The sequence below is a fragment of the Coptis chinensis genome, chromosome 3 (assembly GCF_015680905.1).
Source record: "Coptis chinensis isolate HL-2020 chromosome 3, ASM1568090v1, whole genome shotgun sequence".
Taxonomy (NCBI): Eukaryota; Viridiplantae; Streptophyta; class Magnoliopsida; order Ranunculales; family Ranunculaceae; genus Coptis; species Coptis chinensis.
The window spans coordinates 28,947,967-29,020,055 of record NC_141458.1 but is presented as its reverse complement, the minus strand read 5'-3'; the positions used below and the strand labels follow the sequence as shown (position 1 = coordinate 29,020,055).

At 38.1% G+C, this 72,089-nt stretch overlaps 2 protein-coding genes, 2 long non-coding RNA genes and 1 pseudogene across 4 annotated transcripts; all 5 read left to right on the top strand.

The window, feature by feature from the left end:
- Nucleotides 1-29,279: 29,279 nt before the first annotated feature.
- LOC147509041 (secreted RxLR effector protein 78-like) lies at nucleotides 29,280-29,798 on the top strand. The gene has a single exon (XM_086597700.1). It carries the CDS (start codon nucleotides 29,280-29,282, stop codon nucleotides 29,796-29,798), a length of 519 nt encoding a protein of 172 aa, XP_086453826.1.
- Nucleotides 29,799-30,231: 433 nt separating this feature from the next.
- On the top strand, nucleotides 30,232-31,293 carry LOC147509040 (uncharacterized). The gene has a single exon (XM_086597699.1). It carries the CDS (start codon nucleotides 30,232-30,234, stop codon nucleotides 31,291-31,293), a length of 1,062 nt encoding a protein of 353 aa, XP_086453825.1.
- A 1,268-nt stretch (nucleotides 31,294-32,561) lies between these two features.
- On the top strand, nucleotides 32,562-33,738 carry LOC147509039 (uncharacterized). The gene is made up of 4 exons (XR_015216490.1): nucleotides 32,562-32,617; nucleotides 33,290-33,326; nucleotides 33,536-33,592; nucleotides 33,704-33,738. It is a non-coding gene; the product is annotated as an uncharacterized LOC147509039 (long non-coding RNA).
- A 16,616-nt stretch (nucleotides 33,739-50,354) lies between these two features.
- Nucleotides 50,355-53,931, top strand: LOC147509038 (uncharacterized; annotated as a pseudogene).
- A 33-nt stretch (nucleotides 53,932-53,964) lies between these two features.
- LOC147509037 (uncharacterized) lies at nucleotides 53,965-54,706 on the top strand. The gene is made up of 2 exons (XR_015216489.1): nucleotides 53,965-54,366; nucleotides 54,488-54,706. It is a non-coding gene; the product is annotated as an uncharacterized LOC147509037 (long non-coding RNA).
- The last annotated feature ends 17,383 nt before the right edge of the window (nucleotides 54,707-72,089 follow it).

Here is a 72,089-nt window from a genome sequence, read left to right as displayed (position 1 = left end):
CGCTAAGTTGAAGACCTATACTTCTAGGATCAACTCTGTGAGAACACTTTCACTCAACAGTACGCCTTCAGAGGCTAAATACGCTCTCAGTGAGCACTATGCCTTCAGAGGCTAAATCGCCTCAATGAAGCGATCGACTTCTTAGGCTCAAAACACTCTCAGTGAGCTATACGCTTTCGCAAGTTAAATATGCTCTCCACGAGCAAGACGCTCTCTCGAGCTAACAGGCTTCATGGCCTCCCTAATTCTCACTAGTCGAGGACCTATACTTCTAGCTTCAGCTCAGTGAGATCGCTCTCTTGGGCAATACTTAACAAGCATAACGCTTTCTTAAACTAAATCTCAGGCTCCATATCCACTATATATGATATATGCTTGTTACTACTACTTAGAGTTTTGATCTCTAAGAATTGATGCAAAAGCACTCAAGGTTCCTTACTCACGATCTTCGTTTCGTAGAGTTGGAATAAAGATTCGAACTAAACTAAAGCTTAGAACAACTACAAATTGGAATTTACAATTAAGGAAACTAAGGAGTAAGGTCATAATATAAATGCTAGATTTTTCCTTCTTACATAAACATTAAGAAAACATTAACGTTGAAAACATTCACTTAATACCGAAATAGAGATTTGAAAGAGAAGGTGGAGAGTTAATCCTCCTCATGTGAAACTATCATTAGTGTTGATTTGAAAAAGGTTTTGATTCTTCCTAGACTCATAGACAAGTCCCTAACGGAAAAATAGATTTGATCCCTAGCATGCATGGCTCACTAAAGAGCTCATACATCCTAGCAAGTGAAACCAAACAATGACTTATCTCTAAGCTCATTGCTTGATTCCTAACTAAACTCTACACCAACTACCATTTTGGGATAGGATGTAGAGTTAGTTGTTCTTCCTAAACCTACCAAACCAACAACAATTGGTTTACCCTCACATGAGTTGGATTAAATCCCCAAAAGGGAAGTTAGCTCATGATCCTTGGGACAAAGATTTATAAACTAAGAAAAATACAAAAGAAAGAGAGAGAGAGAGAGAGAGGAGAAAGATGAACAATCAAACTCACTTCTATTTATTTTCTAGAAGAAACAAGTGTTCCTCCATTAAAACTATTACAAGCTTTCTAAATAAAAACTAAAAACTAACTTAACATTTCTTTCACTAAGGAACTAAAATAATGCCATATGAGGAAAATAAGTCAAGGGAGTAAATGGAGTGTCCCCCACCCTTGTCTAATTTCTTTTCCATTTGAGAGAAATCTTATTTCCTCCCACGTGAATTATCAAACCACATTAATGAATTTTTATCCACCACATTAAAACAAAGTGACACCTTGCTTTTTTTCACTATTAACACATAATCTAATTTATTACATGCAAGGTGTCAACTTTGTACCAATAATTTGTTATCTTTGTCTTGACATGTTCCATGATTGATGATTCATCCAATCTTGTGGCCCCGCATAATGGGTCCATGTGCAGTCCAGTGGCGGTTCGGTATTTTGGGCAGTGTTATAATTTCCCGCCTATGCGTAGAGTTCATCGCCCTGATTGTCTAAGCATCTCTCGTGTCGCATTCGGAGTCCTGGTTCGAGAGGTAGGAGCTTTGGAAGTTTGATGCTTCTGTGTGGATTTGGGAGAATTCATTATATACTGCGCTCCTCGTGTTTTTATTTCGTGTTTAACCAATATTTCCATGTTTACCGCAAATACCGCAAAAGTATGAAAACATATTTATTTCATGATTATTAAACATATAATTAACCAAATTTATATGTCTCAATGGGGTTTCATAATACACTTTTGGGTGCTTATCACATTACCCCAAAACAGCACTTTGCTTGTCTTCAAGCAAAGAAGAGACACTAAAATAGATAAGTGGCCAAAAAATGTGTAGTCCTAAACTAATTCTCGTTTCGCAGAGTGCGGTTGCATTGACCATATGCAACAAGGCCTTAAAACCACTAGGAATTTCCTAGTGGGCCGAAGTTATAGCCTCGTGAGAGTTTTCCTTAAAAGATACTTACAAACTTCATTTATACTACAACAACTTCGGTGTAAAAACTTCGTTTCCTAAATTAATCTCAAATATCCATACATCTCCTTAGTAGGGAACGAGGATTGATTTCTTTGAAACTCAAGTTAATATGTATTCAATAATTAAAACATCTACATATGATTATTCATGCAGTAAACTTTTCATTGAAATATACTAGCAGGGTTGTTTTTGGATCCCTTGGAGAGCGTACCTAAATGGGTTCTCACAGGTATGTGTCGAAACACAATTCCACTCAAAATTTTACCACTCAGGTTTTGTTAACTCCAGTGTGCAGTGGGCACACGTTTCCTTGCATCTCAATGACAGTCAGAGGAGCCGATGTCGATCAATCACGTCTACTACTTATTATCACACCACCCTATTCCTAATTGAGCTAGATGTCTTTATTAGGTATTGTGGGGCTTAGTTGATAGTGTACAAGAAAATAGAAATGGATAATCAAAATTTACGAGTAAGAGAGAATAGGTTCTTCATATATTTACACTAGAGAAATCCTTTTCCTTCCTTTCCTTTTTTTTCCAACCTTGTTTTTTCCAACCTTATATTATATATAAATCCTTAGATACTAAGGGTTTTATATATATATATATATATATATATATATATAGGGCTTAAGAACATGATTCTATTTTCCTTTCCTGAAGCAAGTAACTGACTTTTATTTGGGACAAGTCTTTATCTTTATTCTTTCCATATTTCATCCTATTTCTCATACTCATCACTTAGGTAGGTTCTTTTATTTGGTTTAATAAATGGGTAAGGAATTTTTGGTGAAAGTGAAAGGTTTGATGAAACGGTTCGATTAGAGTGACTAGCAAGAAAATTTGTAATAGGTAAGAATTTTTAGCTATGTCGATCCAAAGAAGGCCTAAATTCTCGCCTAGGGTTCGGGTGGTGATCAAGTAAGTAGATGCGTAATTTCCTCTAATCGGAAAAACTACTCCTCTGTGTCATCACACAAAAATCACTCATATCAAGGCTTTTGGTTAGATTTTCACAAGATTTATAGTTTAAGTAACTAACCGTTGGTTCCAAAAACTTACTGCTATGTACAATCAATGATACTCAGTACATGAATATTCATGAAAAGATGTATAAACTATTGCATACGTATTATCTAAAGTTTCTTAAAAACAAATCCTAATTCGGATACTAATGTGAGATTTCTAGACAATTTTCATCATTGAAAAGGAAACAAGACTTTGTCACTAAGTACAATTATTAATATGAAAATAAAAACTATATATAGGCTACAAGATGCCTAATTTTTGCTACTGTTTAAAGCACCCCAAACGAATGATGCTTAGTCCTCGAAGGATCAATAATTAAAGAGAGAAAGTACCGAGAACCGTGGAGCAAAATTAGGGCTAGATTGCCGAAACGAGAGGTTGGAGATCATAATATATTATTCGAAAGAACAAGTAAATGTTCAATAGCACACTAAACATAGCACACGCATACATAGCACACCGAAATAATGAACCATAGCATACCTAAACATGAAAAACAATAGCACACCAAACGTAAGGTTTAGCTAGATATATGTACAATGGCAAACTCAAGTTTACCATCCAAATAGACGCGTGAAGGTCGGGCGTCCCTCTTTAAGGAAATGCATTTCCTTAGCATCGCTACAATAATAGATAATAGTCCGCCAAATTTCTGCCCATTCTTTGTCTCCGGATTCCCTCAAATTGGTCTTCATCTTTTCGCCCTTTAGGTAACATCGAACATGCCTCGTATCGAAATGACGCCTTCCATTGACGAAACCTCAATGAGCTTAATGATTCTGTTTTGTTGGGCACATGGAATCTACCTTGACCCGACCATGAAAAGTGGCTGCAAACCGTGGGAAATATGTCTTCATGATCCGCAAGCGGTGACCGGTAAAAGTATATATCGATCCCGAAAAGTCGCGAGCTCGCTTTCAGCCGAGATAACACAACCTAAAATGTTAAATAATGCATGACCCCGAAAGCTAGTGCAATCAATACTATGGCAGCCTCATTGGCGAAAAATGCCAATCTCCCATAATGTTTAGGAGTACAAATAACATTGCAGTCCCCATGTTCATGGTCATGCTTGCTAATGGAATGGTGATGTTAAGCCATGGCACATGGCCATCTCCTTCTCGCTTTGATCTCAAGACCATCACCATAAGAGTCGCTAAACGCTTGCCACCGAAAGGAACGCCGTAAGAATTATGATAGATGTACCGCCAAGATGCAAATGGTTCGTGGTATGGAAGGTCCAAAGATAGGCAAGTTGTTGTTCGAAAAAAGATATGAGGTGTGTCACCAACTCCGGATTGTGAACCCGCCTAAGTAGAAACCATGCGCATGGTTGAATGCTTTGGTGTGTCATCCATATTAGAATAAAGTATGCAGCCAAACTCGAGAGAATAAGTTTGGTCGGGTTGAAGAATTAGGGAAAACCACCCAATGTTTGTGATGTAATCATGGAAGAGATGGCCATAGGCATTGGAATCCATCATAGACTGAAAAGGATTGCTTTCGAATGAATGAGTTTGGAGGTACCATGGATGATGAAGATGCAATGTTTGATGAAGATGCCATGGTGGATGAAGTAAAGAAATGGGTAACGATACAGCAAACTGGATGGAAAAATGAGTATGTAAGAAAATAGGCCCTCCTGTAGCACATGTTAAAATTATATTAGTCACAATGGAAATTATGACAATCCTATTAAGCATTGCATACAAAAGAAGACAAAAAGATAAGACAAAATACATAGTAAGACGGAAAAACGTAATAACATAGATGATTATATACTTATTGACTTAGTAATATCATGGATTCTTATATTGCTCTTGGAGATGCATATTTTGCACCAAACCGTTTAGGTCTTCTATTTGTTGGCCGAAATCTGATCCTAATGTCCCCTTGGCTGGTAGAGAGTACAGTTTGATTTTCCATTAGGAGAGCGTGATTTTGCAAGAATTGAGAATGATTTTCCAAGATCTCCTCCTGTTCAACATCATGCGTTGCTTGACGATCTTGGAAATCCTGAAGAGTTGTGATGATGATATTCCGACGAAGCGTAGTTCCCTCAAACCCTCGATGAAGAAGTTTAATGCCTTCCATGGGATTAATAATATTCAAAGATGGCATTTTCATCAAATAAATGGTCAATTTGAGCTTGGGGTGTTCTCGCTTTCATCTATCGAGTATCGGGGGTCAAAACCAACGGAGTAGTCGGTTTGAAGTACCTTTATATATGCTCTTTGAAGGGGGTGTCTCGGAGAAATTATTGATAACCCCAACGCATCATAATCTGCGTAACCAAAGTGGGTAGAGCTGTCGACCTTCTTGTTTTCTTGGTGATTACGCTCGTGAGGTGTTGGATCGCATAAAAGTCATCTCTTTGAGTTTGCAAAATCCAAAGTAGGTGAAGTTGAGGCTTTGTGACTTCAGATTGGTGTGATGTACCTACCACATTATGTCCCAACCGATGGAGCACAACACGCTGATTCTCGTTTCAAAGAGCGTTGAAGAACCATGTGATGTGTATTTTCGACGCCGCCATGAGATACCTGTAGCTCGCAAAAAGTTTTTGCGAATCGAATGATGACTCTTGAACAAGGGACTCCCCGGTTTTATTGGGATTTGAAGTATGTCGGAGATCATTTCCTTATTCAATTCCAATCGTTGTCCACGAGGCATTGAAGTAGAATTTTCCATCTTTATATCCGCTAAATTGGTAGAACATCAAAACCAATTCTCGAATAACTAGATCTTGAATGATATAGAAGAGGCGCCCATCCGCGACGATGATTTCGTGTCAAAATAAGGAGAAAACCGCCTTCTTCGAAAAGTTTTAGGTAGTCTTTCTCTGCCGTTATTTTTTCTTGGTTGAGCCATTCTTGGGGAAGGATAGTGAAAATTGTATGAATAAGAATGGCTTAAAAAGAAGAGATTTATAGGCAATCTATGAGGCTATACCAATCTGGAGTCCAAGTGTATTTAATGACCCATGTGATTATGAACAACATCATAGGGAATCCACAAAGAAGTCTTTGTCATGTCGATATCCAAATACAATTAATGAGATGGTTTAATGTTTAGAAAATACGGAGGAAAGTTTCACGGGTAGTTAAACTTACACGTAATTTCAGAAATGATGATCATAACTTCAAGAAATAGAATATGGATAGAATAATCAAAAAATGCATGTGTGACAAGTGTTATGTGTACCTTATAGCGTGCGCGATTTTCTCTGAACACTATGTGTATCCATTAATTATTTTGGTGAGTTTTGGATGGCCTTTCTTTGTTATGGTTTGTTTATTTATTTACTTATTATTATTATTATTATTATTATTATTATTTTATTATTTTTTAACAATCTTTGGTTTTTATTTATTTACACTTTTATATACAAATGTACAAGTCGAGAAGAACGTGTCAACAACACCGGAAATCCAAATAAAACAACACATCATAATAGCTTAACTCAGGCAACTTTCATGTCGGCTCAACCTAACCCAATCCAAATGGACTGCGGGCTTAACCTTTATGTTTGGGGGCCTAGGGTTCAGGACGGTACCATCCCTGACCAATGTGCAATGGTCTAATATATAATAATATTACCCTTAGTACATATGGTATAGCTCAAACCGCCCAAAAATACATAGAAAACTGATCGGGTTGGCTGGGTGGAATCCATTGCCCGCATTTAAACTAGGAAATGTCCGATGGTGCATATCACGACTCTCTTTGGGCACCATGCTGGGTGCTAATAAAAAAAACGAGTATATAGATGTTGAGTCTTTTTACGTCAGATCCTCAAGACGAATGTGAGTCTTTTAATTTCAGATCCTCAAGACGAATGTGAGTCTTTTAACGTCAGATCCTCAAGACGAATGTGAGTCTTTTAACGTCAGATCCTCAAGATGAATGTGAGTCTTTTAACGTCAGATCCTCAAGACGAATCCCAACCTGTTGGAGCAACGGGACGACGACGAAGTTTATCCTGTTGAGCTGGTGTCAGACAATAATATACCTTATACCGGCTCTTCTCGGATAAAAGATCAAGACTTGGACAGAAAGGAGTTTGACAGTTCATACACCACCCCATCCTTTTCGCTCGTCGCTTTCGAGCAAAAGTACTACGACCATTACCAATTCGAGATGGGTGAGATTTGGACCAAATGATGAGTTGGAGTTCGCGAGGAAGAGAATAGAAAAGGGAGGAGAAAGAAGGAGTTGAAATTTTTGGTACCCATTGTTTTCCTGGAGGCACGTTTGCTCGATTATCAGAAGACATTTATACTCAGTTCTGAAATAGAGTTTTTGTGGACTAAGGTTCCGGCGCTTGCAACCACACACTCTAGGGATTTTTAGAAAAGAAAATAGAAGAGGGCCCGGCTACCCTAATGGCATACTTTTCCTATTTAAATACATGGAACGAAGTACACCAAATAATCTATTAGTCCGTAGATCGGATCATTTAGAAGAGTCTCTTCGACATCCGGAGAGCTTAACTCATGATAATGTTTAAGGCACCGCCATTTACTTGAAATTCGCTACCATCATTTTCGCTTTTCACAGAGATAGCCCCATAAGGGGTGACAAAGCAGAGACAAATGAAAGGACCGGACCATTGAATTTTTAATTTTCCTGGAAAAATGTGTAATCTTGAGTTGTACATCAAAACTTTTGACCGACTTTGAACTCTTTTCGCAATATGTGCTTGTCATGCACTCTTTTCATGTTGGTTTTATAGGATTTCGAGATCATATGCATCACTCTCAATTTCCTCAAGCTCATTTAACCGCAATTTTCTTTTTTGCCCGCCACGTTAGTGTTATAATTGAGGCTTTTGATGGCCCATAGAGCACGGTGCTCAAGTTCAACCGCAGATGACAAGGTTTTCCAAAAACGAGGCGATACGGAGACATCCCTATAGGTGTCTTAAAAGTCGCTCAGATGCCCACAAGGCATCGATAATCGTAGAGACCATCTTTCCTAGATGGATTGACAGTTTTTTCCAAAATGGATTTTATTTCTCGATTAGAGACTTCTACTTGACCACTGGTTTGAGGATGATACGGAGTTGCCACTTTGTGCGTGACTCCATATTTCATTACTAATGATTCAAAAATTTTATTGCGTAAATGTTTTCCCCGTCACTAATTATAGCTTTTGGAACACCAAATCGAGAGAAAATATTTTCTTTTACAAACAAAACGACCGTTTTATGATCGTTAGCACGACATCCTAATGCCTCAATCCATTTTGACACATAGTCAACTGCTACAAGTATGTATAGGAAGCCATGAGAATTTGGAAATGGACCCATGAAGTCGATGCCCCATACATCAAAGATTTCCACAATTAGAATGGGATTTAAGGGCATCATATTGCGTTGAGTAATGCGACCTAACTGCTGGCAGCGATTGCATGCTTTGCAATGCTCATGTGCATCTCTAAACAGTGTTGGCCAATAAAAACCACATTGTAGAACCTTGGCCGCAGTTTTCTTACCACTAAAATGATCACCACAAGATTGTTCATGGCAAAGGATAACACATCGCTGTGTTCCTAGTCGGAATGCAACGGCGGATTAGTTGGTCTGAACAATACTTGAAGAGGTAGGGATCATCCCAGAAATAGAATTTCACAATGGATAAAAACTTTTTCCGGTCATTACGAGACCAAGATAAAGGAACTTCCTCGGTAACTAAGTAATTTACTATGTTTTTACGCATTCAAGGGGACAAAAAATAGAGTACAAGTGTTCATCCGAAAGGAATCACGATAGGTTCGTGATCGCGATCAACATCACCGACAAGTCTTGACAAATGGTCTGCAACCACATTTTCGCTACCTTTTTATCTCTAATTTCGAGAGTAAACTCTTGTAAAAGGAGAATCCATCGGATCAACCTTTGTTTTGCATCTTTTTCGCTAATAGATAACGGCGCCGCATGATCGCAGTAGACAATAGTTGGAGAACCCACTAGGTAAGGACGAAACTTATCTAACGATATATACAACGGGCGAAACTCTTTCTTCTGGTGGTATAGTTACGTTGAGCTTCATTAAGGGTTTTACTCGCATAGTAAATGATAACCGACTTATCTTCTCGGCGTTGCCTAGTACGACTCCAATAGCATAGTCGCCGGTCACACATTAATTCAAAAGGTTTAGACCAATCGGTGGTTGAATTATGGGAGCGGTAGTTAATGCGGTTTTAATACCTCAAAGGCTTGTTTGCAACCAAACTGAAATCAAAAGCGCATCTTTAAGCGGGATTTGGTTAAAGGTCTAGCAACCTTTGAGAAATCTTGAATAAATCTCCTATAGAAACCTGCGTGTCTTAAGAATGCACGAATGTCTCGAACTGTTTTGGTATAGGAAGTGAAGCAATTTTTTCTATCTTAGCTTTGTCGACTTCGATTCCGGCCCTTTGAAACGATATGTCCTAAAACTATTCCTTTAGTAACCATGAAATGGCATTTTTCCCAATTAAGAACAAGGTTTTTCTCTTCACAACGTAAAGACCTTTTCAAGATTTGATAGACAACTATCGAAAAGAATCTCCATAAATTGAGAAGTCGCCCATGAATACTTCCATAAACCGCTCAACCATATCACTGAAAAATATGAAGCATGCAAATATTGAAAGTACCAGTGCATTGCAAAGGCCAAAAGGCATTCGCCTATATGAAAATGTACCAAATGGACAGTGAACGTTGTCTTTTCTTGATCGCCAGGGTCGATGACTATCTAAAAATAACCCTGAATAACCATCAAGAAAGCAAAGAATAGGCATGACCGGCTAAACGCTCGAGCATCTGATCGATGAATGGAAGTGGAAAGTGATCCTTACGAGTGACGGTATTAAGTTTGCGATAGTCAATGCATATTCGCCATTTTACTGGGATACGAGCGGAAATGCATTCATCTTTATCATTTCGCACAACTGTAATGCCAGATTTCTTTGGAACCACGTGTACAGGACTCACCCAAACACTATCAGAGATAGGGTAAATAATACCCGCATCTAGTAATTTTAACACTTCCTCCCTAACCACATCTTTCATGGTAGGGTTTAGGCGACGCTGTGGTTCACGCGACGTCTTAGCATTTTCTTCTAGGTGTATGCAATGGGTGCACACATTAGGTTCAATGTCTTTAATGTCATCGAGGGACCATCCAATAGCAGAACGATGTTGTTGAATGACATTAATTAAACGAGCTTCCTGATCGTTAGTTAATTGTGAAGAAATAATAACTGGTGACGCACCATCGCGAAGATCAAGTCATGCGTATTTTAATTCCGAAGGAAGTGGTTTTAATTCAGGGGTGGGCGGAGTGGGTATTAAAGATTCTTGAGGAAGGTCATCATCCATGTAGTAAACAGATTGATGATCATCCAAGTTACTTGACATCACTGTTGTAGGGTCAAATAATGGTAATCGACTCTAATAACTCATTTACTTCTTGTGTGTAATCATCGCCCCTCAAATTCAGATTCGCTAAAGAAAAGAAATTGGTACACTTCATCTTCGTGAAAAGAGTTTGTGAAATACTTTGGAATGTCATTAATCCCGTTGGCCTCACCATCAATGTCGCTCGAAGTTGTTTCATCAACTTGAACACATTCACCTCGATCGAAAAGATTTCCGGCGGACATGGTCATGGAACCATCTCGACAGCTTAATAAGAGCATTAGCGAAAGGTGAGGAACGGACGCCCTAAGATGATCGGAATGGAATCACATGCAACTTCAGATCCAAAATAACAAAGTCTACAGGATAGAAGAAATCTTGGACTTTTACAAGGACGTTTTCCACAATTCCTTTTGGATACTTTATGGAACGATCGCTAACCTGTAGAGTCATGGTGGTAGGTTTGAGCTCATGAAGACCTAGTTGTTTAAATAAATAATATGGAAGTAAGTTCACACTAGCTCCTAGGTCTAGTAGTCAAGATGGCCGTGTATTTGTCACCTAAGGTGCATGGAACCGCTGGGTCTACCGGTGGTCATTGTATTTTACTATACCATTGTGTTCGTGATGGAGGAAACCGCTCAAATGAGGAACGCTTGTTGAGGAACATTAGTTCTCCTTTTTGTGGTGCACATATCTTTCGAAATTTTGCATGTTTTGGTAATAATTTTAAGGCATCGAAAAGGTAAGTTGATTGTTAAATTTTGAAATGTCTCTCGAATTTCAAAGAAAATTCTCATCGGGTTTATTCTTTGCCGCGCGCGGAAAAATGCCTTTAGGGCTGAATTTGGCAAAAGGGTCTACTTGCTTGTTTCCTACATTCGAGGTGTTGACTCTGTTGAATCTGGGAATCTTCCGTAGCTTCATTATTAGAAATAGATTCCTTGGAACCCTCTTTTTCTTTTGGTTGATCATCCGCATACTTATCCGATTGTCTACAGTTTTTCCGGATGATCGTAGAGTAGTGATTGCATGCACCTCACCTTGGTTGGGGTGCTTATACCGGGCATTGGTCGGTTCAAAGGTGTTTCTTTGGGGTTAGGGTTTGAACCGCCAGCGTGAAACATGCCTTTCGACTCTTTTCTTTGCTTCAATTGTTTGAAGTGATTATTGGATAGACGTTAAAATTTGAGACTGTTGGTTCATGTAAGCCAAGAAAGTCTCATTTGTCCTATCCGTAATGGTTGGCGCAGGTTGTGCAACAGGTAGTAGTTCTCGATTATTGCTTAGAAGTTGTTGATTATAGTTGGGATCTGGATTAGCTGGAACAAGGCTGCGGTTGGTTTGATAATTAGCATTGGAATTATTTGGAAATTGACCTTGTTGGTATTGTTGATTATTTCCTTGGCGGTATGGAATAAAATTGTTGGTAGGGCGAACAGGTGGATTAGCGAAACCTGGAGGAGCCCCCATTTGTTGGTTATTTTGGCGCCAAGCGAAATTCGGATGTTGTCTCCACGGTGCATTGGGAATGTTGAATGCACATGCCTCCTCCGATTGTTGAGTAGGGGAAGCATATAACAAGGGACAATATGCATCGATGGTCGACTAAGACAAAGGACACAAGGGGCGTGTCAACGCTCATGACTGGTTTTGGTAGTTGATCGTTTACTTGAACTGCAAGGGCATCTACTTTTTTAGTTAGGGATTCTATCAAATTTTTTATTTCGGGATCGGGTTTTACCTCAAAAATAGATGTGGCCTTTGTAACATTGTCCTTTGATGACCTAGACGACTCGGTGTTACCCGGTGTGTACCCTTTTTTCGCTTGTTTTCAAGAAAAGTATAAGCTTCAAGAGCTCCTTTGTCCATGAAGCAACCGCCGCTTCATTATATCAAGAGTTTCTTTTGATGATCGAAAGACCATTAAAGAATGAACGAACAAGGACAAATTTTTTCCAGTTGGTGGTGAGGACATTCTAACGTAAGATCGCGAAAAAAGCGACTCCATGCTTCCGTAAAGGATTCATGAGGATTTTGACGGAAGAACTGAATTTTCTCAAGCATTTCGGTTGTTTTCTTCGAAAGTAAAAATTGAAGCATGAAAGCTTGAACTAGTTTATTCCATGTGTCTATGGATCGTGGTTGTTGTCCCGCTAGCCGATTGACGCTTTTTCCGCTAAAAGTGAATGGAAACAAATCGGCAAGAGTTGTTCCTTAGAGATCACTGGATAGTGAAATGTTGTTGCCACTTGTTGAAGCTTCACGAAGATGATTGTACGGTTTTTCGTGCTCCAAACCATGATATATTGGTAACAAACTGAAAACGCTTGGTGGGATAATGAAAATCACCGACAATGTCCTCAAGTTTGATGCGGGGAAGAAGGTCTTTCCCCAGAATGCAAAGATAGAAGTCCGAGAGGGGCTTCTCTGCTGGTAGAGGATCGTCGGCCATAATGACAGAAGTTGATAGCGACGAAGGATTGTGATGAAGGTAATTAGCAGAAGAAGACCAATTTTTAGGTGAGAACTTATGCAATTGCTTATCGTATTTTTTTCGACGATAGGTATGTTCAATTTCTTTAGTGGAACCAGACCTTAATCTCATGCAAGCAGAAGGAATTTAGTAGGACTCGAATTTTATTATTATCTTAAGCATTATAGTTTAACAACATATGCCTAAGCTGCTGCTAACGTAGCAGTGAAGCTAGAATACGTGTGCATAAACCAACAACACAGTCACAAGAGAGATATGAGGGAGGCTTTCCGCGCAAGCACGGGTTCTAATTAAGTAACCTCAATCTTTCAAGTTTCCTAGACACCATTGGAATATGATTTAAGATTTATGGAATTAAAATTTATGCAAAGGTGGTATTAATTTTAATTTAATTTAATTTTTTTTTTTTATTTTTTTTTTTTTTTTAGATTTATGCAAGGGTTAAAATACAAACATGCAAATACGATCTACTCATACAATACTAAGTGCAAAGAGCATGTGAAGATACTCTACTCATAATGATAGTTATACCTAATAGGCAAGCTTGTGTCATCGATAAATATTTCCATAATGCATGCAAATATACATCAAGAATAATGTATATGTGCGCTAATTTGTAAATCGATATTACGTAAACGATATCAACAAGAATGTGCTTAATTTGAATCACTCATACGCCTCTAAATACATTAACATACCTAATACGATATACATAATGCAGAATAGACGACAAAACTAAACATGCAAAGTATTATACCTAAACTAAAATATTTACTCTTGTATTGCATAATAAATCGATTTCGACAATACTCATTGAGATTGCGAATGTCCTATAGAGAGCGACTTTACCCCCGTAGGTTTAGAAACAACTTACCCAACTCAGATTTTAACCCTCGTTGGAATGTTCTCCTCTTTCTTGACAAAATCGACTTATTAGACAATACCGGTAATGCGATAATGTGAGAAATATCAAACATGTAACAAGAAACATTTATACGTGAGAAAGACATATACCCATGCAAAAGCAAGCACCATTAATATGTAAATATACATTAATACACGGATCATGTCCTAGTAATCGTGATATAAATATTTACCGTATACTTAACTTGATTTATACATAATTCAAGGCTAAAACTTAAATAATAATCCATAAATATTTCCTAATACTATATACATGGCATACATGCAGAAAAACATAATAATAAAAAAATTACAATAATATCTGAAAATTGGAACCTCAGAGCTTCCCGTTTTCACCCTTGAACCCAAACAAACGCGTTTCAATTGCCGACGCCGATTAATCCCAAAGGATTATCGAATTTTTCAGGTACAGTCCGGATATTTAGGCCCTGGAAATGGATAAAGGTAGATCGAGGAGATCTTTGGTGGTTGAACAGAGCAAACAACTCGAAGAAATTCACCCGCGGACGCTGGTCCCACTTCGCTTACGCGACTCCAACAACCAAGACGATGTCCAATGATTGAGAATACTTTCAAATTTTCTCAGAAGTCTTATAATCGCCTGTATTTATCTTTCCCAGTCCTAACTTTTGGTACCTGAAAGTGGAACGAATTTTTTTTTTAGATTACAGGTCTATCGCGAGGCAAAAATACGAAAAAACAACAAAAAAACGTAAACAAACGAAAAGGAAAGGAAGGAAGAGAATGGGGGTTCCCCCTTGATGCAACTTCCGATCTTTAGCACAAGTTCTATGGCTTTAGAACAGCATCGCCGCCATTTGATATATGCTTGTTACTACTACTTAGAGTTTTGAACTCTCTAAATTGATGCAAAAGCACTCAAGGTTCCTTACTCACGATCTTCATTTCGTAGAGTTGGAATAAGGATTCGAACTACCTAAAGTTTAGAACAACTACAAATTGGATGTTACAATAAAGGGAACTAAGGAGTAAGGATTAATTATTAATGCTAGGTTTTCCTTCCTACACAAACATTAAGAAAGACATTAACGTTTAAAACATGCACGTAATACCAAAGTAGAGATTTGAAAGAGAAGGTGGAGAGTTAATCCTCCTCATGTGAAACTATCATTAGTGTTGATTTGAAAAATGTTTTGATTCTTCCTAGACTCATAGACAAGTCCCTAACGGAAAAATAGATTTGATCCCTAGCATGCATGGCTCACTAAAGAGCTCATACATGCTAGCAAGTGAAACCAAACAATGACTTATCTCTAAGCTCATTGCTTGATTTCTAACTAAACTCTACACCAACTACCATTTTGGGATAGGATGTAGAGTTAGTTGTTCTTCCTAAACCTACCAAACCAACAACAATTGGTTTACCCTCACATGAGTTGGATTAACTCCCCAAAAGGGAAGTTAGCTCATGATCCTTGGGACAAGGATTTATAAACTAAGAAAAATACAAAGAGAGAGAGAGAGAGAGAGAGAGAGAGAGAGAGAGAGAGAGAGAGAGAGAGAGAGAGAGAGAGGAGAAAGATGAACAATCAAACTCACTTCTATTTATTTTCTAGAAGAAACAAGTGTTCCTCCATTAAAACTATTACAAGCTTTCTAAATAAAAACTAAAAACTAACTTAACATTTCTTTCACTAAGGAACTAAAATAATGCCATGTGAGGAAAATAAGTCAAGGGAGTAAATGGAGTGTCCCCCACCCTTGTCTAATTTCTTCTCCATTTGAGAGAAATCTCATTTCTTCCCACGTGAATTATCAAACCACATTAATGAATTTTTATCCACCACATTAAAACAAAGTGACACCTTGCCTTTTTTTCACTATTAACACCTAATCTAATTTATTACATGCAAGGTGTCAACTTTGCACCAATAATTTGTTATCTTTGTCTTGACATGCTCCATGATTGATGATTCATCCAAACTTGTGGCCCCGCATAGTGGGTCCATGTGCAGATCCAAATGGCAATCCGGTATTTTTGGGCGAGTGTTACAATTTCCGCCCTATCGTAGAGTTCATCATACGATTGTCCGAAAGCATCTCTCGTGGTCGCATTCGAGTCCCGGTTCAAGAGGTAGGAGCTTTGGAAGTTTGATGCTTCGTGTGGATTTGGGAGAATTCAGATATACGCTTCCTCGTGCTTTATTTCGTGTTTAACCAATATTTCCATGTTTACTGCAAATACCTGCAAAAGTATGAAAACATATTTATTTCATGATTATTAAACACATAATTAACCAAATTTATATGTCTCAATGGGATTTCATAATACACTTTTGGGTGCTTATCAATATACAACAAACATCATAAACGAAACACTAGCTACAAGAAATCAAGCATAAGCAAAAGCATGCATTCCATACATATTCGTCAAAAGAAATGCCGCCCAAAGCCCGGAAGCTAGTTCGCGCATTCACCGATCTACTGGGTTTACCCAGAAAATCCAGATCGGTAGTTCTTACAAGTATTGAAAAATATTGAGCTGCCACTTTCGTGGAAACCAACTCGTCAAGTATCTGAACCAAAATGCGAACTGCTCAGGCAAGCCTGAGAAACCAGCTCTATTGTTAACTCTCTTACAGAGAGGCAAAATTATAACACATGCAAACAAAACAATCATTTTCAACGCTTACAGAGAGAAGTTCAGAAAATCAGCATCCTGCATCCGCAACGACATGCTTATCCCTTTAGCGACACCGGTAGGGGGAGATGACTCGCATCACGGCTACAACAAAGGGCGGCGGCGTCTTGACTTCTCCCGGTCATGCTTTTCCAAGTAGGCTCCACGCATAACTCCGCTTAACACGAGTGATCTTCACAAGTTCGATCATACTCCTTTTGCGCCTTACGAGCCACCATTTGACACTGCTTGGCATACTCAATCACGGACGCCAGCTGCTTCTGCAGGTCCATCATTGAGTTCACCAGTACAGTTTTCTCTTTCAGTGTCTCATGATGCTTGTTCCTTAGGGATGTTAGCTTCTTCTTATCGACTTTCCAAGCAGCACGCATCCTAGCCAGCTTAGCCACCCCACCATCGCTACTACCAGGACGCTGAACAGCATGCTTCAACCTATCATACCCTGCCAAAAACTGCACGAAGGATGTTAATGTTTAACCGTCCTCATTCAAGCCATAATAAATGATACAAATAGAACACTTACCAAACAACAAGCCGCGTCGGTGGTCTTCAGGGTCATCTCCAAACTTTCACTCTCCAACTCGACTTTATCACCATCGAGCACTATCCCTTCCAGGAGGCAGCTCGCTATAGAGGCCGAGTGGAAGCTACAATCAAAACGCTTCACCATGCGCTTCTTCCCCGTACGACCAACGTAGTAGAAGTCACTCCCCACATCACCACGACGCAGTGAGGAGCTACCAGACGCAGCATGGCAATCTTGCTCTAGATCGTTGCCCCCTCCGCGACTCGGAGACCTGAACACGACCCCCCTAGGTCGCCCACCTCCCTCCACCTTCGCACACTTGCCTTTCCTAGCGTCAGAATCATTAGCTTTATGCTTACCGTGGTTCCCAAGAGGGTGAGGTCGGAATGCCATCTCCTCCATCACGAGGGGCGAAGTTTCCCTCGCCCCATCACTACCACCAGCACTCTTGGCACTACGTCTAGCCATTTTCAAATCTACAAACACATTCAAGCATCAACGAGCCACTACACAAACAAAGTTTACTAGGACAAACAACGAACCAAGCAACACAAACACGTACCTGAGATGATTAGTAGAGGAAAGGAAGCCAACACAATCTAAGAGAGCAGAGCAACTTGAGGAAAGAGACGAGCAAATACTCTTCAGGTTCTCGAAACAATTCTATTTATGCCCAAGAAACGTCTCTTCCCAAGGCAAGTCATAATGGCATCGAGACACCAAACGGCAGGCCGCCTGGCAGCCATCATTTCATATCTCCCGACCGCTCATATTCATACACGTGCCAAGCATGCACTGTAGCTCAAGTGACTACAGCTTATAGAACGCCCCAAGCATCCTCAAGATAAATGCAGTCTATAACGCTTAAATCAAATAACAAGCAAGACAGATCAACAAATGCACAGGTCAAGTAACCTACATCACTATCACAACCAATCGCAACAACCGTCACACGTTCACACAATGCAATCAGACATATATTACGCAAAGATAATTGAACAAAGTTAGCAGCACGCTTCCCATACACGCTCGAAATGAGCTTAACCGACGACGACTGATTCAAATTTCGGTTCGCCGACTAACCGAGCTGCTGAGTCTACTCAGGAAATCCAGCCCAGTTAACCCTCAGTCATCACTACTTGAACTCCCCAATACATTCAAGGAAGCCAAGTAGTTCATTGTTGTTCCAAACATAAAAAAAGACGAACTTCCCAGGTTACCCCAGGAAACTAGCTCTATTGTTTCAGGCCAAAGGCCACATACAGACACAGATTTAGATGACCATCTTTAAACAACATGGTCAAAACTTTCACTAAAAAGAACATCCAAAACTTGCGACGAGCCTGGGTCACTAGAGGTCACTATAGCTGCATTAGCCACGGTTGTATCCAGTTCATGCGACATTGGAGGTTGTTCAATCACCACATCAGTAGACGAAGGAAGCACAACTTCAGGAACAGTACTTACATCTTCGAGCGGCTCACCCCCATGACCGCCCAGAGCCCCGCGTTCCTGCACCTCTTGCAGAACATAATATTTCTTCTCCAGCTCCTCTATCTCAGCACGGATAGTAAGATAGGCGTCCTTCACCTGCAGCACGGTAGTTTTACATCTTTCGGCATAAGCATTCGCGGTCGCTACCTTCTTCTTCAGGTCGTCCACTTCATGCCTCAGCCCGACCGACTCATTGACAGCTGACATCTTCTCCAACGACGGTTATCGGGCCGTCTTCCACAAAGATCAAGCTCTTTCTTCTCATCGCCATACTTTTGCTTGAAGAGTCATGAGCTCGTCCCTCAGCGACTCGACCTCCATTTTTTCCAGCTCAGCGATCTGGGTAGTCGTCTTCAATTTCTGATACCCAGCAATCAGCTGCGACAACTCGCACAGTATATCACGTTAGCATCAAACAATAACATAAAGCACAATAAAGCAGATAATTCATAGCATAAGAGCTACTCACCATGCATAACGCCTTATCCATCCCCCTCATATTCGACTCCAGCTCCTTCGAATCCAGGTCTTTCCTATCACCGTCCAGCGTCATTCCCTCCAGCAAACAAGCAGCAATAGGTGCGGATTTGTAGCTACAGTCCGACCTCTTCACATAGCGCTTTTTGCTAGACACCTCATCCACATAAATCTGATTACGCTCTAGCTCGTCTTTCCCACCACTGGAGTGCCCTTTACCAGTCTCTTTCATACCAGCCTTCCCCTTCATCTTTCCGGAAGTATCTCCAGCAACCCTGGTCGGAGCGACCACCGTGGTCTCCTCACCCAGAACGCTGAAGTCGGGCATCGGCCTCACCTTCGAGCTACGAGCCGCCCTCCCCCCGGTTTGCCCTTCACCACCCCCCAGCACAGTCTCAGCAACCCTCGCGACCTTGGAAGGTCGAGACTCCGGATCGTTACCCTTCCTCATCGGCAAGCGATTTCACTCAGGGATTTCAAAGAGAACGTCATCCAAATCAAACGGAGCGTCCTCTTGACCCTTCCAGACCCAGACGCACCAGCACCTCCAGCGGGTCGCTTCACCTCAGTACGACCTTGGTACTTATCTTCCCTCGTCACCAAATCACTCTTACGTTTCTCCATCACAGACTTCCTCGATGCTTTCCCACTCACCTTACCCAGCGCCCTGTTCTTTTGCACTTCCCTCTTCTCTCTAATTGCGGGTCCTCCCCGTTCTTTAAAGAAATGAGCAACTTTCGGAAGTTTCGCTTGTTTCTCAGCTCAAGTCAACCTAGCGAACTTCTCAATCACCTTTCGGCTCGTCTCCCTTTCTAGAGCGAGATCTGCATAGAAAACGAAATAATAATATCAGTACAAAATCAACCAACGCAAGATCAAGATTCTCATATAGTGTACTGGTACCCACCAGTAAAGTCACATATTTTATTTTCCACACTGAACCCACTAGCACAGTAGTTTCCAACAAGCAGCAACAGTTTTTTATCCCAAGACTCGTTACTCACACCATCCAGAACCCTCGATAGCTTAGCTCAGGTTTGCAAGCTAAAGTTAAGCGACCGAGATCGCTTTAATGAGAAATGCTCAATAATATCATCGACCTCTATCCGGTATTCACCGCTGGCGTTCAACAGGTCAAACACCTTGAACAACCGCCATGTGTTACCCACAAACTGAACAGGTGCTTTGCCACAGCGGTTCAAGAACTCACAAACCAGCTTCGAGAATGGTATCGTCATGTACGCCCTCAGTTGCCCCTCACAGATTATAACCCCATAGTTCGGTGGGGTGTACCTATCACTATAGACCAGAGCGTTCTGATTGGGCTCATGGATCTCCAGACCGCTTGCGGTTATCCCATATTTTTCCCTTAAATAGGAAGCATGTCTATCTACAGCCCTAGGCGGCAGCCCGCTAGAAGACGACCTCTCACAGCGACCTGAAGTGCCAGCTTTAGCAACCACGCACAGAGATCGAGCCTCATCTTCCCCACTTCCACCCTCCTCAACTGCCTCATCTTCATCACCACCCTCACTCACCCCACACACCGACTCTTCCTTCTCTTCCTCAGTCTCATCCCAACCAAGAGAAACTTCGCAAACTTCATTAGATCGCATATCGTCTGAGTCAGACATTTTTTCTCTTGTCTCTCACAACTTTAGCCACAAACAGCTAAACAAACGACCTAACAACTTAATATCTAAGAGCAAGAGCATAACAAGGAGCAGAAGATCAACAATGACATAAAACTAACCTGAACAAACTGAGTGTAGGGAGGTTTTCTGCAGAGCGAATCAACAAAATGGTGTTTCAGAGAGCCAACGTAGTTTTTGTATAACCGCCCCTCAAGTTCCCAAGGCGTTATGATGGCACCCTAGCCCTAGCCGCACATAGGGGTGTCAAAATGGCCCTCAAACCTTTAGCCCGCCCGCCCCGACCCGTCCCATGGGCCGAAAAAGCCCTCAAAATGAGTCCCTCACACATTTGTAAGCTGGGCCGACCCGGCCTTCAAGCCTTTGAGGGGAGGGTAAGGGCCTAGATTTCGAAACTTAAGCCCGACCCTCATTAGGCCCTCAACATTTATTACATATATTTTAATAAAATTTTTTACAATATATTTCATTTTAACATTAATATGCTAAAAATCACTTAAAAAAACGTTTATCTATTAAGTTTGTCAACCTTATAATTTCTTTATAATATTTTATGAAATGAATTTAACTGATCTTAATTGACTAATACAACTTTAACAAGTTTTTTTAGTAGTTTGAAGGTTTAATTGTGAAGTGCATTCGATTTTATCATTTTTAACTAATGTTTATAAATTTATTTTGTAAATCAAATGTATAACATAGTATCCGACCCTCACATTTGGCCCTCAAGCCCGACCCTTCAAGCCCTTTCGAGAGGGTTGAGGGGCGGGTAAAGGCTTCGAAATTTAAGCATTGGCCCGACCCGACCCGACCCTCGAAGTAAATGAGGGTAGGGCTGGCCCGACCCTCAAAGCATGAGGGCTTCATTGTTTAAGGGCCGGGCCAGCCCATTTGACACCACTAGCCGCACACGGCTTCCAACAAGTTGTCTTGTCTTTTCAAATCCCGAAAAATGGGCGCACATTTTCTCAAGAATCGCCGATCCGGCCACGTGTTGTCCACGTGTCAGATGTTTCGCCCATCAGATCACCAGATAGTATAGAGCGATCCCCACAGTTCGCTGGGTATTTCCAATTCCACCAGATTCGCTCAAACGCCATGCTCCACTCGCGCTAATGGTTTCTCTCAGCAGCTCACTTCAATGAGTAGCGCAACCTACTGAGAGGGGGCAGTGTAAGGGAGTGATATTCTTCTTCAGGAATATCAAGCATGTGCTCAGCATGGTGGAAATACCACACCGATCTCTGATACACCTCGCCAACCTATGTCACCAGCTCGCATCAACACGCTACGAGATCGCTCCATAACAGTTCGTATCATCATACAGACCGATCTACAGCGTGATTCATCTTATCTTCTAGAAGCAATCATGAAGGAATCTACACGTACGCAAATCACTGCCGCCAGCTACTGACCACTGCCGCAAGCTACTAAGCCAGGCTACTAATCCTCATAATTACAGCAGACCTATAAACACAGTTCTCACACGCCTCCACAATCTTGACCCTACATCTGTGTTATCCTTTACACGTGTTGGGTGAGGATACACTTGGATCACCTATAAATACTCTCCATATGAACTACGCCAGACCTGATTCTTCTCTCCCCCAGAATCTAGAGAAGATACGTAGGCAGTTCGCTCCTCGACGAATTCAGTCTCAACCATAATCTAATCCGTTCTCCCCCTCCCTGTGTATGTAAAGGAAGCACTAAAACGCACCTTTACACCTACGTCTGTCTTGTTTGAGTGCATCATTTGAGGTTGAAATTTGCACATGACTCTGCTCTGTGGCAAATTTGTTAGTCTCAAAACGTATTACACTATTACGTTATCAGATGTTGGATTGATTCTTGGATCACCTGCGTCAGACAGTTCTTAGTTCTTAGGCTCAGATGTTGGATTGATTTTAAATTTTAAATTTAATTGGCGAAGGTCGCTCGCACTTAAGGTCGCTCCCAATTAAGGTTGCTTTCATCGATCGAACGCCTCCACACTTCGTCCCCATCTTGATATCTTCAAGAATAAAGATAAACAACCAGAGTAAAAAATTGGGCTTTGTAGGGCCCAGGTGTGACGAAAAAGTTTGCGTTAGTGAGTTTTGGTGAAATCTGTTATACATAAATACATATTATCCTACGGGTAAAGAACCCCAGAAAACCATGAGTGATTGAAGTCGGACCAGTTATGTGCAAGTCAACAACTCACCTAGCTGGTTAGCTGCGCAAATATTTGCTTCATAGCAAGCAAGCGTCAAAACTCAAAAAGTATGGCAACGAACAGCGAATTATACTCACTTTGTATTTCATTCAAGATATGCAAGGGCCCAGGAGGCTAAATGTGATTTTTGCTACGGTTAAAATTTTGTGTTCTAATCACAGATTTATACTCAGTAACTTATCTTTAAAAACGAAAAGCCGTCCAGTGCGTCGTGGCACTTCGCTAACCAATACGAATTTAGTGTCCAATTATCCATGCCCATGCTTCTCCCACAGTTATAATTAAGATAGATAGTAAACGAAAGTTCATTGCAGTTTGAGGAGCATCCCCCGCAGAGTTGGGAAAAACTGAGAACTGGAAGTCCTCAATTTGAAATTTAAATGGGATAGAAATCCTCGGGAAAACATGTTACTTAATTGGGTGAAGTAGTGTTACCCCCACTAGATGAGCCAATTTGGATTCCTCCTAGATGGGAAATTAGGGTCTCCTCCCTAAACACACGGTCAACTTGGTTTGACCGTTAACTTTCAAGTCAAACAATTAAAAATGACATAAATGTCCTCACCTAATTAAAATTGAATATTTTTTTTTTTGAAAACAATGAAAGCATTTATGTAATTTTCAATTGTTTGACTTAAAAGTTAACGGTGAAACTAAGTTCACCATGTGTTTAGGGGGGAGACCCTAATTTCCCATCTAGTGGGGAACTCCTAATTGGCTCATCTAGTGGGGGATAATACTAGTTAACCCTATTTAATTTAATCATTATTAGATAAGGTGATAATCTGAGCCTGAGACTGGAATCCGTTGTTTTTAGAAAGGAACACATTGGTTACTACAATGATAAACAACAATGGTATATTGGCATCAAAGAATTGGATAGTTTGGGTTCTTAGCAAAGAACCAGAATTCAGAATTTCGAACCCAGAGGAGATCCAGTCCTTTTTTTTTTCTAAAATCTAGACTGCCAGTCCCATTAAAATTCCGAAGCGCTAACATGAAAAGTGAAAATTTGTCTGTTTTAATGCGCAGAAAGCTGGAAAACAATTCGCATGATTTTCCAAATTAATTCATATATCATATGACATTTTTGTGTCAACAGAGTAATTAGACAAGATTGGAAGGGAAAATTGATCCTCTACAAATTAGTATTCTCGAGTTACAAAAGAAGGTGGGGTGATATAAATATTCTTGAGTACATCCCTTCCCAATTGTATGCTCTATATCTGGCAAATTTTATGTTGCATACTTCTCTGGGTCATGACTGGATGGAACTTTGACGTCTGTTACCATGGTTGTTATCTGTTTATCTTTGGAGATGCCATCTTCTTCTGTTCCCATGGGTTTGGAATCCTTGGGAATCTCGATACAGTTGACAGTGCGCCATACTGGTCTTTGTTCTTTATACATTCTGTTATTCATAACAACCAAAAAAGGAAAATAACATAAAGAAGTCATTTGATATTCAGAATTGTTGAATTCTATGTTAGTGGTGATGCTAGGAGAGTTATGACATTGATATATTAGAGACACCAAGAATAAGAACAGAGAAGACTAGAGATTGATTAGGGTTGGAATATAGAGTCTGAGAGAGAGTTTGTTCTCTATCCAGAGTTACATACTTATACTAACCTAAAATATGATAATAGCAACTACTAGATATGGATATCCACACTTATAGAAACATGGGACTTTCCATATTGGACATATGCTAATACTAACATATTCTAATACTCCCCATCAAGCTGTAATTACGCAAACTATGCAAATTATAACTTGGATTACAAAAAAACAAAAGATAATAATACTGCTCCTCCTTTTGCATAGAACTGTCTTTAGTTGAAGAACTCGAACAACTGTTGAGACGTTCTGGAGGTGAAACTGTCGGTGTAGGCAATGGCCTAACCTGAATACTAAAGGTGTACCACAGTCACAAACTGAAATCATAACACCGGTTTAGTGGTGCGCTGCTTGGCTACTACTTACTCCATTCGCTGTTATGGCTGTCATAATATAAAATGAAAACAATAACAATGACTTGATGTGCGCTTCTTGGCTGCTACTATCAATGTCACTGTTAATGTTAACAAAATACTATTATGGGTACTCCTGAAACATACTTGCAGTTGAGACTTGACTGCTACCTAAAACATACGTGCAGTTGAGGCTTGACTACTAACTGAAACATACGTGTAGTTGAGGCTTGATCAAGCACCTGAATCTTCAAGACCTGAATAGTGGAGAGATGTCATCTAATCAAGACTGAATAGTGGATATGTCTTGTCATGAAGAGTTCGTCAAGGCTTGCTGGAATATATATGGAGACATGAGTACTCTTCCTCATACGTCTCCATATTCTCCTTCCCTCATATACTACTGAATGTCTTCATATCTCCCTATTCCCCCTCTCAAGTTGGAATATACAAGTCTGTTGAAACATACAAAGGCTTGTCTATTCTGACTTGAACTTGAAACTGAGAAAACTAAATACCAACTTATACAACTAACCTGCAATGCCCACTTCAAAAAACTAAACCTCATACTCCAATTCACAAAAAAAAAATTCTAACAGAACATGCATCAAACAATACTCACTATAGAGGGTGGAGGGTGGGTCGCGCCTTTTTATGACTGCGAACTTCTGGAACAGTGGAAGATGGAAAGAATAATTCCTCGTGAGATAGAGGTCATGTGCCCCTATAATACTTCAAACAAACAACTTGATCATGTTCTAGAAATTGAGAAAGAAGACGACATCAATACCAATTGTGCAGAAGCTAAAAACCTAAACATCCATAACGACATACAAACAATATTACCCCTCTAATCTTGGATGAGATTGCAAACTACCTTCCAAAGGCTTGATACTTCAAAAATCTCAAAAACTGATGAGTGGAAGCTTGAGCGCGGGCGCACCTTCGTCAAGGCATATTGGAGCGCGCCCCACGCCCAACTGCCTGGAAGTTGAGTCTAGCAAGAGCGCACCCCGCCCCCATCTCAGGCAATTCTGGAGCGCGCCTCGCGCCCTCTTCTCTGAATACAAAACGAACAATACTGAAAACAACTTTTGGCGTGCGGACTGAGCGCGTGCACACCTGTCCAATACTAACTTCAAAGACTCCGGGATACAGAGAGGTTGTGCCCCTCTTATCAATACTAAGACAGAGAGATTGCAGAAGACGTAGATTGCGGAAGCGAAACAATACTAAGAAACCAATACTGAATGTCTTCATATCTCTCTCCTATCATTCTTCAAACAAACTTTAAACACTAGCGGAATCTTGAAAACCTACTTTAACATGACGATGAACAGTTCCGTGAACAGTGTCAATGAACAGTACCCCATGAACAGTGCCGGTGAATAGTGCCCATGAACAGTCTGGTGAACAGTAAATCCGCCAGAGAAAAAATTGAAACTTGAATTAAGATATAAGAACTTCTTCTTGTGAGAAATTCTTCTTCTGATAAATCTTTCTTCTTCTTGAAACTTGACTTAAATACTATACTGAAAATTAAAACAAACTGATTTTGATTTTTTTCTTGGTGAGAGTTTCCTCTCCTAGCATACCACTGAATCTCGCTCTGATACCATGTTGAATTCTATGTTAGTGGTGATGCTAAGAGAGTTATGACATTGATATATTAGAGACACCAAGAATAAGAACAGAGAAGACTAGAGATTGATTAGGGTTGGAATATAGAATTTGAGGCTGAGTCCAATGGCTCCCTATCCCTTTAAAAGTAGTATTAAAGTCAATAAAGTAGAGCTAAAGTCAACAAAATAGAGCTAAAGTCAACATATTTTACTCTCTATCATTATTTTTCTATGTATATATACAAAGAATTTTACTCTCTATATATAGAGAGTAAAATAGAGATAGAGAGTAGAATCTTTTGTATATATAAAGAGGAAATTAATGATAGAGAGTAAAATCTGTTGACTTTAGCTCTACTTTTAAAGGGATAGGGAGGCATTGGACTCAGCCTGAAAGAGAGTTTGTTCTCTATCCAGAGTTACATACTTATACTAACCTAAAATATGATAATAACAACTACTAGATATGGATATCCACACTTATAGAAACATGAGACTTTTCATATTGGATATATACTAATACTAACATATTCTAATAAGAATAAATCATAATATGGCAACACAAGTTATGATTATTCATTATTGGTTTGACTGCAAAGCTAGAAGATGATTGCTTTCCAGAAAATGGAAGAAACTTCATACCTAGAGTCATTATTGGTAATTCAAAGAGACAGGTTTAACTAAAGATATGCGCGATACCCCCTCTTATGTGGATAGGGTCTCTGCCATCTTAGTTTGGCAGCCAAACAGTGGGATAAAGGCATTACAGGGCAAGAACAGAGTAATTCATATAGCCATTGTCACTCTGTACTATCTCATCTACAAATATCCTAATGGGCAAAAACCAAAGTGCCAATGGTAAACTTTAATGATATTTTGAATAGCGAATCTTGTGTCTCATCTTGAATGATTGGAATTTGGTAAGATCAGAAAGTCAAGGTAGAATAGGACAATAGGTTGGTGTGGAACAGTAGACAAGGACTTTTAAAAAAGAGAAGTAGAAAATAACAAGATATGGGCTACCACGAGGATATCCCTATAGGGATGAGTGTTCCGAGACCGTTGGATCCGAGATCTAACGGTCCGAAAATCAAAAACAAAAAGGAAGAGAGAGAATATGGGTTTGTTTTTTATTTTCGGACCATTGGATCTCGGATCCAACGGTCTCGGCTGGCGTCCCTATGAGGATATCCTCGGGGTAGACGAACTCAAATAACAACCCAACTTGTAGCCATAAAATGGATTTCAGTACTGTCCTATCTTGCTCATTTTGGATGAGTACGGTCAAATAAGACCATACATAAATTGTTACAGTAAAAAGGGTCGTAGTTTTTTGTGAATGTGATTTGCATGTATACTCATTAGACAACAAATTTACTTACCTGATGACAACTTAAACAAGTTTCACTCATTTTAGCAAAGCTATTATTCATTCTAATACCATATGATGGAGCGGAAGCATAAAGAAATATTAAAAAACGGAGTTCTCGGGGGAGAATTAGAAGAAAGGGAAGGATTTAATTAAGGAAAATGAATATTTAAGGGAAAAATATTGAGAAAGAAGATTGATAAGAGAGATAAAAGTTGTACAGAAATAAGTTTATTGATCAAAGGTAGTGTAAATTCATTTTTGGAGCTCTTTAAGGCTCTGTTTGGCACCAAGAATTTCTGTAGTAGTTCAACGTGTTTAGCTCACCAAATTCAAGTGAAGGACACCCGGAATGAATTACTCAGACTATTGTTTTGCACAGTTCTGTTGTCATTCAAGTAGATTCTTGGAGTGTTTGGTTGTCAATTTGTCACTAACCTTATTGATAACGATTGAAACCCACCACAACATTTTTTACAATCCACAAACAACATCCAACATCCACAGTTCAAAATTATATATAATCAATTATAACTTTGCAAGAAAATTGGTAGTTCAAAATGAATTCTCCAACAAATTCCTCTTGTTCAAAATTATTGACTGCATATCCTTATTTCTTCAATTACCTGAGTCATTGAATGGAGTTCAAACAAAAATGTTTTAGCCATTAATGGAGGTCAAATTTTGAAAGATTTGTAATATTATAAAGTTGGATTTGACCCAAACAACATAAAAAAAAATTGATGAAATCATATGAAAGAGATGAGAGAAAGAGAAAGGAGGAACGTTTTCTTGAAAGGGTAAAGATTGGAAGAGGGAGAGAGAGGCAGGGAAAGCTTACTTGGGAGTGGAGACCAGGAGAAAGAGTGAAGATGACAACACTCACTTTTTATTTTATTTTTCTCTCTCCTCCTTCCCACTGTACACGTCAGTAAATCGCACCTATTTGCTATGATAACGATCCACCCGATTTTGGGCCATTTATGTTTTCGCAAATCATAAATTGTGGCCCATACACTGAAAATGGACTGGACCAAACAATTAAATATCTTATCTAGGGTCTTTTTCCTTGTACAGGTTGGCGAATCCATGCTGCCAAACAGAGGCTAAATAGATAACATAACTCCCATGAAACAACCAAGAAACCTTTTTCAAGAAACCTGATGGGTTTAACGCTTTCTTTTTCAAGAAGTGTTGGGATGTTGTTGGCAATGATGTAATAAGAGCCATCCAGTACATTTTCCAACATAAGCAGATGCCTAGAGGTATAAATTCCACAATCCTCAGTCTTCTTCCGAAGAAGAGAATGTCTTCTAGTGTTGAGTCTTTTAGACCTATAGCATGTTGCAACATTATTTACAAATGTGTATCTAAAGTTCTCACTAACAGAATGAAATTATGTATTTCTTCTTTGATTTCTTGTGCACAATCGGCTTTTGTGCCTGGGAGGACTATACAGGATAACTTGTTGCTTGCTCATGAACTTTTGCGAGGTTATGGCCGGAAGAGAGGACCAAAGAGGTGTGCAATAAAGCTGGACATCAAGAAGGCCTACGACTCTATAAGCTGGAATTCCCTCTTGGTGATCCTACAGAGATTTAAGTTCCCCCCGTTGTTTGTCGAATGGCTGAAGATGTGCTTCTCATCTCCGTTTTACTCCGTTCTAGTTAATGGGACACCTGAAGGATATTTTGAAGGAAAGCGAGGGCTAAGGCAAGGTGACCCGGTCTCTCCGTATCTTTTTGTTCTTGTGATGGAGGTGTTAAGTGCTATGTTGCAAAAAGGGCTTAGGTCAAAGTCTATCCATGCTCACTCCAAGTGTAGAAAGATTGGTATCTCGCACCTTTGTTTTGCCGATGATGTTATGCTCTTCTGTAAAGGTGATATGGAGTCACTTCCGGCGCGATAAAGAAATTTTGGCGCATTTTCTAATGCAACGGAGGGCTACTTGCTCAAGAATGCAAAACTACCCTCCTCACGGGGTAGTATGTCCGAGGAAGAAGGGCTACAACTTGCAGAAGTTCTAGGAATCTCCTTGGTTACTCCTCCAGTCTCCTACCTCGGCTTACCTCTCACGGCCACCAGATTGGGTATTAAGGAATGCCTCCCACTCATTGAGAAAATAACGGGGAGAATTTCAAATTGGAAAAATGCAACTCTTAGCCGTGCAGGAAGGGTGCAGCTTGTTCAGTCGGTCCTCTCCTCTTTCCAAACGTATTGGGTGAAAACCTTTGTTTTGCCGAAAATGGTGCTGGATAAGGTAGCAAAGCTATGTAACAGGTTTATTTATCTGGGCTGGACCTTCCATGGAGAGGAAGATGCATCATGCGAGTCATGAAACCATGAGAGTGGCCAAAGACCAAGGTGGGCTTGGGCTGCTAGATCCTAGAACTTGGAACAAAGTGGCATACTGTGGGCTCGTTGTCAAGATTGCTCAGAAATATGATTGCTTGTGGGTGAAATGGACATGGGAGCATCGTATAAAGGGGGGACATTTCTGGACTATGAAAGAACCCAAGGACTGTTCCTGGGTGTGGAGAGGCATCCTTAGGCACAGGGAGGCTGCCTGGAAGAGTGTGAGATACAGTATTGTTGATGGTTTAAAAACGAGCTTCTGGCATGATCCGCGGTGTTCTGGCCCTTTGATCTTCAACGCCCAAGCTAAGGAACTGCTAGCAACTTCTATTCCTGATGATGCTTGTGTTGGATCGATTATTGAAAATGGGAGTTGGTCAAATACCATTTGTCAATTACCAAGCTGCGAACTGAAAAAGTGTATCATGGAAATGGAGGTAAACAGCTTCTTGGCAGAGGATCGAGTCATCTGGACTCCAACAAGCACTGGTCGCTTCTCCCTTGCATCGGCTTATCTCTCGCTCAAGAATATTCGAGGAAAAGTGAAATGGTTCAAGCTTGTTTGGGGTAAGTTATCGGTGCCCAAACACTCTTTTACTGTATGGCAGCTCTTCTCTGGATCCCTGCCCACCCAAAATCGACTTATGTTCAAGAAAGTCATAAATGTATCCAGCTGTTGCTTATGCCGGTCACGCCAGCGAATGTTCTTCGCATCTTTTTTGATCAAGTTCTCAACGCAAGTTTGGGCGAGGATAAAGCTAGCTTTGGGCTTGTCTGGGCAGGTGAAGAGATCGCATGAAGAGTGGTACTTCTTAATGAGACTATGCAGAGCGAACTCAATGCAAAATGAAATTCTGCGGGCCTTCACGTGCGCAACAGTCCATGCGATTTGGAATGAGAGGAACTGGCGTCTAAAGAAAGGCAGGAAAAGATTACCGAGTTTCTTGAGTATGCAGATTCTAAATGATATGAAGGTTTATCTTGGCAAAACACTGCAGTCTATAAAGGAGAGCTATCTTGCTACCATGGGTGTTCTTTGGAAAGACTAGGCATAGAAGGAAACTACCAGCCTAAGGGGAAAACTGAGGTTTTGTCGACTAGGATTATCCCGTTGATGGCGAACCTGGTGTTGGCAGAAGGAGATGAAATGGAAGGGTGAAATAACCCCGACTTTCAAGGAGAAAAGAAATGCTTTACCATAGTATGGTCCCAAGACCTTTTATATATGAAGTTGAACATTGCAAATTAATAATTTTAAATAACCACTTGATTACATGATGTTCTAAAAAACAATAGCACACGATAAAACAAAGAGAAAACCTCGTGTGATTAAGTACGGAATGAGCAATGTCTCCCTCGTTATCAGAAAGAAGGGTGCTCCCTTGAATATAGATGGCGGGACTTTCTAGCTTAAGGCTTTAAAAGTAGTAGTTTTCCGTGTTTTAGTTAGAGGTAGAGAGGTTTTACTCTATCGCTGTGGTCTGTCGGGGGAGAAGCATAAACCTCGAATCCTGGCGCGAATGAATAGGTATAGGGGCTATTTGTTCTCGAATCGGAAGGGCGGGGAGTCCATGCACCGGAGGTCGAATCACGCTTACGCGCCGGATCTCGGCCCCTATGGCTATTGCTATTGGTGCTTCTCGCCGGATCGAGACTCCCCACTCCTCCTCGAATATTCTCCCCAACCAATCACCCCCCCATAGGTTTCTACGGGTGCTTTGCTTCCTTCTATCTTGTGTGAAGAACGCCGCTTTATCCTAGTTCACTACAAATAAGCAACTACACTACTTGCAGGCCAAGCATATCGCGGACCAAGGGGAACTACGATAAGCTCAGCTATCAGCGATTTTGAACTGCCTTTATTCCAGTCCACGATAAGCGATACTATAAATAAAAAGAAGGTCGATCTTGCTTGGTGGGTTCGAGTATCGCTTGCTATATGAAATATGATATGAATTTCATTTATGATATAATAAGACGAGAAGACGATAAGGAACATCGTGCTTTTTGGTAGATAGTATAGATTAGTCATTGGAATTTTTTTATTGGCAAGCCTATTTTAAATGAGATCCATTAGAAATATTTTTCAATTCTACTGTAATTCTCCACAGCTCCCTAAATGACTGCTTTTGCTTCATCTATCTTGTGCTACTAATCTTAAATCATTTGAGTCCCATTGCAGGATAGAGGTGGCCAAGCAACTATTATTGCAGTGAGACGCATTTCCGAAGAAGAGGTTAATATATGACCCTATCTTTGTTTTTGCTTGTAATGAAAACAAAAATTGAGTAACACTTTGTACATTTATCCGTTTTAGGTTACCATTTCATACTTTGATTTGTAGTAGTGGAGTTGGCTTCTGATTCTCTTGAGGTAAAACTTCTACCCATTTCGTATACTAGTTTTATTTACTCTTAGTTGTTTGTTACAACATTAAATGGTATTTACTTATTCAATGATATTTACTTATTCAGTCAAAGATTCTCCTAGGCTTAATCCAAATACTATTCACCAAAAGAAGTCAAAGAAGCAATAACATAGGTACTTAATAAATGTTTTTATAACGTAACATGTATATAAGGTATATGTTTTGGTTGTTTGCCATGGTAATTAAAGTCATTTGGTTTGTATATTTAGGTAGTGTTAGGATTTATTCTTAGTTTAATTATCAAGTGTGCAAGTTATGACAGGTTTTAAATTTATGAAATGTTGAAAATACAAAGGAAACTCTGCCAATTTTTTTTTAGAATGTGATGTTAAGTGGTGGTTTTATATTTGAGTTATGTATATCATAAGATATTTTCTATTCTTGAAATCATCTAGAAGAGGATTGTACCTATCTTTGGTCCTTGTCTTTGAGGGTAGAGCAAACTCTTCCATGAATTGATGTGTACCAAGCAACATCCAAAGGGGTAGATGTGAACATATTATAGTAATTGAGATGAAAATTATACTGAAGCCTTAAAACAATTGTCAGATAACAATTTAAAAAACTTTAGCAATACAAGTATGTTCTCAGTGGTTGCTTGTTTTTCTATTTTGCAGCATAAGCACAGCTGAAAACTTAGTTGTTGCACTCTAGGTACGTCGTGTTATCTCAGTGGTTTGTTCTTCTCCACTTTTGGTTGTTAATTTACTAGGTGCGCCGTGTTTTTTTTCCAAAGAAATATCAATTTTTCTAGTATTATGAGTGAAAAAGTCGAGCATTTATTAGTAAGAATAATTCAAATAACCTGTTCATTGTTGGTGCAGTAGTGGAGTTTGATTTGTAACTTAGTTGTTGCACTCTAGGTACGTCGTGTTATCTCAGTGGTTTGTTCTTCTCCACTTTTGGTTGTTGCGCACTAGGTACGTCGTGTTTTTTTCCCAGCAAATATCAATTTTTCTAGTATTATGAGTGAGAAAGTCGAGCATTTATTAGTAAGAATAATTCAAATAACTTGTTCATTGTTAGTGCAGTAGTGGAGTTTGATTTGCAGTAGTGGAGTTTGATTCTGATTCTCTTGAGGTAAAACTTCTACCCATTTCGTATACTATTTTTATTTGTTGCTTGTTGTGTTTTTGCAACAACTAAAATTGTGGGTGTTTGTATGCATATAAGGGATATGTTTTGGTTGTGTGCCATGGTAAAGTCATTTGGTTTGTATATTAGGTAATGTTAGGATTTATTCTTGGTTTAATTATCAAGTGTGCAGGTTATATGTTTTTTATATTTTATTTGTGCATGACTTTAAATTAATTTGAATGGCTAATGTAATTTAACTTGGTATTTAGATTCTATGGATGAACTGATAGTTATAGAATTTATGTTTGTCTTTTTGTTGTTGTTGTTGTTTTTTTTTTTCATTATTTTACTATATGAGTATTTTAGGCATAATACATGTGGTCAAAAAGTTGAATAAACAAAGGAAACTCTGTCAAAATATTTTTAGCTATTTTGTTTTATAAACAAGCAAGTTAGTGTTAAAAATATAATGCAATGGTAAAATTGTCTAAATGATTTATACCGTTATTTCTAAGTACAGGGAAGATATGATTAGCATTGGTTGATGCATGAATATTAGAATTAGATGTAGGAAAAGCGCCCGACACAGTTAAGGCAACATTGGAATATCAATAAAAGTACACAGTTAGCATTGGAATATTCTTGATATCACTCAAAGTACAGTTTGGTTCCAGAACACGGTGCACCTACGGGTGATCTGAGAGTTCCTACTTGTTTAAAGATTGGTTAATTCCGATCACAAGCCCGGATGCCGGTTTCTAACTTGACTGTAATTGTTTGATATTGTTAATATTTTGATGCTTGACTATTAGAATTAAATGTAGAAAAAGAGCCAGACACAATTAAGGCAACATTGGAATTTGAGTTATAAGACCATACCACGTACTTGATCAATGTATTTTTAAATAGGAATCATCAAATTTAATTATGTTTTGGTTTGATGTATATATTAAATTATTCTCGTTTGTGATAAATGAGGATAGAAATGCCAAAGGGATTTGATATCGGGTGGGACCACGCTATCCGTATCCCCGAAATAAAACGGGCACAAAGTGCAAATCGTGATAAGATTTTAGCTGGAGGTGGCATTACAAGGCTGAAAGTACATCTTGGCGGAGGGAACAAAAATGTTGAGAAATGTTTGAAGTGTGGAAAGGAAATTCGAGACATGTTCCGACAAATAATTGAGTCCGGAATTGAGAAGAGAAATGGAAAAAACATAGCTCAAGAACATTATAGAGCTGTCATGCATGCACACCGTCCTGGAGAAGACTCAGACGAGGATGACAACGAGTTCGAGATGGCTCGGCAACAATCTAGAGATGAGTACAAGAGGTTCTGCGAGACGGGCTCGTGGGATAGGAGGGGTCCAACCAGAGAGAACTCCAATGTTCCAAGCACAAGCTCTAGCAAAGGCAAAGGTCTTATGTCTTTCTTCTCCCGTTCGAAGAGCACTAGGTATCCCGAGCTTATTGATGTTGATTCACCGAAAAAAGGCCCGATGTTAATCAACCATCCGGCCCACCGATGACGCCAGCCGTAAGTCAAAAGTGGGGTGTTTAGAACAAATGTGGTTAGATTTGTACTTTGGGGAAACTTGTCTCCAAATGCAGTGGCCAACAACCCGTATTACAAGCCGATGTTCGATGAGGCATGTCGTGCCGGTCTTGGAGTGACCCCTCCTTCAGCCTATCAGCTACTAAATTAAAAGTTGCAAAAGCTTAAGGCAGAGTGCAAATTGTATATTGACCATATGAAAATAAAATGGTCTACATATGGTGTCACTGTTATGTGTGATTCCTGGACTGGTCCAACGCGATAGTGCTTGATGAACTTCATGGTGTATTGTGATGGGCTCATGACTTTTGATTCGTCCGTTGATCTATCGAAACACAAGAAAGATCATCGCCACTTACTGAAACACATGAGACGTGTTATTGACAAGGTTGGCAAGGAGAATGTTGTTCAGATTGTAACGGACAACGGGGCGAATTTTAAGAAAGCTGGAGAGATGCTTGCAAGAGAAAATGGTATACTTACAAATAAGTTTTATTCTCTCATTTTAGATTCCTTTTGCAAATAGGTTTTTTGTATGAACTGTCTACTAAACTACTTCTTGTACAATAGGGTATAACCTTTTCTGGACCCCATGCGCGGCTCATTCTATAGACCTTATCTTGAAAGAATTTTCTCGAGCCCTGTCAACGAAAGCAATCCTTGATCAGGCGAAGGATATCACGACTTTCATTTATAACCACTCTCGAGTTGTTTCCCTTATCAGGGAAGTGTGTGGTGGAGACTTAGTCCGAGCTGGTCCAACTAGATTTGCCAGTAATTACATGGCATTGAAAAGTTTGCTGAAGAAAAAGAACAAGCTCTGGTCAATGTTTACTTCCGAAGGATATCTTGAAATCAAGAATGATAATCCTACAGTCCAGATGATGATGGTCGAGGATATTATAAACGACCGAGAATTTTGCAAGAATGTGAAGGGGATTGTAGTTGTATTAGAACCCATTGTGGTTTTATTGCGGAAGGTGGATAGGGATGATAAACCGACCATGCCATTTTTACACAGATGGGTAGAAATAACAATTGAGCAAGTTTGGAGGAAGATTCGCCGCCGAATGGATTGTTGGAATCATTAAGAGGAGGTGGAACAACCAATTGGGGCACCCATTACACAAAGCCGGGTAATATTTTTGTTAACTTCGAGGTTTATTTAATTGTACCATAACTGCATTTGTAAGCTAATATGCTACAAATTTGCTTGTAGCACACTACCTTAATCCTGCCGTAATTTACGGCCCTGATAGTGAAAATGTTGCATACAATGGGGAGTTCCTCTCAGAATGCAGATCCATTAACCAATTGATCCCAAACCTATCGATCAATTGGCTTGCTTAAATGAATGTAAAGCTTATCGAGAGGCTTCGGGGGTATTCTCTCATACCAATTCTTGTATATGGAAGAACCAAAGTCATGCCGGGTTAGTTTCATTGTTAACCCACTACTTAACTTGTAACCCGACCTATTCTAGTTTTAGTCCATACAAAATTATATAATATAGTCTACATTGTTTGTCATTGACGCAGCTGATTGGTGGATGAATATTGAAGGCGGTTATGTCGACCACTTGAAAACGTTAGCTATACGGATCCTCTCACAAACTACCTCATCATCTGGATGTGAGAGGAATTGGAGCACGTTTGGATTCATACACTCGGCGAAACGTTGTAACTCGAGAACCGAGTCACTGGAGGATCGAGTCTTTGTCCACTACAACTTTCGACTGAAAAGCAAGCATGTCCAACTAAAGAACCAATTTGAAGAAGAGAAGAAGATCTTGGACCTCACATCATTGTACCTAGTCGATAATGACTCAGACTGTCCTATTTTTGATTGGGTCGATGACAGAGAGAGAACCCCTGAGGCATTATTAGATGAAAGTGGTCGTCCTAATTCATATATTGCAGAGCAATCTGGTGTGCCAATAGATGGAAATTGGGAACCTGTTCTGAATCCCAATCCTGAGGATAACTTTGAAGCAGCTCAATCTTCTAATGACACTCAACTTGATGGTGAAACATATTATGATCCTGATGCATGGAGAATGCCTAGTGATGGGGAGCACGATAATGCTTACAATGTTGTTGATGACGATAACGATAGCGATGATGATGATGATGATCATGCTCAAGTTCGTGCCAGTGGGCCTAGTCGAGGAGGTGGTGGTGGTCGTGGAGATGGTAGTGGTCCGAGTCGAGTAGGTGGTGGTGGTCCTCCTGGTTTTGATGATGATCATGCTCAGGTTTGTGCCAGTGGTCCAAGTTGAGGAGGTGGTGGTGGTCGTGGAGATGGTAGTGGTCCGAGTCGAGTAGGTGGTGGTGGTCCCTCTGGTTTTGATGATGATCATGCTCAAGTTCGTGCTAGTGGTCAAAGTCGAGGAGGTGGTGGTGGTCGTGGAGATGGCAGTGGTCCGAGTCGAGTAGGTGGTGGTGGTCCTCCAGGTTTTGATGGTAATGATGGGGTTCAGTCACAACAACCTAGAGTTTCCATTGGTGGTGGTGTTGGGTCACAACGGGTGACAGCACCAAGGTCCTTAATGCGCCAGTCAAGGGGTGGGTCCTTAATGCACGCCAGATCAAGGGTGGATCCTCACAACAATCAAGGGTGGGTCCTCACAAATGCCCACCAAGTGGTAGGGTGGATGCACCGTTGTTGGGTCTCAACAAGCAACTGGTGGTTCCTCACAAAGGCCGTGATAATAGAGGAGTATACTTTATTGAGAGGATGGGGTTGACCATGCAACTCAAGACTCGACCATGGTGCTTCCGCCAACGAGGATCTCTCACAAAGAAAAGGTCGACAAAGGAGAGCAGATCCTACACGAGCACGGACTCCGGCAATTGTTTTATGGGCAAGGGTCGCCTCATCGGGTCGAGATGTCAAGTGGGGACTCGTTGGCGGGCCAATTTGGAGGATTGTTTTCTTATGATCAGCTTTATGGATATTTTTCTCTTGGTTCAAATATGGTTGAATATTCTACGACTCTTCATATGCTTAATCCTCCGAAGAATATTCACGCTCTCAATATTATGGGAATTGGAATGATCCTCAAGCATACTCTACTACTTCCACCTATGCTACTTCTTCGGAACAATATGCGTCCCCTCAGTCTTATGGAGATTGGAATGCTCCATCTCACGAGTATTCTATTGAATCTACATTTGTGCTACCTTCAGAACAATATGCACCTCCTCGTCATTCTTATGGAGGATGGAATGAAAAGGACCAAAGTATGGAAGATGTTCAGCCATTCTCGGACCATAGTGTGGACATGCCTCCACCTGCATGGGGAACTGTATGGGAACCTCCGAGTCGATCCGTTGTTGAAGAAACTGGGTATCCGATTATTGGTTACCTTCAATTGTGTGGCAAGAACTTGGATCAGTCAGCGTATGACTTGTACGTGGAAAACTTCCTCACTTGGAACCAGTATTGTAATGATTTTCTTTTTGAATCGACATTACATGGTGTCAAAGGCATACAAGAAGGTCGCAAATCATTCTGGCAGTAGTCTTCTTTGTAATGGTTTGGAGTGTCAGCCTCTGTTGGTTTGGAATAAAGTTAAAGTGTTTTTTGTATTGGTCATCGGTTTTTATCATGTTTAATGGTTTGGAGTGTCACCTCTCTTGGTTTTGAATAAAGTTTGAGTCATAGTACAAAATATCGCTATGTTTTGTGAGTTCTTTATGTCTATGGATTAGTTGTAATTGTTATGTTTTTGGTGAGCCACTTAGATCTTGAAGAAAAATGTAGAGCTCCATGCGCTCGAATGCCGTAGTAATTGTTCCGTAAGGAGAAAACAATAATCTTCCTATGGGGTTTTATTTGTTTTAATTAAGCCGAGTGTCTAGTAACAAAAAGAAGCTATATTGATAAGCTTTGTCTTTGATGAACACTTGTACTTAGGATTGGCAGCAGAGAAGCTAGAATAGGGAGATGACAATCATATAAAACAAATTTCAGATCAAGATCCGTGGGGATTTGATCCGGTTCTTGAGCTGATATTTATATCCTTCAATTTCATATGTTTTCTTCTTAATGTAGTGTTGGGCTTGCTTATTTCTTAGTTACAATTGCATCTTTTTTGAATTTCTTGACGATCAGACGCTTTCAACAAAGATAGCATCTCTCCACTTTTTGATACTGTGAACCAACTTTTCTGCCTCAGAGAAGTAAACTGCTACAAGTTCATACTAGCTTATGTTTCTCTGCACAGGTACTATTGCTCTTAATTGATGCCCCTGTTACTTGCTTATCCCTTAAGGATTCTATTAGCTTATCAACCTTATTTTAACTTCTAAGAGTAGCTATCTTGAAATCTATAGGTTTGTTTCTTAAAATTTATAGCTTGTCTTGAAAGAATTACCTTTCCAGCTCACATATGTTATTCACTTATTTGACTTGCTTTCTTCAATTCTTAATCTAGCTAGTTTATCATTTCATATGCGTTTAGAATTGTGGAAATCAGCATAAGTAGAAAGTCGTAACAATTTTGAAATTTTATTCCTCTACTTTGAGCCCTGAGGTGAGCTGAACCAAGCTGTTCCTTCCTCTAGTTAGCTTGAATTTGTCGATATTTGATTCGAGGGTTGGTTACTTGACTTAACTGGCACTAGTCGAGATGGTTAAGTAGCCGGTTCTACGAATCAGTATATCTTTTAGTAATTGGGTGTAGTTTTATTGGATTTCCAAGTTATGACAGGATTTAAGCTTATGAAATGTTGAAAATACTGAGGAAATTCTGCCAAAATTTTTGTAGAATTTTTTTGATTCAAGGATTAGTTACTTGACTTAACTGGCACTAGTCGAGATGGTTAAGTAGCCAGTTCTGCGAATCAGTATTTCTTTTAGTAGTTGGGTGTAGTTTTATTGGATTTGAAGGTTATGACAGGATTTAAATTTATGAAATATCGAAAATACAGAGGAAACTCTGCAGAAATTTTTGTAGGATTTTTCTGTCTCTGTGTAGTTTAGGTTTTGCTTAGTTGGTCTATATCACGTCCAGAGTTTTGTAATAATTAAAGATGCCACGTGTCTTTGGTATTCAATGACTGTTTTATTGTTATCTTCGTTCTCTTATCTCTTATCTCTCTGGAAATGCTAGGGCTAGTTGTTCTTGTGTGCGCGCATCTGTGCTGAAGATTCATACGTGAAGGAATCATCATAAGAAAAGATGATGAAATTAGTCTCAACAGAAAAGATGATGAAATCGGTCTCAGCAGAAAACGTCTCTGAAATCAATGAGAGTTATATTGATAAAAGCATAGGAATAATGATGGTCAATAGTCCGAACGAGACGATGGGTAAGGTTCTAGAGTTCTTGCAAGAGGAAAAGGATCATGATCATAGAAAAGGAGAGGATCTTCTTGATTCAGTGTTGTTTGTTGGGAAGTACTTGGTGGAATCACCCTTTGCCTGCATGCTAAAGGCTCGGATCTTCTCGAAAATACCTTCTTTCCATCAAGGGGTGAGGACGAACCAAGACCATTCTATTCTGTTTTATTTATGCTTCCCATATTGTCCCAAATAACAACCTCCATTGAAGGATGTAAAATCCTCGCTTCAACCAAAGGGCTACAATATGTTGTAGATTGCCCCGATCAAGATGATGGATGCGGTTTATGGCGTGATGGGGAGGATACTAGTGGGAGCATAGTTTTGGCAAGTGATGTAATTGAACACGCCATATTGACAACCCGATGAAGTGGATTGGAGTTGTGTTGGTTGTCTCCCCAAGACGTTAGAGTGTTGGATAGACTCTATAGGCAAGGCATCTATGGACATCGTGGTTCTGAGCCTTCACGCTCTCATCATGGATTCAATCACAACAGAAGATCTAATAGATCGCTTATATGATTGAGCGCTTCGGTGCAAGTGCAACAAGTATTGTAATATGTAGAAAAAAATTCAAGATTCATTGTTAAAGAATGAAAAGTCAATGTAATATGTAGGAATTCGAGGTGTATTTTTGAGTATTAGAGAGTAATTTATATTAAAAAGTATGATCGTGAGGGAATAATATATTTATATATATTATGCACGTGTCCAACACTTAATCAGAAAACTCATGGAAGATCGTTATAACATAACACCTTGTCGAGAACGAGGTGATAACCTCCGTGACTCATGATAGATCGTTATTAACATAACACCTCGTCCGAATCGAGGGTGACAACTCGCACATGCACGAACGGGCAAGAACGCCAACGAAGCTATGTTAGTTAAAGTCGTAGCATCAGTCGCGCTTATAAATACACTGGCTAAAAGCTCATTTATTCTCATCAAGACAAGGACTTGAGCTGACAGAGGAAAGGGGGGAACAATGTCTGACTTGATTCAAGTTCATCACAAAATCTTGATATGTAGGCGTTTCGTCCCAAAAGCGAGCTCGACCAAAAACTCGACCCATCACAATCTTCTCCATTATTCACACTTGTAAGGACTGATCAAATTCAACATTTATAATGACCACATTCAAAGAAAATATAAATATTTATCGATATTTATCGATATTTGTAGATATTTATCGATATTTGCAGTCAGAAATACCCACACATAGTCTGTGGATATTTGTCGATATTTATCGATATATCTCGATATATCCATGATATTTACAAATACCAAAATGTAATATATCCCCACATAGGGGGATCCACGATACATATCCATAAATCAGAGGTCGATATTTTGCCATATCCCAATATTTTGTACTATGAATACAACTATCCCAAAGTACAGTAATCAGAATATGCAACATCTTCATAACACAAACTATAGGATGACTGTATTGATTAATGTAACAGAAATTACTTGCACAGATACCAAAATTTTGTATCCCTACCCGCTAGGGGTAGGAATTTGGCCCTAACGACCCTAACCCGGCCCTGACCGACCCAACCCTAAGCCCTATAAAGCCTTCACAACTAAAGCCCTCACAGAGTTTAGGGCCGGGCCGGGCCGGCCCTAATGCCTTCTAGGGCAGGGCTAGGGCTAAGATTCTAAAACATAGGCCCGACCCTAATTCAGCCCTCATTAGCCCGACCCTAACCAAGCCCTAACCAAGCCCTAACTGGCCCTGTTTCACACTTTCACTATAAATACACATACCATAATTGTCCAACTCTTTGTTAAATATTTTCAATTAAAATAACATTGTCCTTTGTAATTTATCACTTACACCCAAGGGTACTTCCAATAACTTGTCTTATATAACAAAAACTTGTCAACTTAATGACCATGAAGAACAATGAGCACTAGCCTAATAAAAAATAAGACTTTATTCCTTTGATCATCAAGTCAAAGTCCATAACTTATTATTCTCAATTTCTTTTTTCTTATTTCTTATAAATTATATTTTTATTCACATCCAAGCCAAGTCTAAAACTAAAGATTTCCTTCCACACCATTAAAAGCAAAAATACGAGCGGACATTTGTAACATAGAAACCAAAAACAACCTTTGTCGGAAAAATGACATTTGTAATCTCAAACCTTTCTCCATCACTTGTTCAAAAGCCAATATTTTCATTTCCATATACAAAACTTGAATCACTTTTAAATTAGAAGAAAGGTAATATTACATTTGTTTGAATCTATTATAGAAATAATTTATGATATTACAAATAATTTAACAACTTCCATGACCATTTAACCAAAACTATTATGTTTCTTCTTTATATCTATTACTTCTTCCTTTAAAATGATAATATAATTATTTGTCTATGTATTTCAATTTAAAATGTAATTTTAGTGAGGTTTGAGTACAAGGGAAGAACAAATTCGAACTCTCGATGTACTTCAGTTCATTAGATTGTGGATGTGCATTTTAAATTTTTGGACTTATACAGGATTATTACTAGATTGGTTGGACTTTGAGTTTGTACTTATTGTACATTTTTGTAATATAAATGAGTTTTAAAACTGATGTAGTAAAAAAAAAGAAAATATATAGGCCCGGCCTTAAAGCCCTGTCCTAAAACCTTTAAAGAGAGCTTAGGGTAGGGTAAGGGCTTGAGATTTAGACTTGTGACCCGGGCCGACCCGACCCTATGTTGACTTTAGGGCCAGGCCAACCCGGCCCTAATATTTAAAGGGTTTTAAATGTTTAGGGCCGGGCTAGCCCGACCCGGCCCATTGCCCACCCCTACTACCCGCCCTCAGGCTCATTGTTACGAGATTATCATAACTTTCTTTCTTAGCTAAAGAACCTCTTTTTTTTTTACTTTGTTGTCCTTTCTCTTGTCAAGTGCTAATTATTCCTAAAACTCCCTGTTTTAGGAAATGAGGCTTCTGCCAGCACCACTGTTTACTAGTCATTAAATTTCAGATATAACTTGAAGGATATGCAATAAATAGTTAGATTGAAGAAGATATTCGAGATCAATCCGCAACCTTTAATAAGTTTGGTCCACTTTTTTCCAATTATAAATACAGTGCTATTGAGCAAAAGGGAAAAAGAAGCAGTAGTTAATATGTTTCCAATACATCTGTGGGAAAACCTTGTATAGCCGTATAAGTTCCATATGATAAACATTACATAAGTGACAGTTTCATTAATTAGAGGGCCTCGACAGATATTCGAAATTCTACCTTATCATCCTCCAAATGAAGTTGCCGAAACTTATTCTGATAACAAAACTCATAAGACCACCAACCCTCTTGCTGCATAAGAACAGATAATAAAGCAAGGTAAACATTTGAAACACAGAAGAAAACCAGATTGGACACTCATTATACTTCCCAGAAATCTGTGAAGTGTTAAACTAGAATATTTTATTTCGTTTCCGAGTGACCTGATTTTAGCAATTTTAATTGTAAAATCATCTCAGGAAATTCGATGAGAGTTTCTAAGGAGAAAGGAACACATATAATGATAATCATTTAATATTTTCCTCACCCTATACAAACATTTGTCCTTCAGGACTTCAAGTAATTCATCTGGTGTCTTCAACGTAACCTTTCTCTGTTTCTACAATCAAGCTGCTAGTGTTCTGCTGAGGAAGGAATTTGCTAGTTTTTGTTTTCTCCTCTTTAGGCAAGAAACATGAAAATTTCTGCCCATTCTTGTCAGACATAACAATTGACTCCCGATCATCATCTTGTAAGATAAAGCCTTCAACTTTTGAGCACATAATCAGCCGTTCAGGTTGCAAATATTTAGATATTACATTTCATCAATGTGAGATGGATACCCAGAAGTAAAATACTAGGTTCTAATCTAAGAAGGAGCCAAAGCATGTTTTCAGAAAAACAAAACGCATAAGAGAACATGCCTAACCTCCGAGCAAGATACAGAAAAAGTAAGGGCGATATACGATGCATGTGTCTACAAAGTTTAAGTCTCTAAGGTTAATAGTTAACTGTCTGCATGAAATAACTTGTCAGCGAATTCAAATGATATAACAGATTTTAGGATAACCAACTCTGACAGTATAACATAGTCTCGTTTATTGCATAATACTCCTACTACACTACTGAACTTCAATTATTGCAGTCGCTAGACTACTAGTGCTTCAATTCGAGGAGCTTAACTTGCCTTGGAACACACTCAGAATCCCCTATTGGAATGAATTAGGAACACAAACTAATAATAATAGTTCTAAACTCTTAAACATTGTAGCATCCAACTAAAAACCAACTTACAGATGAAATAGAGAGTAAATATCCCACTTTTTAATGGGATACAAAATTATTAACTCCCACAATTATTATATTTTAAACTGTAAGAATCTAACAATTAATGGAACAACACGTGAATAAGAAGAGTAAGCCATAGAAAAAAACAAATTAGAGAAAGTGTGATTTTTATTATTTTAAATTTTAGTTTTCGTCCTGTGTGCGCGTATCATCATCGGTTAATTTGTAGAAAATAGAACCAGGTAGCAATTTGGATCCGAACCGACCCAATACCCACCAACGGACCAAAACACCACGCCAAGTTTTCTGTCTTAAAATTAGACCCAAATTTGCCCTATTCAATTACTATTTTGTACTCAACACACTGAACCAAATCTGTTAACATTGAAGGTTAGTTTTGTAAATTTAAAAACTGATGTAAATGCTTCTAAAAAACAAATGGTAATTTCTCAAATAGACCATGATAATGTCAATTCCTTCTCAATTAGACCGCGCCCATACATTTTGACTTTTCAAAGGTTTTTTTGACTGTTTTGCCCTTGGTTGTATTTTGAGACAACCGTCGTGGAACTGCTACACTCTCTGACCTACCTGGTACACGCAATAATCTTTGGGTGTACTTGGTGATTGTGACTGACCATAACGAATTAGTCGTTCGATTACCCTAGATATACGTGTCGTCAATATTATTTTGATAAAAATATAAATGAAGTAGTCAAAGTTAAGTTGGATATATTATGTAGCAATTGTTATAACTACTATCAGCAACATTATTTATACTCATTACTTATTTTCGTTTTACAAAAATGGGAATAATACCCTAACATGAACCTCGATATTTGGTCCAACCTTCAAAAGTTTAGACAAGTATCCACTTTTGTTTAAGGTTTTCTTGGTTTTTTCTTCCTCTCTCATGTTTGAAATGGAGGAGAACATCACACATTCACATAAAAAAGGTAGGTTTTGTTTTAACTTACCCTTTAAAAACTTATCTATCTCGTCTTGGATGTTGGGCTGTAGAGTTTGGTTGGGCTTTGTTTCAATGTACTGTTAAGATTCTATCGTTATTTTCAAGTAAATATTATAACTTTCAATGGTTCTCGGGTTTCCATGTTGATTCTTTCGTTGTTGTTAAGGTTTTTTTAGAATATTATTGTCATAAAAGTGTAACAGTATTAAATGCGATAACTTTTATATTGTATTCAATGTGAAAACTCTTACAGGTGTTTCCTTCGATGTTCTTATTCATTATGATGGTGAGATGAAAGCAGACAAACATGGGGTGATGAAGTATGTCGGAAGTGAGGTGAAATTGAGAGTGTGTGATGTCGACATTTCTTATGAAAGATTCATTAGTCTTGTGGAAGCTGTAAGTTCGAGTAGGTGGCCGAGTTTCTCTTTGCGGTACCTAATGAACAAGTGCCCTTGTCGAATCGACGAACAAACTGACTATGCCAACATGATTACGAGACAGAAGAAGAACCTGACCAAAGCTATGCTAGTTTGGGTTATCAAGGAAGCGTGTGTTGTAACACCACCTTCTCAAGGAGCATGAAGAGCTACAACATCTACTCCTGGTGCACCGAGTATGAAAAAGAAAAAAAGTAGCTACTCAATTATTTAAAGAACATATCCCTACAAGTGTTTCCCAGAGAGAAGCCATGAAATAAAAATATTTCATATGAATGGAAAGAGATTCCTACAGGGCCTTCTCTGCGAAAACAAACTTTTTTGAAAGAAAAGATGTTAGCTCGTACGAAAACCTATGCCAAACCATTACAGCTTGTGGACGAAGCAATAGGTTTGTAATTCTATTTGTTTATATTGTATTTAGTGATAGTAAAGGACATGCTTGCTGATAGTTATGAACTGAATGTTCTTTTGACCATGTTATGCTCACCAAATAATCCCCTTGAGCAACAGACAATTGGTGTTCATCAAGTGGAACATGATGAGATTCATGAAGTTGTTGAACCTCACAGCTTGTCGACATTCAAAAAGATCATGGCAGGTGAGAGTTGGACCACATGTGCTTAAGGAACATATTGCTGATAATGGTATGTGTACTTACTGAATGTTGGTTGAAACATAGATTTTTGGCTTGAGGAAGTGTCAACTGAAGCGGGAAGTTCACCATAAACCTTTTCAGATAGAATAGAAGCAACTATACTTCCTGATTTGTTTGAAGGTACGTGGTTTCTATGTTTTAAGTATCATATAGTCTTATTGCTGATATATTATTCACTAATATATCGTAGCAAAATCCAATGCGGACTTTGGTGAAACTGGTGTTGGAGATCTTGATCAACCTGATTATAATGACTTTGATAGCCAAAATCCGTATGGAGATGCAGTGGTCGTTCCTGACGAATATAGAATTGCCACCAATGTAACTATTGATGAGATTGTGGGTGATGGAGATGAAGTTGAAATACTACATGATGTTGAAATAGAAGAAGAATATGTGGTAGTATTGGATGGACATGTTGATGATGAAGGTGTCATAGGGCAAGAATGAGTCATGGATGATGATGATGATAGTGAAGTCCAGGTATTGGATGGAGATGATGGTGATCGATGGTCTACTCCGAACTGTGGTGAAGGGGGGCAAGAAGGAGTCATGGATGATGATGATGATAGTGAAGTCCAGGTATTGGATGGAGATGATGGTGATCGATGGTCTACTCCGAACCGTGGTGAAGGGGGGCAAGAAGGAGTCTTGGATGATGATGATGATAGTGAAGTCCAAGTATTGGATGGAGATAGTGGTGATCGATGGTCTACTCTGAACCGTGGTGAAGATTTTTTTTTTTTTGGGTGGGGGGCACGCCTATGACAATTACTAAGAATGGCGAAGGACGACAAAGTCAATTTGATTTTGATTTGGAGGGAATGGTTAATGTTGTGGTAGTTTCACCTATTGACCTGAAATCCGAAGACTTACATCAAGGATGTCAGAATCTCGACTTTTCCCATAGTCCGAAGACCCCTGAAGGTACTGGTTTGGATGTTACTCCTGCAGTCCTGCTCATTTGCAAGTGAAGTTTATCCCTCCTAAAGTTGGACAACACTGCCCTACTCGAGATGATCTCATCAAACACATGAAGTCGTATGCAATAGCAAACATGTTTGATTTACATCGTGCAAGTATTGCTCCTGAAAGGGTGGTGATGAAGTGTAAGGCTGTTGGATGTACATTTCATATGTATGCAAAACCGGCCACTGGTTCTGATATATGGGTTATTATAACCTTGACAGAGGCACACACTTGTCCACAAGATGAAGTTGTTGCAACTAATCGACAAGCAAATGCTAAATGGGTCTCAAAAGTTATTAAGTCAAAACTGAAGGACAACGTGGAATTGTGTCCAAGACAGTTGCAGCTGGAGGTGAAAAACTCACACCATACCAAAGTATCTTATAAAGTTGCATGGAAAGCCAAAGAAATTGCAATACAAAAGATATCAGACTTCAAACAATCAACAAGTACTGAGTGGATATGTAGCAACAGATAACTTACATTGGTTTGCCTTGTTTTCATATAGATAAGGGGAAGCTTCTCTCAGTCGTACCAAATGTTGCCAAATTACTACAAATAACTTAAAAGGGTTTATCCAGATTGTTACACTGAGTTATTGATGTCGTCATTTCCTGAGCACAGATTTGAACGCATTTTCTTGTGTTATGGGGTAATTGTCCGTGTTTACAAAAGATGTCTCCATAAGTTGATTATGATTGATGGGACATTCATGAAAGGTAAATACAAGTCAGTTATCCTCACCGCTCTAGCTGCTAATGGTGACAGCCATGTTTTCCCAATTGTAGTTGCCATAGTCCCGAAAGAAAATAATGAACACTAGGATTGGTTTCTCGAGAAGTTGAGAGACCATGTCGTTGGGACTGAGGAGAAATTTGTGCCTATGTCTGATAGGCATCAAAGCATTCTTCAAGCTGTGCCTAAAATCCTTCATAATGCTACATATTGCTTTTGTGCACAACATATCTCAAACAATGTCAGTTAGGAAGACACAAAAGAGAGGGTGAAGAGGGCGGCTGAAACTTATGATAAAGCTGATTTTGTTAGAATCCTGAGTCACATATCCTGTAGCGATCCGAAGGGGTACACAAAACTTGTTAAGATTCTGAAAGAGTCATGGTCCTGTGCATTTGCTCCAATGAGAAAGTATGGTATTTTCTATACAAATCACATTGAGAGCTGAAACAAGATGATACTGCCAGAGTGAGCAATGTTTGTTACATCTCTTCTGAACGGAATTCAGTCGAACATAATCAAACACTTCTGTGACTATAGGCTGATGGCTTCAAAGCTTAAAAGCAAACTGACCAAATATGCGAAGGATGTGATTGTCAGTTCAAGATACGTTAGTCGTCCGTTCAAAGCTTCGAGTGCAACTGAGTATGTTTACTCTATTGTAAGTATAGATCATACTGACACTGTAGACCTATTCAACAAGACATGTACTTGTGGTTTCTTCCAACAAGTTAGTCTTCCTTATAGCCATGCTATGAAGGCAATCGATGACGGTAAATTCTCTGTATATGACTATTGCTTGCATTGGTACACAAAAGAAACTATGATGGACACTTATCAAGAAAAGTGGAAACCAACACTACTACAGAATGACACATATACCACGGTCAATAAGAACGTTTATACCACGGTTCTTCCAAAAATCGTGGGAAATACTTATATATTACGGCAGAAATTTCTTTGGTCATTGGTTTACTAATATATGCCACAGTTACATGAAAACCGTGGGATAAGTTGGGCCATATACCATGGTTAGTTTTTTTTTCAGCATGAGAGTACTCCACATCCCCACTACCTTAAACATAAATAGTGGTATATAAATTTTCCATTTTCTACCGTGGTTTATGACTTTATGCCAAATAGTCAAATACGCCAAAAAAAAATACACATTACGAAACTCATTCAAATTGGATTCCCGCTATTCTCTCGGTCTCTCCCCACAACTTCTACAGTTCTACGACTCTCTCTCGTTCAAATTGCGTTACCTCAAATTGCAAAGAAGAGAGAGAGAGATGGGTGAAGGGAGAGAAGGGGATTGGGAGTGTGGAAGCTGCACAAACAGAAACTACGCGTTCAGATCCTTTTGCAACCATTGTAAGCAACCTCGAATTCTAGTCGACAACAAAACCCCTGCTGATTCGAAATGGCTACCTCGCATTGGTGATTGGATCTGCTCAGGTGACACATCATTCATCCTTACCTTAATATATAATCGAATGAGATGCTATGTCTAGTTCATGTTGTTGTTGTTTTACTTATCAATTTTTGGGAACTTGTAAACAATTGGGTTGAGTGGTGTGTGTGTTTTTTTGTGGTTTGGGTGTGCGTGTATTTACTGGCGGATGCCGGATGTCGTTGTTGAAGGAGAGAGAGAGAAGGAGAGAAAATGAAACTACAGAAAATGGATCCGGTTTTAATTCAACGCTTATATTAGCAGCTAAGAGAACATATAGAAGAGACCCTCTTGATAATTTTAAAGCGTTAATCGGGTGGATGGAATATCGCTGAACTCCATTATCGGGCTGTAAGTTGTAGTTCTTTTTCATTGAATTATTATTATATTTGGCTTGTGAATTTTTATATCCGAACAACAGTTTTATTTATATATATGTATATTTTTTTTCATCCGGGTTTTGTTAGTCTTTAATGGAGTTGTAAGTTTTGGAATTTGGGGTTTGGTTCCTTTCAATGATTTGCGACTTTTAGTCCTAAGTTAGTTTTGTTTATCTTCCTAGTTTGTATCTATTATCCTTAATCAACTTTCAAGTATGGCCTGTTATTTGTTGTTTTCTCAGAATCCATTTTAGTGTTATATTTTTGTTTTCTCCATGATCTCCTCGATATGTATTTTGCATTAGTTTTTTTATTATCATGTTTTGTTTTTGGGATTTGAGTTCTAGAGTTTAATTTATTTGTCGTTCTTGGTTCTCGCATATTATTATATGGTTTATAAAAACATGAAAACAGAAATCCCAAACTTTTACTTGTTTCTAGGATGTGTACTTGGAATGGTTTTGGTGATTCAAATTATTTGTGTTGAATGCAAATGCAGTAGGTTTTACAAATGCTCCGTTCTTCATAATTGCTTTGGCTTGGTTCGCCATTTCTCGGATCTTTTATTTTGTATCTTTCTGTGTTATTATTCTTTGTTGCCGACGCGGAGCCTTATGGCTATTCTCGAACGGCTTATGCCCTCTCACTTATATTCCTTATACTTTTCACTATTGCTGCTATGTAAGATCTCCCTCACTTTTTTTTCCTTGTTGATGTATGCTTGGTTGTTTATGATGCAATCGCTAATGTTTGATTTTGTTGTTGTAGTGTTGGATGCATCGCTTTGTACAATCGACGGGGGTAAATTTCATGGGAGCACAGGAGACACTTTGGAATATATTGTGAAGCAATCAAATGTTACCGTGGATAACCTAAGGAATGTATCAAACTATCTCTCTCAGCTAAAGCGTGTTGGAGTGGTTCGCTTTTCTTGGGTCCCGATGTCCGACCAAAGATTGATGTAATTGACGAAAGATTAATTCCTCTTCTAGTAAACTTGCAGATAAAACGAAGGAGAATTCGCAGAACATAAAAGATGTGTTGAATACTGTGTAAGAAATTTTTTTAAAGGTTTATCTTTGCAGTGATTTCCATTGAGATATATGCAGATTGTTAAATTATATGTGTTCGCGCAGGAGACTATGCCTTATCCCGATTGTCACTGTAATGCTCCTCTTGACATTTCTTGGATTCTCGTAAGTATTTTGAAACCTTGACTTCTTCGATAGTTTTGGATCAGTCATTATTTAAATAATATATGCCTCTCGCTTTTTAAACTGTTTGATTTTGGGGTTTGCAGTATTTTCTATTTTTGGTATGCAATTCCTTGTGAGCATGTGAGTCAAATAACACGCCTCAATTTCATTAATTCTCTCCGATATTTTGTAGAGCACTCTCTGCTCTTTATATGTTTCTTTAAGCCATTGTGATTTTTCTGACCATATGCTTGGTTGCAGCTTGGTGGTTATCGGTCGGGTCCTTGTAGCAGCACATTTATCTTGTGCGGAGTATTTCTCCTTCTCCATAAGTAAGTCTGATGCTTTAGCTCTTTGGCTTACATTTATAGGAAAAAGGAACAAAAATTGGAATATTGGAGTGTAGCCTACCTATGTATTTGACTATGGTTCTTAATCAATTTTAGTCTAGAATCAATGTTACAAGTTAAACAGTATTTTTTTTTTCTATATACCCAAGGTGCTTTCTTTTACGTATGCTTCAGATGGCTAGTTTAACTGTTTAAGTAAAGTATTTGATAGTCACAGTGATCTATGCAGACATTGTACTAGAAGACACTACTTTCTTTCCTCCGAAGCTTATGAGCTTCACACTAAACTATTAATATGTAAAATGTATAGTAGATTGCTGGTTTAGAGGATGATGATGTTGTCACAAATAATTTTGTGATGTATAGTGTTTAATTCAAATGATTAAGTGTTCAGCTCAGTTAGAATGTCTTAAATTTATGATATTATTCCTCTAGGTTGATCGAATGTCTGAACTAGAATTTGTAGTTACACTGTGACACAATTTCTGTCTTTTTGTTTTGTTTTTTTTTTAATAGTTTTTCTGTCCTTTTGTTACTGCCCAAGGTTGTCCTATCATTTTCCTAGTTCTCTTTATCTCATCCTTATTTTGGTTGAAGAAATCCATTTTCCGAACATTTTATCTTTCAAGCATCGTAAACTTGTTACTATTTTCTAGTACTTCTTGTTGTTTGTTTTGCAACTCCATTCCTTTTGTAAATGTTTTAATGGAAATGATTTTTCTTTGATCACATGGAGCTTTACCTGCTTGCTGATATCGTATTTCTCTTTATGTGAGTAAATGCTACGTTCATAACTTTTTTTAACTTGGAACCTCGTATTGGGTGATCACCTAAGATGCCTGTATAATAACACCGAAATAGACAGACAAAAGGCGGTGATTCAATTGGCCGTTTTGACAAATTCATATTTAACTTTAAAGTCCTTGAAGCAGAATTCTTAAACAAATGGAGCTGTAATATTCATTCATTTCAGCCGTGGTGTTGCTTGAGAAAACCATTCCAAGTTTCTCTTGATGCTCCCAGAGCGGGATCTGATTTTCCGGAATTATCCGATTCAAAATATTATTGTGCTTACATTTTTTTTTTTTTACCGTAAAAGTCCATAAGTTCAACTAGCATTTAGATGCATCTCACCGGAAACAGGAAAACAGAGGCTTAACATTCCAAAGAATTATCTAGATAGTGCTCTATCCAAGTTGTGCGTATAACTAAACTAGTTAAACTTGATTTTTCTTCCCCAGTGTAGTCGGAGATACTTGTGTTGCAATGGATCAGTGGGTCCAGAACCCAACTTCTCATACGGCTCTTGATGATATACTTCCCTGTGTGGATAACATTAATTGCAACCGCAAATGAAACTTTGTTTGGAGCAAGCAAGTTTCGCTCCAATTGGTCAACGTAGTCAACCAAGTCATCACCAACTTATCTAATAACAACCTTCCGCCTATAGTAGGACCTCCTCTTTATTACAATCGGTCCGGGTCCTCCTGGTTCCCATACTCGCAACCCTTTTCATGCGGACTTGACCGATCGGGTTGTGCATCCGGTGAGGTGGAATTTAGCAATGCAACACGTAAACCTAGAAACCCTCGAACTCGAGAGGGAAAGTGGAGACCATCTATTGAGACATTGTTTGCTTTCTTGCAGTGTCCGGCGAAACTTTGTTTGTCGTTTTCATCACCGATGTGTAATGACAAGGGTCACCTTACACCCGATTATTATGACCGGATGGGTGGTGCTGTTAATGTGAGCTATGGGTTGTATAATTATGGTCCATTCCTTGTTCACCTTGAAGACCGTGGATTTTGTGAGGGACGATTCACGTAAATCTCAAAGGATTATTGCCCTAAGTCGGCGTTATTCAAAATGGATCTACACGGGATTGGTGATGGTTTCAGCTGCAGTGATGCTCTCTTTGATCTTCTAGGTAATTTATGCAAGAGAGCGACGACACCGTGTGTATACCAAACATCTCATGCGCGGTTATGGTCAGGGTCCTTCTGAAGAAAACAAGGGGATGTAGGAAATATCAAGTTCAGTTATATCGTCTTAGGTAAGGTTTGTCTGTTACTTAGATTTGCATTGAGGTCATGTACAATTTGGTACTTCACTTTTGTAAAATATGCTAGACTTTTACTTTTCCAATCAAAGTCAAGCTAAACTTCTGGTTCAGTATCAACCTCTGGATTTACCATCAATATCACATCATGTTCGTGATTGTGCCTGACTGAGCCATAGTTTTGTATGTTTTGCGCTTTCTAAGTATGTGTTCTTTTCGAAATATTTATTCCTAAATCTTTTTGGTTCCTTCCCAGTTCCCTCGATTACAATTACAATTTAGAATTAGGTAGTAGCTGATTGTTTAATGCATTCCACTCTGCAGGTGTAAGACTGAGAAAGATGCGGTCAATCAATCTGTTAGTGATGTGCTTTGACTCATCCAGATAACAAATTTAGAACTGAAGGAGACATACACGCAAGATGAACTTGACGGTGTTCGACTCGATATTATTTAGTTCATCCAGGAAAATGGGGTGTTTCAGTCGGAAGCGAATGAGGATGAGTTTTAGCTATGTTCGGACCCCTCCAGTTTAATTTATGAGTTTTACCTTTTTAATTTATGAAAAGGAATTTGAAGTTTGTTTTCTTTGTGCACTCAAAAAATTAATGGAAGTTTTTTTTTATTATTATCTTTTTTTGCAATGTTTGATAGTTTATTGTACATTTTGGAATTTGTTGGGAAGATGGAAATGTTGTATGTAGGCAGGCTGTGTAAATTTTGTTATGCAGGTTCGGTTTTTAAGTGGAAGACTGTTACTAGCATTATTATTATATATATATATACCACGGTTTGGCATAAACCGTAGTATTTAGTATAACTATATACCACGGTATTATAACACATATACTAATATAAACCACGGTTTCAATAGTTTATATGCCACGGTTCTGTTGACAATCGTGGTATATAATGGGCATACAAACCACGGTTCTTTGAAAAACCGTGGTATCCGTTAAACATATATACCACAGTTTTGCTATTATTATATACCACATCACCTATTGTCACGGTTGTATAACAGTGGTAAATATATTTATACCACACTTAAAAACAGTGGTATATGTGTCATTCTATAGTAGTGCAATAAGAGGTAAAGAACAATAGGTTTGGGTTTTTGATGGAATCATGGTCAAACCACCCGTGGATGAGGTCATGCTTGGCAGGCCAACGAAGAAAAGAAAGTGATCTAAAGGAGAGGGGGTTCCAGTGCAAAAAAGAAGGTGTTCTCGTTGTGGTGGTCTTGGACACAACATGGCAACATGCACAAGGGCCACTGATGATGCAGAATGGATTGATTTTTCAGCTGGAGTTCCACTAGATTTTGAATATGAAGAGTTTATATGATTATGGGTTTCAATAGGTAGGTAGAATGCAAGACAATGTCAGCTATTTTGGTTACTTGAAAATTACCAGGTCCAGTTACATACATCTTTTTATGGGTTCATAATGTTCTATGTACTGACATGTTATTGTAATATTAATATCAAGAACAAGTACATATATATGAACTTAATCTCTAATAGATAACTTCTTAACAAGTTCGCTCATATTTTGAACATTGCCTTTGATATTCATTTTAACTAGACCATCAATGGTGACCGTCAAGTGGTCGTCCTTAACAGGTCATTTTCCAAGTGCACTTCCAATAGGTTGTTTATCCTTGGCCTATCTACCTGCTAGATCAATCCATCTAAAACCTTTGCACCATTCACCATTCACCATTTGTCTGCATGAGAGATATCGTCTCCCCAAATTGCATTCCTTTTTACTGACTGCATACCGCATATTTGTGGTGAAGCATCTTTGACACTTCTTAATATTTGCCCATGGACAATTGATTTTCCAATGGCCAATTGATCCGCACCCAAAACAATTGTCTGTTGATCTTGCTAAATCCACAGTTGCCTTATTACTGCTAGTTCTTTCACCTTCTCCTTCTCCCCCACCCATTTTGTTGGACACAGAAAATAGAAATAGAAATGAAATACCCAATGAAATATAAGTCTGAGTGACTACTAATATAGCAATATTTTCCCGCCCAAAAGTTCCCACCCAAAAGGTTTCCCGCCAATATGGCCATATTGTGTGTTAAATATTTGTTGCAACGGTCATACTACATTGAAGTTACCATCAGCAATTACTTACCAAGGTAGACAAAACAAAATAATATAATTGGTGACATAAGATTCCACACAAAACATAGCCATATATGAAGAAAGATCAATATAGCAAGTAAGATCCTACATAAACGTTAAATTTATTCTCACAGCTAAACACATATAATGTCAAACCATGTGACACATGAACAGCCAAACTCCTATGAAGATACTATCAACAACTTACGAGAGTTACAAAATTGAAGCAAAATAACAAATTTTAACTATAGGAGTTTAACAAAATTTCAACACATTGATAATTTATGGCCTGTGTCATTTGTTTCCATGCGCTTAAATTGCATCTACATCATGGTGGGTAGCTGCTTCTCTAGCATCCATCAAACGCTTCTCCAATTCCCGTTGTCGGCTTTTACAAACACTATCTGGATTCAATCCACAGTTAATGATATCCATTCTAACCCTCTTCCGCATTCGATGGGTTTGCACATCAATTTTGTTAACTTGGTCAGGCACTCTCCTAAGAAGGCACTCCAGAAAAGCTAGGCAAGATAGCCCACAATTGTTCCCATCAGGTTGTTTGGTCACGGGCACAAACTCATGAGTCTAAGAGGTGTTCATATTATGATCTGAAGATGGATCAACACACTTGATCACATAAGCAAGACATGACTCCAATGCTAGTTGCTCAATACCAACACTCTTACCACCAAGAGAATCATATGTGTAGATTTTTCCCTCAGAATAATTGTATACCTCAAGAATCTAGTGACTATGTTGCACTTGAAGTGGAATGATAATACCTTTGCCCTTGGTTAGCTTTGCTTGATTTTTAATTCTTCCTTCAAAAATGTCTAGGTGCTCTATAACGACTTCAGAAGGACGATAAGATAAACTTTCTAGTCTCTGCTCAGGTGATGCTGCTCTAAAACTTGGCTCTTTAAGCTTTTTCTGGAAGGTTTCATATTCTCTCATCATGAATTTCTACATCAACAAAGTCATCAGTCATGAATTAATGAATGCACATTGTCTAGAAATTGTTCAACGAAACATCAACAAATGAGAGATAACTTACAGCAAAGTAGACATCCTGAACAACAGTATATGAGTCTTTTTCTAGAATGTCATTATCTTTACAATATTGGGTGTACCACCTGGACAACAGTTGCACATATATGCTCATAACATACAAATCACATAAACCAATTAATTAGGGAATCTAATGTACATGTGACTTGTGTACTTACCTCATAGTTAGTGTGTGAAGCCATGGTGGTTGTGTACTTACCTCACCATCCACCCACTATCTTCCATGCAGTGAATGAAAACTATGCACTGAGATGGACTGGTTATATCCAAACACTCTCATATCCGGAGAGCTATGTGCATCTTGTTTCCTTTTATACAGCTGCCAATAATACTGGAGTATGTTCAACTCAGCTTTGGTTGTGGTTTTCATGATAAAGGTTGAAGACAAAGCCTCCTTGATTAACTTATCACATTCCTTTCCAATTGTTTCTTGCCATGACCAACCCTTCTTCCCTTCTTTTCGTTTCTTAGTTTTTTTGCTTGTCTATTCAGTTTTTTTTTTTCCATATGAGCCTCCATTTGAGTCTCAATCTTGACCACATCAGGAACCACCATATCATCCTCCACAACATCATCATCATCATTCTCATGTTTGGACTACTCATCAACAGTTTCCATCATCATCATCCACATCATTCTCATGTTTGGATTGCTCAGTAACAATTTCATCATCATCCACATCATTTTCATGTTTGGACTGCTCAACAATAGTTTCATGTTGATAGTCCACAACATCTTCATCAGTTGTTCCTCTGGTAGGTGACAAAGTTGGCAACACGGTTATGTCACCAAAGTGGCACAAAGCAAAGCAGAGAAATGGACCTTATCCATTTCATTGTTAAGGAGTGCCTCAACATTATATTCATGAAAATTTATGGTTGTAGCCTCAGAAGTAACAACATCTAAGATAACATATCCATTGGGCATTGTTTGTTGCAAAGGAGTAACAACTATGACCAACTGTCCAGAAAACAATGGTATAACATCCTCTGCAACAGTCAATTGATCCTCTACAATAGTCAGTTGATTATTCTCCTTGGAAGGCAATGGTGTAAAATCATAATCATCTTGATCATTATTGAAAGGCTCCTGAACCACGTCTTCATGTAGATCTTGCTGACTATCAACTTCAAAATCCCCTCCAGTCTTGGGCATCTCTTCACTAATCTCTCTCAAAACATTAGCTGCAAATCTCTCACCTGCAGTTTCTTCTGCATCATTTTCATCTTCTGACTCATGGGCATGAATAAGATTTTTTCTTCTTTTTTGTTTCTTTGCTTCCTTCTTAATCTCCAATCCTTTCGTTTTCTCAGTTATTTCACATATGTTGTGAATCTTTCGGGTTTTGGTAGCCTGTACCGCTACTTTTTTACTTGATTTTGATGGCTGGACTCTCACTTGCTCCCTGGTCACTGATTTCCCCCTTTTATTTACCATTCTAAACTCTGAACGGATTTTGCCATCTTGGACGACTTCAATGTGAGTTCCATCTTCCAATGGTCTTTTTCTTTTCCTCGTAGTCTCAACAGAAAGATCGAATGAAACTTTCTTAGAAGATGATGACTTCTTCACAGCTGTTGAATTCATAACTTCTTTCTCAACTGATTTAACCTTCTTCTGAGCAGACTTTGTACTAGGTTCTTGGACAACAACATCAGCAATAGGAGACCATGAATTTGTTCCCCTTGTTCTATTTGATCTTGAATCCATAACTTCTTTCTCAACTGATTTAACCTTCTTCTTAGCAAACTTTGTACTAGGTTCTTGGACAACAGCATCAGCAATGGGAGACCTTAATTGAATTCGTTCCCCTTGTTCTCTTTGATCTTGGTCCCTTCATAATCCCCTCAGATGAACCTTCACCTACACTACCTACTTTCCTCGCAGTTTGAAAAAACTCTTGCATTATTGTCTCCATACCTTCCCTTATTTCACTCTTGATCTCCTTCCTAACCACCATAACCTCCTCACTTACTTGCATTGCAAAGGTAATATCCACATTTAAACATTTAAAGATATATATATATATATATATATAAATTGTAATTGTTGATATACAAAGTTATACAATATATCATATGAGTACTAAATATGTAAATCGTCCAACACATAGAGTATAGTTTTACACTTACAAAGCCTTTGAGCAATTCAGCATGTCTCTCAAGCATTTCATTACTAGTGTAGGGCTCTGAAACTGATGCAGCACTTTGGGTGCCCTGTTGTTGCAGAGCCTCCTTGATTACATCTTCTTTACTTTCATCTTCACCAATATCTAAAGTGTCAAAAGCTACAACCTTACCCTTCAAAGGCTGGAGTTTTTTCTTCCAAGTTTGGAGATGTAAGTTCTTGGAAGGCAACTCTTCCCAATCAAGTATTCGTAGGAATCTACCTTCCACTTCCCTACGAGCCCCAAGAGACGGGATGTGAAGGTATGCCCAAACATCGAAGCATATCACACAACTATAAACTGCATATGAATCTCTTTGTGCTATAACATTTTCGTAAATATCATCTAGACAGTACTCCAACATCTCAAACAAAGGAGTACCCCATGGAAACTTATCAATAGCAACTAAATCCTCTGCAAGATCAATAAATCTTCCATCTATAGTCTTAGCAGATCCAGAAATAACAACTTGAAGCAACACATACAACCTATTGAGCCTAAAGATATAAGTTTTATCATCCTTACCACTGGATTTTGCCATTTGTAGAGCTGGTAATATTTCTTTCTCACCAGCTGTAGATCTTTTAAAAAATCGCGAACGAAAATCAGATGATTTCTTCTTCACGTCTGTTGTGTAGAATGAGTTTGCTACAAGTTTCACACTGAGACCCATAATCAAAGTAACATCGCTCTTTTTAAACACCAAATCTTTCTTACCGATCCGGTAGCAAAATCTACCAACTCTGTGCACAGAAATGGCACAAACAAATGTAGTTGTTGCGTGCATATTTCTTTGGATTTGCATAAAACTCCTAAAGCAAGATTTATGAAAATCCTCTTTTTCTTCCTCACTAAAAGCATCAAACAATTTGTGAATTTTATCTAGTGATATTCGACAAGTCAAATTCAGCTTCCTCATTTCTCTAACAAGTAACAAGTAAACTCAAACTTTCGAATTTGGACAATTTTAATGAAAGGCAATAACAGTTAGGCTTTCGAATTTGACTGTTTTTTTCATAATTTAGTATTTTATCGGAAATAGCAACTTTCCCCCCTCAATTCATGTAATTAATTGGGTTTCAATATATATTGAGATGATTAACACGTGGCACTCAACAAACCTTAATAAATTTTTGATAACTTTTGGGGAAACATGTCCTAATTTATTTCCCGCCAAAATACACTTATTAATGCAACCACTATAGACTTGTGATAGACATACTTTATTTCTTATATTATCAGCAATTAATAGCAATTAAATTTCATTCATTATTCCGGTATTTTTCTGTTATTTTATGTGTCAAACTTAATTCACTCACACAATTAATTGCATTTAGACTATTTCACTTCCAATATACATTAGACATATAGATATATAAGTATGAACCATTAAATTTTCTACCGATTTTCTCATTAATTTTTACTATTTAACACTGTGGAGACTACATTCACCGCATCCAATATACTCTTATCTGTAAAAGGTAATCAAATACCTTCAACATAACAACATGTCTCTAAATAATTTGTTCCTGTTAATTTTAGTAGTTTTAATGCCACCTCCAACCATCCCAAATTATGACACTCCTCTTACAACCGACTATTCCGACGAAGAGAACTCGGACAAGTGGGATACCTATTCTTCTGACGATTACACAGACGAAAAAGAAGAAGAAGAAAAAGACTGCTTCAGGATTCCTACTATGTTGGAGATATTCCTATGAAGAAGAAGAATAAGGACAATGACGAGGAGTACGATGACGAGGAGGACGATGATGATGAGGGTGCTGATGACGAGCAGGATGAGGACGATGATGATGAAGAAGACTGATTTTGTCTGGTCTTATTTTGTTATTTAGGTTTTATTTTTGTTAGTTCTGTTATATGTTCTGTTATCTGTTGTTTTGTTTTACCCTTGTTTTCTTCTGCACTTGCTGATACATTTGCACTATAATATGTCTATTATCTTTCTCATCATTTAAACCATCAAACTTCACTTTCTAATCTCAACAATCAAACTTCACTTTCAACAATATAGTAAAAAATGGCGAAAATGATTTTGCCCTTTGTTGTATCTGGATGAAACTGTATGATTTGATCCAAATTGGCGAAACCGATCTTGGCCCTTCATTTTCAAGTTTTCATCTCAACATAATCGTGTGGTTGCTAATTACAACAAATCACATCACGTTGGGAACTGACGGAATTGACAAAACCAAATTTGCTGGTCCACGTGGTTCTTGTCTAGAAGTATGTGCAAGAGCAAAACAATCAAAAAAACCTTTGAAAAGTCAAAATGTGTGGGCGTGGTCTAATTGAGAAGGAATTGACATTATCATGTTCTATTTGAGAAATTACCCAAAAACAAAACTATTTATCATATGCATTCGTTATGATCGGAATCACCACAAGCAAATCCAATATCGCCTTCTTAGACCCAAAATCAGGCCCATCCTAGGAGTCTACTTTCCCTTCGATGAGTTTTTTTTTAAGGAGCTTAAGAAGTGGCAACAACACAACAAACCAAACCAAGACAAAAATGATGTAGAACAATAGAACATAGAGTTTATGTTTATTATCTAATTGTTTTTAGTAAATCTAAATTTACTAAAAACAAGTTATTTTCGGTTTTATTTTTTAAGCCTAATTTTATATTTTAATTTATCTCTTTAATGTTCTATTTAACTTTTATTATCGCTTTCCGCTACGTCAATTGACATCATATTCTTCTATTCAAAGTATCTTTGAATCAAAGATTTTTATTTGATACAATATTTCATAATTGAAGATCACAACGATAAGTAAAAAGTACGATTTTTTAATTAAATCCAACGCACCAACCATAGTGCAATCTCTACATTATCTTCAGGTTTGATTTTCTGCCATCTGCGTTTTTCATTTTCCACTCCTATCACCTTACCACCAACGATCTTTATCCATTATTGTTTTCATTAAACTACCACCACCACCCAAAAAAAAATACTAAAAAATAGACTAGAAAAGACGTCATCTTGTTGAGCTTCTACAAATCGCAATACTAGGATTTAGATTACATGCGATATATCATTACGAAGCTTATCAAATCTACTTTCCAACGCAACTGACGGTGTCTCATTTGGAATTTCTAGGAAGAGATACTTCAATTTTCATCCAGCTTGTTACGTTTAAACAAAATTATGAGTTTTGAAAGAAAAAAAAAAAATGTATGAAAATTTCTTAGTTAAATCCACAGCAACTTCATGCTCGAATTTGTGCTATTTAAACAAAAATATGTGAGCCACAAAACAATCTTCGAGATATTGATTTTGAGTATTATAAATCTTCTCACCATGATTACTATGATCGTTTATGGTATAAACAAGACTATTATGATTGTTCTTGCAAGTTGTTTCGATTACAAACTGCTCATAGAAAATATTCTAAAGCACTTCAAGATTATGAATTTTGTCGTCAAGAGAATATTAGATGACAACAACAACTTTACGCACAAAGAGTTGCAGAAAAATAGATGTAGTAGGGGAATCCTAATTGCTTTTGTGATTACCCATATAGTATTTGAAATGAAGAAACGAGACCTTTTTCTAGTTGCATTACAGTTGGAGAGCACCATCAAGCCAAGTGGTATACTCGGTTGAGATGCTCTTATCTAATAGAATTGACGATTTTCTTCTACTCTGCAAAACAACAACACTAACAAAATAATTAGTAAAATGTTAATAAATAAAAATATATAGAAAGGACAAACTTAATTTTCTTAAAAACAATATCTAACCTCTTGCTCCGATAGATTCAAAAAGTTTATACGCTCTTATCAATTTCAATAAGATAAATGCACCTAACTTGATCATATTTACCAATTTAGTATTTGAGTGCCCAGCCTCAGCCACAAGGTTGAAGGCACTCAAAAACACTTCAAACACAGTAAGAGTCCGAACACCTCTAAACAAATCCACTATTGCAGTGGTTATATGTATACCACCTACAACCAAGAAATTGGGTTAAGGTGTAAAAATTAAAAACATTATGCGTTTGAAACCAACTCTCTTGAACTAAATTTCTGACATGCGATATGATCAAGAAGCTCACACGCTTCTCAGTTGTTATTCCATAAACAAACAACCGGATTAGGTGCAAAACGATTGGCAAAGCATGTAGAGACAAATAGAACATACAAATTCCAACTGAGAAAATAAGTCCTGCAAGCCAAATCTAAACATTAGGAATAAAAAGACAAAAAGTAAAACTCCTAGAACAGATGCAAATAAAACATACAAACACCCTACTTGAGTACATAACTATTGCCCCATCTGGTACTTGGAATAGCAAATATAGAGATCTGTCATAAAACATATATGAGTAAGCATAATGTGTTAACAAAATTTTAAAAGTAAACATTAGATAGCAGAATTACCTGTGGCACCAGCATCCTCACTGCAGAATCAACAACAGACGCCACCCTACTAGCACAATCCACGCCATCTAGAAGGTTTCTTTGGACACCCCCCAATATGTCACATATTTGTGATATAACAAAGTCAAGTGAAATCTTATTTTGAACTCCTACGCAATACATCTTCCTCAAAACCTCTAGAAGATATGCTCGCTCCTAAAATAAGAGCAAAGTAAGTTATTTTTAGCCCAACTTTCTAAAAATTACAAATTTACACACATTTCTACAAGATACACAAATTTACACACATAAGTTACAACACCTTATTTTATGTACCTTCTTGTTGCCCCACACTTGCCTTTGCCCATAACATGGAATCCAAATAAAGATTGGAGAAAACTATTAATTTGATCAAAACCCTACATAAGCAAAAACAAGTTATGAGAAAAGATAATATATATATATATATATATATATAGGGTGGGATAGAGGCACAGTCACTGTAGCCACATTCTACGCACAGTCGATCAAATCCACCGATCTGTTTCGATATAGTCTATTCTCGGCCGTTGATATTTTTAGAGTTCTACAAATCAAAACAGCTCAATAAAAAAATCGATAATCTTACGAAGAGTTTTCTCTCTCCTTCTCTCTCCCCAATTTGCTCCGAATTCAAACCAATGCCTCCAAATTTAACACCTCCAACACAAAGTCAAACAACGAATCTGGCATGTGTGCTTCTCCATCTCGCATCCTCCAACAAACTCGTGTTGTTTTGAGTTTTACATTTTGGTTCTTAATCTTTGCATAGATCTCTTCTTCATCTCTGATTGTTAAATAAAGTTTGCATTTTTATTTTTATCATTTAATATATACTAAGTGGGCTCATTCTGTTTTTGTAAGTTGGATGGATATCATAACTCTGTAGGTGTGGCATTGCTTTTAAGATGTTCTTCTGATTCATTTGGGTTTTACTTTGTTTTAGGTTACAGCTCATATTTGTGCCAATTAATGCGTTTGAACTCATTATCATCAAGGTAAGTCAGTGTAGTTAAATAACTACTTGTAAATGCCTAATTTGAATGTTGGCAATATGAAGTAGGTGCGTGACATTGCTATTGTTTTAGTCTATATATGACAAACTCATATATTACACATTCTTTGGGACAAAGGCTATGTTGAATATTGTTATGCACATCATATAGTGTTGATGTGCACATTGTCTTGTAGAATGGCAGAAAGTTGTTGTTGGAGTTTTATTTCTTAGTTTGCTTTGCAAGTTTATGTGTATTTTTTGATCCAAGGGAGCTAGATATGCCCTTTGTTAACTTAATAAACTATTACATATCCAGTCACTAGCTCAAAGCGTATAAACATAATGGCATTGATCAAAGATAAAATGGAATACATACACAGTATTATAAGCGAACTCTAGAACAAGAAACAAAGGGAGCAACTGTAAAGAAAAGACGTGATGTCAACCATTTGTTTATTAGGATTTTCTTTTTTCCCCTAATTTTTTTTGGCTACGTGTTGTTTTTAATTACTCGTGTTGTTCAGCAGATTTTGTTGCAAGTAATACCTTTTTTCATTTCCTATGCAGGTTATTTTTTTAGGTGCACAACCAAGATACTTTACGCTAAGTGATTGCGCTTCTCTCCTGTTACTAACTTATTCTTGAGAAAGAAAGTTGGTCTTAATGCAAGGGCAAAGGAGTACCATTGATTCCTTTCCTGAAACGTTCGAGTTAGAACATGGTTCTAGTTCAGGTGGCACTGTTGTTGATCAACAACTGTCTTGGAACAATATGCTAAATCCAGTAGAGAAAGCCGATTAACGGATTGTTTATGACCACCACATGACTCAAATTTTGCATTTTCTAATTCTGTTGGTCATGAGGGGAGGAGCTTGGGTGGCTGGTGTTTAGGTGAAGCTAGCTCCAATGAGAACGCTGGAAACCACCGTAGCGAAGCCAAAGTTGAGCATCCATGGCCATCCTTGAATACTTGTGCTGGATCTGGTCCCAGGTTGGATGGAAGGCAATATGAACCAACCAATATTTTATCTCTCGAGAGTGTTAATTTAAACCTAAGTAGCAATCAGGTCACAAATGGACCCTTATTCATGCAGAATTTCAGTTCTCCTGTTCCTCAAAGCTTGTACTTAAATGAAGGATATTCGAAAACAAGCAGGGTCGGGTTCTTTGGCGGTTAGTGTCCTCCTCATCTATATAAACCAAATTAGTTTTAACACCTTACTGGTTGAATGGGTGCAAAACTCGTGTTGTTTTGAGTTTTACATTATATTTCTTTTGGACTTTGAAAGTTGTTGTTTATTTATTTTTATTTTTTTTCAATAAACAAAAGTTGTTGTTTAATGTACTAAAGAGATGGTTCCTTTTTTTTTTGGTTAATTGGAATTAGTATTTATCAAGGCAAATATGTCGGTGGAGATTGAATACATGGTTCTGTTGCTTAATGCTTGTTGAGGGTCAAGAAGTAGGAAAACACTAAAAGGCCGAAGGTCCCCGACATAAGCTCTTAGCGTAAGGCCCGCAGCCGATCTGTCAAAAATTATGATGATCTGTCAGAATTTTGTAGAGTTAGTTGATACACTCCTTGTAGATACTTCTTCAATGTGATGCTTTTTGTTTCATTCATCTAGTTTGCATTTAGAAAGTTTCTGTTATAAGAAGTTCCAAACTGTTTTTGTCACTATATACGTTAAGAAAACCTGCTAAAAAGGAGTAAAAGACAAACGAGTTGGTTTGATGTTTTGTCTGAATTTACTTTGAATAACAAAATGAAGGAACTTTGATGATAAAGACTTCTTCTACATTCCTTGGCAATCAGCCAATCAATATCCAAAGCAACTCAGCTGAGAAATAAAATGGACTTTCCTACTGCCAAAAAATTGTAACGAAAACAAATAGAATCCAAACACCAAGCACACATAGCAATAAAAGAAGAACTATAACGTTTAACATTTCTTCCATATTTCTTTCTCTTTCGAGTTTCAACAAAACAAAATAGCTTCCAAAGTAAATAAATGAAAGCTCATAAAGAGATAGATCCTCTCTCTTCTCTCAGTACACAAAGGCCGTATACATACGGCTATGTTTAATATATCTACAGTCAGCTCTACTACTACTACAATACTTAAAAACACGAAGTCTTCACTCTTCTTTCTCTTTGGGCTTCCGAAATAATCTACAAGCCTCCAAAGATCATATGTACAAGACACCAGCAGCAGCGGCAGCAAAAGGAAATCAGCTCTGAACTAATTGCTTTCTAGTAGTAGCGGCAAGACTTGCTTTCCAAAGAAGAGCAGAGCAGGCAACAAGGCAGCAGTAGCCATCTTGTAGCCTTCTTATCAAGACCATAAGCAATAGCAGCAGTTGGCTCATTAATGATACATAAGACATTAAGTCCAAATGATAACCCCAAATCCTTAGTAGCTTGACCGAGAATCATTAAAGTAAGCCGGGACACTAACAACGCATAGTGACAAAGATCTAGAGGCAATATATACTTAGACAATATAGCACCTTGTTTTCAAGGAGAATTTCATCAGCTCTAAGTTTGTCATCCAATTTTCTCGGTTCATTCTTTGAAATGGACCCAAAAACCAAAAATTAGTTCCATAAATATGCAAAGGATGGGACAGAAAATTCTAAGACGTGATTACCAAACTTTTATTGGAAAATTGTACTGAAATCTAACATCATCTAATTATTTATCATAATTCCAATTATATGTTCAAAGTATATCCACACACTTTTCTAATATTGAATAGAACAGATGTTGTATATAAATTTTTTGTCTAAAAGCATAATACTGTGAAACATAATATATAGCTCTTCCGAAAATTAAACTAAAAGCATATGTTGAGGTGCCTTACAAGATAACGATACCAATTATCGAAAAAAAAAAAAAATAAACAAAAAACTATACCTGTGATATAGTGAATATCTATTGAACTATTTTAACGCCACTCCATGTCTATGGAGAATTCAATTTTTTTTTTTTTTCTTCTATTGATGGGCAAAATTCAGCTAGAAATTATCTTCTGAACTCTGAACGATGATAAGATAAGTGTGAGAAAGCATATAAGTACCTCTTCTACAAGTTTGTTGGAGTCACAGTCACGCACCTACTTCATATTGTTTTGAGTCAAGCGCCCACTTCATATTGCAAGTACATATAATGTTTTGAGACGCACCTACTTCATATTGCCAACATTCAAATTAGGCATTTACAAGTAGTTATTTAACTACACTGACTTACCTTGATGATAATGAGTTCAAACGCATTAATTGGCACAAATATGAGCTGTAACCTAAAACAAAGTAAAACCCAAATGAATCAGAAGAACATCTTAAAAGCAATGCCACACCTACAGAGTTATGATATCCATCCAACTTACAAAAACAGAATGAGCCCACTTAGTATATATTAAATGATAAAAATAAAAATGCAAACTTTATTTAACAATCAGAGATGAAGAAGAGATCTATACAAAGATTAAGAACCAAAATGTAAAACTCAAAACAACACGAGTTTGTTGGAGGATGCGAGATGGAGAAGCACACATACTAGATTCGTTGTTTGATTTTGTGTTGGAGGTGTTGAATTTGGAGGCGTTGGTTTGAATTCGGAGCAAATTGGGGAGAGAGAAGGAGAGAGAAAACCCTTCGTAAGATTATCGATTTTGTTATTGAGCTGTTTTGATTTTTAGAACTCTAAAAATATCAACGGCCGATAATAGACTATATCGAAACAGATCGGTGGATTTGATCAATCAAATAAATGTGGCTACAAAGGATCGTGCCTCTATCCCACCCCTATATATATATATATATATATATATATATATATATATATATATATATATATATATATATATGTATATGATCTTTTACTAAGAATAGTATATACCTTGTTAGTACAAATTTATTTCACTAGAAATCTATCTAAAATTACAAACTAATTAAGATTAACCATACCTAGAGCAACACCATGAGTGTGGGAGACACTGTCCAAAAAGGAGCCAACATTTCAATGTAGTCCATGAAAACCTCCTCGTACAAGTCTTGCGATAGTTTGGTAATTATTGAAAGCAGTCGTACATTATTTGTGCTTATGGCCCCAGACTGAATCGCAAGTTAACAAATGAAGTTGAACAATCCATATTATACAAGTGTTGTGATAACAAACAGTGGAAAAATGAAGGAAACAAAACATTATGATCAATAAAAACCCAGTAAAACAAATCCAAACATACATTGGTGAGTTAGTTTTAAGGATAATACTACACTCGAGTTAGTTTTACTAGTCCATAAGTGTCAAGCTACACAAGCAGAAGTGAGGAAGAAAGGAGTACATCTAACTTCTAGGTATGCAATTGTGATGGTGAAGACACATCATCTTCTGTGACAAGGAATCCATGCAGAACAAAGTTCATACAGACTTTCATCATATCTTTCCAAAAAGCAGTCCTACTTGTAAGAAGCTAATATCCTCCATCCACCATGGAGTGCTGAAGATATATATATATATAGAGAAAACATATTTGAGCCTCAAGGAGGAGGGCCTACTTTAGGCCAGAGGCAAGGCTTTGAGGTGTATAAGGCTTAAGCCCCACCATAAAAAAGAATGAAATTACTAAAACAATATTACAAAATATTTAAATCCTCATGTCCTATTAATGGAATTACTAAAACAGACATCTCTATTACTAATGTAATATTTTCAGGAGGCGTTATATGGATCCAATTCGGGTATTTGTTTTGTAGACCCACCATTGGTCTAAACAATTGTAAACCATAAGTCCATGTCCAACTTGAGTTCAAGTCCACCCAAAACCCCGAAAATTAGATTTTATAATCAATATAATAGAGTGTTTCTTAAATGTGCATCACATTGAGTAGACTCAATGAACATAATTTGTTGCCTTTGATTTGACTTTTTTTCATTGAGATTTGGATTTTTGTGAAAATTTTCACTCAAAATTTTGTGCCTTTTGTGCAATACATCTTCAACCCTTGGTTTGCCTAGATGAGTAATGTGGATTGGTGCACATTGAGTGCATTTGACTTTTGGCGCATTCAAGAAAATGTAATATAATAATAACAACTAATAAGAGAGGGAAGTTTTATACTCTACGTTGGGATTCCATCCAAGGGTGGGCTGAGCAGTGGTTGGGATTACATATAACGCCTCCTGAAAACTTGTTGTCGGTGTCAAAAAACCTCACATTGGTAAATGGTTTGTGGTGACTATGTGAGAACAATCGATGTATATGATTTTTAATTCCTTAAATATCAACTTTGATAAAAAAAAAATATTTGAAATTTTTGATTAAACTGAATTTTTTATTTGAATTTTGAAATTTTGATTGTTTATGCATTTAAGATTAGGGAATCTCTTAAGGACATTGGAAAAAGACTTGTGAAAAAGAATTGTTGGTTCTGTTAATGTTAGACCTAATTTGTGGTGGATAGAAAATGATTACAAACTAATGAAAGTGATTTGAGCTCGATATTTTCTTGGTTGAGATTGTTTATAATTAATTCCTAACACTCGTCTGGTAAATCATCCCATGATCTCTTTTCCAACATTATATATTTTTTTTGGGTAATTGCCTGAATCGGCCATGATAAATCGATATTGTTCTCCAACCGGCCATGCCTTTCAATTTTGACTTTTTCAACGGGTTTTTGACCCTTTTGCCTTTCCTTACAACATTCTCTCTCCTCCTTCCACACTCTCTCTCCTCTGCAACACACTCTCTCTCCTCTTGTATTTTTGATGTTGACATGCACAGTGATAATTATCCATTAGATTCTCTTAGCGATACGTACCAGCGATTAATGACCGTTGGATTTCAACCCAACAAAAATGAAAACAAACTTTAGCTATTGTGAGATCACGAACCATCAACTTATGGATCTACTATCAGCAACTTTTACGTTGTTTTTGTAATTCAAAGACGAGATAATATTTACCTCATTTTTTGTGCCAACCTCAAAAAGTTTTTACAAAGCTCCAAAGCTACATTTTTTTCTCTGGGTTATTCGTTTTTGATCCTCTACTCTGTCTTCTCCTTTTCGATTTTTCTAAGGATTGTGATGGATGAAAAGAACTCAAACCTCGATAATGGTCAGTTTTGATGTTTGTTTAGTTGTCTTTAGTGTTGGTTTGTTTCTATGTAGGTTTATGTTTCGGTTTGCTTCTTTGTAGTTTTACGTAGAAGTGTGAGTGTTTTTTTATAAGGCTTCCATGGTGGTTTACCATTTTCAAGTTGATTTTGTTGTCATATTTATGGTAATTATACAAGGGTTATACAATGTCATAAATGTAGAACAATAAATGAAAGAACTTTACTATCGTTTTATTAAAAGCTCCTACTTTTTACTGTGCTAACTTTGTATTTTTTTCAAGTTCATTCAATATGCTTATTTATTATGATGGCGAGATGAAATCTGACAAGCATGGTGTGATGAAGTATCTAGAGGGTGAGGTGAAATTGAGAGTGTTTGATGTGGATACTCCCTTTGAAGGATTCATGTGTCTTGCTGAAGCTGTGTCATCGCGCATAAGATTGGGTTTTTTCTGTTAGGTATTTGATGAACAAGTGCCCTTGTAGAATCGATGAAGAAACTGACTACTTGAACATGATTAAGAAGCAGAAGAAGACTCCAACAAAAGCAATGAAAGTTTGGGTTATCAATGAAGCAATCGACATCACACCATGTGGTATGGGAGCAGGACAAATTAGAAGATCAAGTCCTGGACAACCTACTGTGAAGAACAAAAAAGTTTGTACTGAGCTATTTAAAGAAGATAGTGTTACTCCTGGAAAAGGTGGTGGACAACCTAGAGTGCAGAATAAACCGGTTAGTAGTGAGCTATTTAAACAAGAAATTGTTAGAAGTGCAAGTCCTGGATCAAATTATGGAATTCCTAGTATGAAGAAGAAATAAGTTTGTAGTGAGCCATTTAAACCTTCTCTGCCAAAGAGTGTTTGTCCTGGATCAAGTGGAGGAGAACATTGTATTAAGAAGAAACTCAATGAAGAAATTCTAATTACTGATTCTCCAAGGAAACAATCTTTTTTGAAAGAAAAAGTGCTAGCTCGACAGAAATATTCTTTCAATCAATTTAA

What these genes read in the sequence shown, in the direction of transcription:
- LOC147509040 (XM_086597699.1), top strand. Translation starts at nt 30,232, where the DNA reads ATGAGAGTGGCCAAAGACCAAGGTGGGCTTGGGCTGCTAGATCCTAGA.
- LOC147509041 (XM_086597700.1), top strand. Translation starts at nt 29,280, where the DNA reads ATGAAATTATGTATTTCTTCTTTGATTTCTTGTGCACAATCGGCTTTT.